Source organism: Myotis yumanensis, unplaced genomic scaffold (genome assembly GCF_028538775.1).
Source record: "Myotis yumanensis isolate MYYU_CA2020_CCGP unplaced genomic scaffold, mMyoYum1.0.hap1 SCAF_2, whole genome shotgun sequence".
NCBI lineage: Eukaryota > Metazoa > Chordata > Mammalia > Chiroptera > Vespertilionidae > Myotis > Myotis yumanensis.
This window is the reverse complement of record NW_027223753.1, coordinates 163,332,589-163,404,677: the sequence shown is the minus strand read 5'-3', so window position 1 is coordinate 163,404,677 and position 72,089 is coordinate 163,332,589. Positions and strand designations below refer to the sequence as shown.

The window sequence follows — 72,089 nt, the reverse complement described above, 5'->3', positions numbered from 1 at the left end:
TGCGGGGTTTTTTTTCTTCAGAATTATACTTTTTAAAAATTATAAAAGTAATACATATTCATGCTAGAAAAATATTGAAAAATAAAATATTAAATATATGTCACCATTTAGAATTAACCTTTATGATCCTGTTTCAAAACCAAGTGTAAAAATATTTTTTGAGTCTACTGGGAAGTGAGAATATGGACTGGTATTAGCTGATAGTAAGAGATTATTGTTAATTTTAGGAGTGTATAATAGCAGGGTAAGTAAGTAATTTTAAAAATAAGCTTAGCAATTAAGACTGATGAGGGAAGGTTTCAGATTTGCTTTAAAAAACCCCGACACAAAAGCAAACAAAAGGTTGGGGGAAATGATGTAAAACCAAATTGGAAAAAAAATGTTACTATCTCTTGAAACAGAGTAATGTATATATGTTATTCACTTTATTATTCTCTCTAACTTTTTGAAATCTGTGATTAAAAGGTTAAAGCATTATCTTTGCAGGAGATCTTCCAGGCTCTCCTACCTAAAATTCCAACACTGCCCTGACCGGTTTGGCTCAGTGGATAGAGCATCGGCCTGAAGATTGAAGGGCCCCAGGTTCGATTCCGGTCAAGGGCATGTACCTTGGTTACGGGCACATCCCCAGTTAGGGGTGTGCAGGAGGCGGCTGATCGATGTTTCTCTCTCATCGATGTTTCTAACTCTCTATCCCTCTCCCTTCTTCTCTGTAAAAAATCAATAAAATATGTTTAAAAATAAAATAAAATAATAAAAAAAAATTCCAACACCGACTCCTTAACTCTCATTTTGTATTTCTCATCCCCAGTTTTTTTGTTGTTGTTTTTCTCCTTAGCACCTAATGGCTATCCGCCATATAAACCATGCGCTTATCTCATCTGGTTAATTTGGCTTATTATCCCCCTCCGGCTGGAACGCAAGTCCATCAGGATTTCTGTCTGTCTGGTTCACTGCTCCTACCATCAGCAGTGCCTGATGAAAAACAGTCATTGTTCACATTTTAAAATTACAGGCGTTTATTTTCATTTTACATTCAACAGAAGAAAAAAAAATACTGTAGTAGAATAAAGAACTGGCTGAACATCAGGTCATGATTCCTAAAAGACCTTTCTAGCATTTAAAACAGGGATATGTGGCCCTGCCTGGCATGGCTCAGTGGTTAGAGCGTCGACCTGTGCACCAGGAGGGTCAAGGGTTCCATTCCTGGTCAAAGGTACTTACCTGGTTGCAGGGCCGATCCCCCAGACCCAGTCAGGGTACCCGTGGGAGGCGATCAATCGCTGTGTCTCTGTAACATATATGTTTCTCTCTCTGTCTCTGTCTCTCTGTCTCCACCCCACTTCCACTCTCTCTAAAATCAATAGAAAATATGTCCTCACTCCTTCAGCGAGGATTTTTTTAAAAAGTATATATATATATATATATATATACACTGAGTGGCCAGATTATTATGACCACCCATCAGTACAATGAAGTGAATTAGTTATGCAAATAATAATAATAATTAAACCTTTAGAGTATTTGCTTAGGAAGTTTTCAATACTCAGTATTTTTGGAAGTGTCAGTGAAGTACTGATGGGGTGGTATAATAATCTGGCTGGTCATAATAATCTGGCCACTCAGTGTATAATGAGAAGATGAGCGCAAAGATGCATACAAGAATGTTCATCATAGCATTGTTAATAATGATAAACAGCTGTAAAAGCCTGATCAACAGTAAGGGAATGATTAAATGATGACTGAGTTGTATCATGGAATAGTATGTAGTACTTCTTTTTTTTTTTTTTTAATATATTTTATTGATTTTTTACAGAGAGGAAGGGAGAGAGATAGATAGTTAGAAACATCGACGGGAGAGAAACATCGATCAGCTGCCTCCTGCACATCTCCCACTGGGGATGTGCCCGCAACCCAGGTACATGCCCTTGACCGGAATCGAACCTGGGACCCCTCAGTCCGCAGGCCGACGCTCTGTCCACTGAGCCAAACCGGTTTTGGCAGTATGTAGTACTTCTTAAAATGCATGTGTAGACCTACACATTTATAGACTTAGAAAGGTACTCAAGGATGGCTGGTGTGGCTCAGTGGTTGAACATCAACCCATGAACCAAAAGGTCTCTGGTTCGATTCTGGTCAGGGCACATGTCTAGGTTTTGGGCTCGATCCCCAGTGGGGGGCATGCAGGAGGCAGCTGGTCTCTCTCTCTCTCTCTCTTTCCCTTCCTCTCTGAAATCAATAAAAACATTTTTTAAAAATATACTTTTATTGATTTCAAAGAGGAAGAGATAGAAACATCAATGATGAGAGGGAATCATTGATTGGCTGCCTCCTGCCTCCTGCATGTCCCCCATTTGGGATCGAGCCCACAACCCAGGCATATGCCCTTGATCAGAATCAAACCTGGGACCCTTCAGTCCACAGGCCGATGCTCTATCCACTGAGCCAAACCAGCTAGGGCTAAAAACATTGTTTTAAATAAAAAAGATACTAAAGATGAAGATTTCATGACAAAATAAAAACAAAACAAAAAAATATGTTCCCAACTAGTACGTTTGATATTATTTCATTTTGACAATTACGTATGTATGAGTCAAAAATATATTGGTCATCTCTGGTTGGTGGGCCTACGGGTGATTTTTGTCCTTTTATATTTTTAATAGATTTTTATTGATTTCAGAGAGGAAGGGAGAGGGAGAGAGAGGTGGAAACATCAATGATGAGAGAGAATCATTGATTGACTGCCTCCTGCATGCCCCCCGCCCCTTCCCCCCTCCCCGCCCTAGGGATTGAGCCCACAACCTGGGCTTGTGCCCTGACCAGGAATCGAACCAGCGACCTCTTAGTTCATAGCTCGACGCTCAAACTCTGAGCCACACCAGCCGGGCAGTTTTTGTCCTTCTTGCCTTCCCACCTCCCCCCACCCATCCCCCCATTAAAATGTCTGCAATAAATATAAATGACTTGGCTGATGGAAAATGAAAAGAAAGTAAGGGTGAGGGTCTCCTCTAGAGGTGGGAGTTAGGCAGTAGGACCCAACAGGTGTGAGCTGAATACAGGGAAGCGTGCCTGCGGTTCCCGGGAGCAGTGTTCCCAGGGAGCAACCTCAGCCGCCTCCATCCTCAGAGGAAACGAAATCCTCCGGAACAAGAAGGTATTGAAACCCAATCAACTAACTCTCATCAGCTTAGTGTTCATTCAATATACTCAAAACTTGGCCTGCCAGGTGCAGGGATAATGGGATTAGAATGCAAAATTGATTTCAGGATCACAGGGTACGTTCTAGGGGTGGCAATATGGGGTGGAGTTCAATCGTCTCACCCCAGGCCTCCAAGCAAGTGCCACCCCTTCTAGGTGCAGGGGTGTCTGACCCTCACAGAGACCGAGGGAGGGCAGAGATTCCTCTTCTGTTACTCCTCTCCTCCATCAGGGAGTCCTTCCTTATACCCAATGACGTTTTCTGCCACCATCATTATAAACATAATGTTTTCATTGTTTTCCTCTGATTATACTTGAAAGATATATATTTAAAAAAAGATGTACTTGGGCCCTAGCCAGCTTGGCTCAGTGGGTGGACCAAAGGGTCCCAGGTTCGATTCAGGTCAATGGCACCGCAGGGACCTTGTCGCAGGCTCCTCCCCAGCCATACAACCTCTTCTCCAGCCTCCCATTTCCCTCTGGTTTTCCATCACAGTATACAGATCTTTACTTTCTAACTGCCTCCCTCATTAGCGTTCCATGGAAATTCTTTTTACAAGTTGCTCCTTTGGTCAAAACCTCACACTGGTTTTCTATTTCACTCAAAATTAAATTCAAATCCTTATAATGGCCATCTCCTCCCACTCCACTGGGCTCCTGGCTACCCCTCCTGTGTGTCAGGCATGCTTCTGCCTCAGGGCCTTTGCATGGCTGTCTCCTCTGCCTGGAATGCTCTCACCTCAGGTATCTATATGGTTACTTCTCTCCCCCATTTCTAACCTCTGTGCAGACCTCACCTTCTCAGAGAGGCCGACTTGTTCCCGTATTTAACACTGCAGTCTCATTCCCACCAACACTCCGGGTCCCCCTCGCTCTGCTCTACGACTCTTTTTCTACTCTTTCTCTTTTTCTATTTTTGCATAATTAACTCAATTAGTATGCCTTTTTTTTTTTTTTTTTACCATCCAATCTCCCCTACCCAGACTGTAGGCTCCATGAGGCGAGGGGTCTCTGTCTCTTGTTCACTAATATACCTCCAGTGTCTGGAATGGTACCCTGCACAAAGCAGATGAGCAATAGTTACTGAATAAATGATGAATGAAAGAAAGGTACTTAGGATCCAATCTGTTAATAGGAGGCGATTCCTGCCGGGGAAGAGTACTAGTAAGTGTACCTTTACGTGGGCCAGAGGCAGAAATAGGGTGGAACATGCTCACCACACCTGAGCTCCCGGTTTGTTTTTGAACAGCGGTTCTCAACCTGTGGGTCGCGACCCCTTTGGGGGTCGAACGACCCTTTCACAGGGGTCGCCTAAGACCATCAGAGAACACATATATAATTACATATTGTTTTTGTGATTAATCACTATGCTTTAATTATGTTCATTTGTAACAATGAAAATACATCCTGCATATCAGATATTTACATTACGATTCATAACAGTAGCAAAATTACAGTTATGAAGTAGCAACAAAAATAATTTTATGGTTGGGGGTCACCACAACATGAGGAACTGTATTAAAGGGTCGCAGCATTAGGAAGGTTGAGAACCACTGAATCTCCAGCTCATGCTCTCTCTGCCCAGTCTGGAAGGAAGGGGAAGCATGCCACACGTGTACACTGTCCATCTACCTGTGGTGTGAGGCCCTTCTGGAGACTTCTAATATAAACAGGCAGAGATACCCTTGGCCAGCCTTAGCCCCATCCTGGAGCCATTAGGTGTGACCTTGGAGAACTTTCCACACAATCCCAGAGGTGAGGAACCAGTCCAAATGACCGAGGGCCTCAGAATCACTCCCTCTAAAGATGCTTTTCTTCCTGGCCCAGGTGGGTGTATTCTTACCAGAAAGAATCGGGATGAATTAAGTGATGCCCCAAAGTTCCTCAAGCAGCTGGGAGGTGGTAGAAAGAGAATGTATTTTGTGGATTCAGTGTCCATCCCTGCCACTTGCTGAGTGACAGGTTTTGAAACCCATGGCAGGCAGAAGAATGGCCCCCAAGGATGCCCATGCCCGAATCCCCAGAACTGTAAATGCGTTTGTTATATCACATGGGGAAGGCAGCTTTGCAGGTGTGATTAAGGTTACAGACCTTGAGATGGAGTGATTGTCCTAGGTGAATTTGATGGGCCCAATCTGGTCACATGGGCCCTCAAAAGCAGAGCGTTTTGCCCTAACTGGTTTGGCTCAGTGGATAGAGCGTCGGCCTGTGGACTGAATGGTCCCGGGTCCCATTCTGGTCAAGGGCATGTACCTTGGTTGCAGGGACATCCCCAGTAGGGGGTGTGCAGGAGGCGACTCATTGATGTTTCTCTCTCATCCATGTTTCTGACTCTCTATGCCTCTTCCTTCCTCTCCGTAAAAAATCAATAAAGTATATTTTTAAAAAAAAGCAGAGCGTTTTCTCTGGCTGAAGGCAGGAGAGAGATGAGGCACTCAGAGAGATTCAAAACATGGGAATAACTTCACCACCGTTGCTGGTTTTGGAGATGGAGGAAGGGAACCGCAAGCCAAGGAATGCAGGTGGCCTGTGGGAGCTGAGAACAAACCTAGTCGACAGCCAGCAGGGAAGCCAGTACCCCGTCCTACATCCAAATGCACGGGACTCTATCAAAACCTACAGAAAGGCATGGCTCCGTATGATTCCCAGTCAGGGCACAGGCCCAGGTTATGGGCTTGATCCCCTGTGTGGGGTGTGCAGGGGGCAGCTGATCAATGATCCTCTCTCATCATTGATATCTCTATCTCTCTCTCCCTTCCTCTCTGAAATAAATAAAAATATACTTTAAAAACACACACACATGTTAAGCCCAGATTTCAGGATCCCCAAAAGACCACCAGAGAGCCAGCCAAGTCTGATGCAAAAGCAAAAGAGTCTTTATTCTAGCTAGCTCGAGCTCCCCGTCCACCACACTCGCTGATGCAGCGGCAGGAGGCAGAGAGAGAGAGCTCTGTGGGGAGAGGGGTTTTATAGGGGGGTTGGAGTAAGGGGAGGAGAGAGGACTGTGGGCCCTGCCGATTGGCCAGGCGCAAGTCGATGTCTTGTTACACAGGATGTGGTTGTGTCTATGGCGCACACTTCCCTTGATTACCATTGGTTAGTTTAAAGAAATCTTAGGTGTGGCTAGCAGAGGCTTGGGCTTCCTGGAAGAAGCTCCTTGCTGAGCACATGGCTAATGGCTGCTGCCCAAAAATGGAGGATCCAGGGCAAGATAGAGGGCATAGCCCTCGCCCTTTCACACACACACACAAAAACCTCCAGAAAGGAACACAGCCCAGCTGCCACCCTAATTTCAATACCGTGAAACTCAAAGCAGAGAACCAGTGGAGCCACGCTGTGCGGCTGTACCAGACTTCCGGCCTACAGCACGCTGAGATACTACATCTGTGTGGTTATAGGCGGCTACATTTGTGTTGATTTGTTCCAGCAATAATAGAAAGTGAATATTTTCTTTGAGTCTTGATTTCCTTGGCTGTATAATGGAGTTAATGATTATGGTATCCGTCTGGCTGACTTGCTGCAGAGACTAAATGAAATAAGCAGGGCGGTGCTGTGCGAACTGGAGAGTTCGCTACAACCTAAGGCTGTGAGTTGTTCTATAATTGAGTCTTCTGCCCATTAGGACTTACAGCTTATCTCTCAGCTTGGAAAGAGAGGAAATTTCAGCCAATTACTTGGTACAAACCAGGAATCCAGGTACATTCGAGAAGAATGGGGAAGGACCCCGATTCCTGGAGGCTAGTTTCAAGTGTGGCCCCTTCCTCCAGACTGTGGCCAAAGCTGCAGGAAAGGGAAGGGCTCCCTCCTGGCTGCCCTTCAATCTCAGTTCTCTCTCTCTCCCTTTCTCTCTCTCTCTCTCTCTCTCTCTCTCTCTAACTCTATCTCTATCTCTATCTCTATCTCTATCTCTATCTCTATCTCTATCTCTATCTCAGTCTTGAAAAGCCACGCTGTAAAGCCACGCTGCTGATAGCCACACCCAAGGTGAATCCAGGTGAGGCAGGTAAGGTGAAGAGACAACACTTTTATGATGAACACGCCTCACACCCTTCCCTTCTCTTCCTGCTTCACTTCAGCTCTGCTGTGTGTGAAGAGGAGGCAAAGACAAGAGACTCCAGAGGAACGAGAGCCCCTCCGTGCCTCCTGGGGGACCATGGTTCTGGCCTCCAGCTGCTGCTGTCTCTGCAGTTAGGAGTCTCCTCGCATGCCCCAGGCACCTGAGAGAACTATCCACCCCCGGGAGTCCTCCCTCCACACCCTCTTTCTCTCTCTCTGCCTGCCCTGTCCTGGTAGAGACTGGGTAGGGAAGGGGTGGCCCTTGAGCTGCTTGAGCCTGGAGGGGACAGTTCCCAAGCTGAGTGCACAGAGCAGGAGTGTCAGAGACTCTGTCATCAAGCTTCCTGTTAAGGAGAGAGCAGCCCCAAGAGTGAGAACCCCGTCCTTCCAAGGAGGCCAGGAGGGCGGGGAGTCCTCCTCCCAGCTGCTGTGGGAGGCCGAGGCCACAGTGACTGAGAGGGAACGTGGTCAGGGACCCCTTGCCTATTCCCACTACCTCTGATGGGTAGTTCCTTCCCTCTGAGAGGCACCTCAAAGGCCCTCCTCCCCAATAAAGAGATCAGCCAAGTTAGAAGGGCCCTTGGAGGACATCTAGCCCAAACCCCTTGTCAGACATTTGGGAAACTGAGGCTGGTGAGAGCGATGCTTCCATCATGCAGGCAGTTGCTGTGATGTCCATGATGAGGCCTCAGGCCTTATCCCTCCTTAAAATCCACACACTATGCCTCCCATAAGCTGAACCAAGAAGTGAGCTCCCTAGCCCTAACCGGTCTGGCTCAGTGGATAGAGCGTCGGCATTCGATTCTGGCCAGGGGCATGTACCTTGGTTTCGGGCACATCCCCAGTAGGGAGTGTGCAGGAGGCAGCTGATAGATGTTTCTCTCTCATGGATGTTTCTAACTCTCTATCCCTCTCCCTTCCTCTCTGTAAAAAATCAATGAAATATATATATATTTTTTTAAAAAGTGAGCTCCCATCCCAAACGCTCCTCTCCCCGACCCCCTGCTGACCCTTGCAGCTTTTAGATTCTAGAGAGGGGCCAGGCCATCCTGTTACTCTCAGCCAGAGGGGCTTATCGCAGAACGCTTAACTGCATTCTCCCGAGATTACATAAAGCCAGCCACACTTCCAGGTATTCATTCACTTATTTATTATTTATACCGCACCCACTTCCAAACCATATTTGAGGTGACTCACAATAAAAGCCACACATACAACAGAACTATTCAAATGTTAATCAATGTCTAGACAGTGGAAGCCTTTCAAGATTTTCAGACTGTGAGGGTAATTTTGGGGTTTTTTTTAGGACAAAAGAGGTCTTTGACTGCGGGTTCTTGAGAGGGTCAAGTCTTGAGTGTGGACATTTATAGGTGCCTGGTCAGGCTGAGTCGTTAAAATTGGAACATCTGATAGGGTGCGGGGACCAGGGGTAGGAAGGGACAGCTACCAGCAGTCCAAGAGCACGTAGATGAGTCAAAGGCCCACTTTCTTCTCCTCCCTTCCTTCCTTCTTGGAGACGGAGGTGTGATGATGTGATGCTTGGAGCTATAGCCCTTACCTTGTAGCCATGAGGCCAGACAGACCCCATGTGCTCAGGATGACAGAAGGGAGGGGGCCTATGTTCTTGGTGACAGAGTTGAGCTGCTGAACCAACCCTGAAGAGTCCACCATCAGTTGTCTGCGAGAACGAAATGTTTCTATTATTGAAGCCACTATAGACAGGTGTTCTGTTACTTGTCGATGAATGCACCCAAACTGTTAAAATGAAAGCTCGTCCTGATCAGCATGGGATTCAGTGGAGCATGAAGGAGGGATGCTTTGTCTTATCCAGGCGGATCTCAAAGGTTTCTCAGAAAACACCCCTGAGGAGGGTCTTGAAGGATGAGTAGGAGTTTGCTAGGCTGTCAGGGGGAGGAAGGGCATGCCAGGCCGTAGGATAGCACATGAAAAGGCATAGAGGCAAGAAGGAGGTGACAGGTTAAAGGGGCTGCTCACAGAGACCTGAGAGGTGGGGAGGTATCTGGAGGAACATACACAGAACACTGGGGGCCTGGAGCAAGGATAAGAAGAGTGGCCTTGGTTGAGGGGGCCACAGGGAGCTGGTGAGGGAATGTAACCCAGGGCTAGAAGTGGGAGTTGGCAGAAGTCAAGCGGGTTACAAAATATCCAGGTGATTGGACTCTGAAGAGGAAGGACGTATGAGTGTTGGGGACAAGTCAAAGGGACCCAGATCCCTGAGAGGGAGCCAGGATCAGTATGAAGATTTTTCACCAAAGAACTTCTCACCCTTGTTTCAGGCCTTCTCTAGGGACCCCTCTCTCCCCAATTTGGGGGGGGGGGAGGGGGTAGAGGGAAGGGGCGGGGAACCCATCACCCTGATGATGAGAACAGTCAATTGTACAGAAAATCAGCAGCTAAAGAGAAAACCCTGACAAAGATCAGGAACCCTCAAAAAGAACAGGCCTCACTGGAGCACTTCAGAGAATCTGGCCAGTCCCTTCGTGGCACAAAGAAACTTAACCCTGAGAATGGATGTGAGCTGACCTGGTCACACAGCTACTTGGGGCAGAGCAGTATGGGACCCAGTTATCTGGTTCCTTGGACTAGCACTCAGCCCCTGCACCCCTCAGCTCCTCTCATAACTGCAAATGGCCATGGATCAGCCCTGGCCCGTGTGCTCAGTGGTTAGAGCGTTGGTTCTCAGATCGAAGGGTTGTGAATCAAGGGCACCACCCTGGTCTGGGCACATGTGGGAGGCAACCAATTGATCTCTCTCTCTCTCTCTCTCTCTCTCTCCATCTTCCTTCCCTCTACTCTCTAAAAAAAAAAAAAAAAAAAAAAAATCAATAGAAAAAATATCCTGCAGTGAAGATAAAAAATTTTTTTTTAAATGGCAATGGATCAAACAGAAAACTAAGGAGAACCCGCCCCCCCAACTCCCCACCCAACAGGATGACACAGCCCTGCCTCCCCCCAAACAAAGAGAAGACAAATCAACAATGTTTGAAGCATAAGCCCTATCCCCCACGGTGAGGAAGTTAAAGATAAAATTCCTTAAGCCCATACTGATTACTTTCAATACCCTTTCAGAATTCCTAAGAAACTAAACTTTTATTTTTAAAAAATACAAACAAACTTTGAAGTTGTTTGAAGATAAAAGATACTACATGAGCCAAGGTTGGCGAGGGGCATACTTACAGGTGTTTTGAAACAAACTTTGGAGAGCTCATCACAATTCGAAAGGATTCTGCTAATACACCACAGACGTATTTGTCATCATTTAGCTGAGACAATACACACCAGCCTCGGCGGCTGTCGAGACCACTCACCTAATGTGCAGAACTCCCCTGGGTTTCCAGCTCAACACTTACCAGCTGTAGGCAAGTCACCTAACCTCTCTGTGCTTCGGTTTCTTCATCTGCAAACAGGCAAAATAATGATAGTCACCAACTCGTAGGGCTATTGTGAAGAGTAAATGAGTTAGTGGAAGGGCTATAGCAGTGGTTACTCGTTGTTGGAGTTAGCTGTCATGATTAGCTCCGTAACTCGCCGTGGGGAGAAATATTCTAGCTGTATCCAGCCTGACTGGGTCTCCTCAGTCACTGGCCACTTACCTTGCTATTAAGTGTGGTCCCTGGACCAGCAGTAACCGTCCCCTGGGGGCTGGTTAGGAAGGCCCCACCCCAAACCTACCGAGAAGAATCTTCATTTCAACAAAATCCCCAGGGGATTCAGGTGAGCATTGAAGTCTGAGGAGCTTTGGGACAGGCCACTGAAACCGGTACTTGAAGGCGTGTCCAAGTGGAGGGGTTTTGGCCCTTTTCCAGCCAGCACCTCACCGGCCCTCCTGGTCCTGAGACCAGGGCATGTGGAGGTGCTGTTTGTCTCCCTTCTGCCTGCTGGAGATGCCTGGCCCTGGGGCCTCTCCACCTGATTCCTGCCTTCTGCACATCCAGATGTCACTTCCATTTCCCTTTCTCTGGTTGGGTCCAACAGATGGGGGCACATAGGAGACCCTGGCTTGTCTGGATTTTACCTGGAACAGAGAGTTGGTGATGCATCTTCTGTGGAGCCCCCGGTTTGCCAGAGTGACCTTCTACAAAGCCCTGTGGCATGCAGAGTTCAAGGCAACGTCCCCCGTCGTCATCCAAGGTCAGCCTGCCCTGCCAATGAGCAGTCATGGGCTGGCTGTGGGGATGACTATTCTGAGAAGTTGGGGTCACCCAAAACCCCCCAGCAGAGCAGAGGAGTAAGTTAGTTCTCCCAGCATCATTTTTTTATAGGTGACTGTACTTCACTTAACTGGCTCAAACAGTTCCACTTGTTCTAGAAGTCAGGAAAGCTTTGGTGTGGCCACTAAATATTTGTGTGACCTCAAGCAGGTCTCTGTGTCTAGGCTCACATGGAGTCAGGTGTAAAATGAGGGAAATTCTCTAAGATCCCTTTTCTGTGTTCACGTAAATATGCCTGTATCAGTGAGTGCAGGTCAAGTTTTGAAGGACCTGGAATGTCAAGCTGTGAAATCAGACTTGGCCCTCTAAGCCTGTGTTGTCTCATATTGTAACGCTGGCCTCAGGTTGCAGGGAACACTTGAGATGTGGCTACTCTGAATGGAGACACACTGCAAGTGTGAAATGCATGCCAGATTTTGAGAGGTCGTATGACAAAAAGAATATAAAATATCTTGTTAATGTTATATTGATTACATATTGAAACTATAATATTTTGGATATGTTGGTGAAATAACATACTTTTAAAAATTAATTTCACCTGTTTCTTCTTGTGTTTTCTTTTCTTTCTTTTTTTGTTTTGTTTTGTTGTTGTTGTTAATTCTCACTCAAGGAGAATTTTTCCCATTGATTTTTTGGGAGCATGGATGAGAGGGAGGGAGAGGAGAGAGAGAGAGAGAGAGAGAGAGAGATGTGAGAGAGGCACACCCCAATTGGTTGCCTTCTGCACATGCCCAACCTGGGGCAGGGATCAAACCTGCAACCCAGGTATGTGCCCTTGACCAGGAATTGAACTGGTGATCCTTTTGTGCATGGGCCGATGCTCTAACCACTGAGAATACTGTCCAGGGCTTGCGTGTGTGTTTTAAATGTGGCTACTAGATATTTTTTAAAATTTTTTTATTGATTTCAGAGAGGAAGGGAGAGGGAGAGAGAGATAGAAACATCAATGATGTGACAGAATCATCGATTGGCTGCCTCCTGCATGCCCCCCACTAGGAATCGAACCCACAACCTGGGCATGTGCCCTTGACTGGAAACTGAGCAAAACTGGCTAGGTCTGTGGCTACTAGATTTAAAATTGCATGTGTGAACTGCATGATACTTTATTGAGCAACGCTGCTCCAGAGCTATTAAACTTCTCAGAAAGAATGGAATGGAGCTAAAGATTAGTTTAATCCTGGGAGAGGGCCTGTGGGAAACACTTGCAAATTTAACCATCAAGGAAAGAATCCATTGGGAAGATATGAGGGATAGTTCTATAGATATTCTAATCAAAGTTCCAGTTTTGTCTATACTTCCCCATGTCAGACTTTGAACCCATTGTTCGGTCTTTGGGGCACTAGTCAGTGTCTGCTTTAAAGGCCAGTTTGAGAACCAGGGACAGGTCTCTGGAGTGTGAGATAAACCTCAGGTCCTTGAATGACCTGGCAGAGAGAGAAATAAAGACCTAAAATAAAGAGATGTGGTAATGCTCGAAGTGGCATTGCAATGAATTTTCCTGATGCAGAGAATTCTTTCCCTGATATAGAGACAATGCTTTGTGGCTTAGATAAAGGCTGGAAGAGTGGCCTTGCTGGTGTAGCTCAGTGACTGAGCGTTGACCTATGAACCAGGAGGTCACGGCTCAATTCCCGGGCAGGCTCAATCCCCAGTGTGGGGTGTGCAGGAGGCAGCTGGTCAATTATTCTCTGACATCATTGATGTTTCTAACTCTCTCTCCCTTCTCTCTGAAATACAAATATATACATTTTTTTTTTAAAGACTGGAAGAGTGGCGAAATGTTAGCAGATGCACAGGAGGAAGTTACCAACCTATCCTCTGCGGATTAACTTCCTCTCATGAAATTTCCGGCAAAAGCCCCACAGGCATGTGCCATGTGGACAGGGCTTGTGTCCACACTGGGGACCACGGGGCCCTAGGACTGGATGGCCTGTGCCCTTGGGGCCAGAACTGCTGGGTCATTTACAATCAGCTCATTTTCCTTTCAGTGTTTTGGAGAGGAACCAAACTTCCTTGACCTAAGCTCTCATTACACAAACAAACGTCTCCTCAAAAAGCCTAGAGTGAAAGGGACATGGTGACGATACTTTTGGACTAAAAAATTTGGACACGGGAGCAGATAAGAACGGGCTTATTTGTGGTGTGAATGGGGCTGTCTCTGCTCATTCCATGGAGGTCATCTGTTCCAGCCTCCACAGGGCACCACTCTCCGCCGCCCCCCCCCCCCCCCCCCCCAGCCACTGAGCACGGAGCTTTTTATAAAGGGCTCCAGAGGGAGGGACTCCCGACTCCATAGTCCCAGCAGGAAGAGGGCGTTTTTGTTTCTGGTTCTTCCCTGGAGAAGTGCCCCCAGAGCCTGGGACTGTCTCAGCTGGCCTGGCCCTGGTTGTCTCCGCCATCAGGAATGAAACCAGCCTCGTGCACGCCACACGCCACTCTTTGTGTGTGTGTTGTTAGCCGCTTGGCATTTATTTATTTATTATTTTTTATTATTATTTAATCCTCACCCGAGGATATGTTTCCATTGATTTCTAGAGATAGTGGAAGGGAGGGGGAGACAGAGCGAGAGAGAGAGACATCCATGTGAAAGAGACATATGAATTGGTTGCCTTCCACACACACCCTGACCCCAGGACTGGGGATCGAGCCAGCAACCAAGGTATGTGCCCTTGACAGGAATCAAACCCAGGACCCTTTAGTCAGAGGGCCAATGCTCAATCTACTGAGCCAAACCGGCTAGGGCTCATTTTTTTTTTTAAATATAATTTTATTCATTTCAGAGAGGAAGGGAGAGGGAGCAAGAGAGAGAGGTGGAAACATCAATCATGAGAGAGAATCTTTGATCGGCTGCCCCCTGCATGCCCCACACTGGGGATCGAGCCTGCAACCCAGGCATGTGCCCTGACCAGGAATTAAACTGTGACCTCCTGGTTCATAGGCTGCCGCTCAACCACTGAGCCATGCCAGACAGGCAAGGATGTTACTATTAAAAAATTACTAACAATATAACAGATTAAATTCCAAGTGACAACAAGGCATGAAGCCCCGGTCTTCTGCTGCAGCCTGGTTCTCTTTCTGATCTTATCCTTCCTTGGGTTGTGTTTGGCAAACTTTGTACCATCCAGTTAAATTCCAAGTCTCGCTGTAACTTTGTAAGATGGTGCTATTATTAAAAAATAATCAGAAGGAAAAAAGTAGACACTGTTAACTTTACAACAAAAATAATATTTCTAGAATTTATATCAGCCACCACCCCTCTCTCTTCAAAGGGACTCTGGACCTGGTTTGTGCATCGGCACATTAAAGGGAGCAATGAGATGGCCGCTAAGGATCTCGCTTCCTGGTTCAGATGCTCAAGGGAACTGAGTAGGCAAGTAAATAGAATTATGGGCATAAAACTATGTTATTATTGATTTCAGAGAGAGGAAGGGAGAGGGAGAGAGAGAGAGAGAGAAACATTGATCAGCTGCCTCCTACACGACCCCCCCCCCCCCCAACCGGGGATTAAGCCCACAACCCGGGCATGTGCCCTGACCAGGAATTGAACCAGAGACCTTTTGGTGAACGGGATGATACTCAATCCACTGAACTATACCAGTTGGCCTAAAAATATTTCTTAAATAACCAACAAAAGGGAACTGAGGTAGAGACACTGCAGACCAATAGATCCTTAAAAAAGAAAAGCCACTTTGTCCCAGACAGATGGCTCAGTTGGTTGGAACATCATCCTGTACACCAAAATGGTGGTGGGTTTGATTCCTGGTCAGGGCACATATCTCAGTTGGGGGCAACAGATTGATGTTTCTCTCTCACATCAATGTTTCCCTCTTGCCAAAACCGGTTTGGCTCAGTGGATAGAGCGTCGGCCTGCGGACTGAGGGGTCCCGGGTTCGATTCCGGTCAAGGGCATGTACCTGGGTTGCGGGCACATCCCCAGTGGGAGATGTGCAGGAGGCAGCTGATCGATGTTTCTAACTCTCTATCTCTCTCCTTTCCTCTCTGTAAAAAATCAATAAAATATATTTTTTAAAAAAATGTTTCCCTCTCTCTCTCCTTCCCTCTCCCTCTCTAAATCAATAAAGAACATCCTTGGGTGATGATTAAAAAAGAAAAAAGAAAAGCTACTTTGATATTTAATAAAGTATATGTATAGAGGAATGGTCATATGATAACCTATTTAAGTCGTAAGCACATTCTAGGTCACATACAAGTAAAGTGAACAAATATGTGATTCTGGTGGGGAGTTGAAAAAAATAATAAAATTATGCTATATCAAATAAAGCCAGTATAATCTTGGTGGCTAGGATAGTTTAATGCGTGAAACTTGGTGTCCACCATGCACGGTGTCAGTTGGAAATCAGAACATTTCTCATCTGACAATAGGTAATCATGATGAACTTGGTCAATAGATCCAACACCAGATTCCTCTAAAACTTCATAAAGCTAAAACTGGCAACATAGATCAGAGGAAAGTGAGCCATTTCCACGGAGAGGATCACTTCTCTCACCTACTCCTCCACTTACTAGCACCTGCCCTGCACCCCCAATAATATTTTGGAAAAATTTTTTCCCAGGTAAATAGCTATTATACTATGCACCCCCCAAAGTGGTAAAATATACATTTGAAGATGCATTCACACTTTATGTGTGCACAATCATAAACTGGGTCAAGGGCCTCTGAAGACCCTCTTTGAAAATCTAGAATAGTTGCCCCTGAGTCCCATAAGATTTATTGTATTAACCAACTCCTCCCGAATGAACCACTATAGATGCATTCTTTTTAAATCCCCTATAACTGGATCAGTGACCTGCATTCTTTTTAATATCTACACCTGAAGAAAACAAGCACGAGTTCATGTGTTTTTAAGGGTTAAGCCCTAGCTTGGCTCCGTGGATAGAGTGTTGGCCTGTGGACCAAAGGGTTCCATGTTCGATTCTGGTCAAGGGCACTTATCTTGGTTGCAGGCTTCTCTCCTCCTGGACCCTGGTTGGGGCAAGTGCAGGAGGCAACCAATCGATGTGTTCTCTCACATCGATATTTCTGTCTTTCCCTCTCTCCTACACTCTCTTTCTCTCAAAAAAAAAAAAAAAAAAAAAAAAAATCCAATGAAAAAAATAGCCTCGGGTGAGGATTTAAAAAAAAGGGAGGGGGAGTTTAAGTTTCATTTCGCAAGCTGGATTTGACACCTCTGTGTGTGTTCCCTCTCTGCTCAAATCCCTGAACTTAGAGCTTCATTATTATTATTATTATTTTTAAATATATTTTATTGATTTTCCACAGAGAGGAAGGGAGAGAGATAGAGAGCTAGAAACATCGATGAGAGAGAAACATTGACCAGCTGCCTCCTGCACATCTCCCACTGGGGATGTGCCCACAACCCAGGCACATGCCCCTGACCGGAATCGAACCCGGGACCCCTCAGTCCGCAGGCCGACGCTCCATCCACTGAGCCAAACCGGTTTTGGCAGAGCTTCATTATTATTAACATTTACAATCTTCATTAGCCTTGAAGATTTTTGAACCTTTTCTTACTTAGAAGAAACAGTGGGTTTTTTCCTTTTTTGCTTAACTTGAGACTTCAGGGGGAAAACAAAAAATCCCACTTTTGACTAAAGAGCTTTTTAGGAGGAAGCAACTTCAATACCAAGTGCTTCTGAGAAGTATGATTTGGGTTGTTCCTCTTAAATGGTTTGTAGGATTTCTTATTTATTTATTTTTTTCATTCTGTCAGTGTTGGAGGAAACATTAGGATTTCTCTGTCCCCCCCCCCCCCCCCGCCCCCCCCCGGTCTCTAACTTCGATGAGCTTCTATAGATGACCAAGTCTCGAGGCATCCCTGAGGAGACAGCGCCCTGCCAGGGCACTAGGAGGGTACATGCCCATTAGTCTGTCAGAAGTGGGGCCACTTAATAATCAAAGCTTACAACTGTTGCAGGTCGGGTGTCTGGGAGACAGACCCAGAGGGAGCTGTGTGCACAGGAGTTGATTAGAAACGCCCTCTGAATTTACCCAGGTCAGGAGGGAGGGCAGCAGGTTGGCCGGGGTGGCAGGTATAACACAGGCCTCAGCTGGTCCTAAAATGACAAGCTCTTGAGCTGGGATAAACTCTTCCATCAGGAGGGCATGCCCTTGGGTAAGGCAGGTCTCTTTAGCCTCGGTGAATCTTCAGAGACTAATTTCTCTTGTCCTAAATCCATCCTAACAGGCACCCTTCTGATGACATTTCCAGTTTCCTCTGTGTTTGTCTAACAGGGACATGGGAAAAGTCTGGAACACCTGAGAGTTTTATCTTCATACTCGTTTTTATCCCTGTATCATTCCAAAGGTGGATTTGAGGTGGCAATGGAGAGCAATACAAGTTTTAAATTCTCATATTAGCTACCATTTATTGAGTAGCATTACAAACTGTATACTGGGCTAATTGTTTCACATAGATTACTTTATTATTCATTGGAACAATCCTGTGAGGTAGGTACTGTTATCTCATAGATAAGAACACAGACGCTTAAATGAGGTTAAGCATCTTGGCTTAGATCACACCGTTGGTTAATGGCAATGCGGAAGGTTGGGCTGGCTCCTCGACAGTTGTTTTAACCATTCGGCCCCATTGAAGATGACAGGAACACAAGATAAAACAAGGCGGGAAGGGCCCCTATCTCGAAAATGCACGCCTCGAAGTTCTGCACAGTTGCTGGAGTTGGGCCCCAGAATTGATTCTGTCTTCCTGGGGCTACAGCAGAGAAAGAAACACCACCAGGAGCCAGAGTGCCAGCAGCGCCTGTGCTTTAAAAGCAAACCTGGGAGGACTGAATTGTGGCGACTCCGGGGAGGAGGGTGTTGACTGAGAGAGGGACGAGGGGGAGGCTCCTGGGCGCTGTGATGTTCTCCGCTGCGAGCCAGGAGGCGTGAGCATGTATGAGCAATTCAAAAGCTGTTCACTTCAGGTTTTGTACTTTAGTGTGTTATACTTCTGTTTAAAAAAAAAGTTATCGAAATTGTGTCAAGAATAAAACAACCCAATTGATCAGGAGGGCAGCCTTTTCTGGTACTGAAACCTTAGGAGAATTCCCAGAGCCTCATAAGCGGGACCCTGTGTGTGATGTGGTCACGGCCCCCTTCCTCGATTGCTCCTTATTGAGTTACATGTGACTTTTCATTATTGTTCCTCAGTGAAGGCAAATGGCATGATGCTAAAGAACATGTTAGCGAAGGCTTGAGATGCCAGCCGTGTGGTTGGCAGAGCTGTTTTCTCTCTCATTATGGTTAAGTTGGCACTCACAGTGCTAGTGTAGGTTCCGGAGTGGGACCGCTCCCCCCACGGTGGCTGTGTGTCTGGGGTTGTCCTGGGTCCCTGGCTTCAACCACAGGGAAGCTGTTGGAGCACACACACTGGGCACAGGGGAGTCAGTGGTTGGGAAACCTGGGTTCACTTGTCCCGCCCAAGCCCAGGTCGCCTGAGACTGCATCCCTTTTACTCCCTCACTTGGGACAGCCCTCCCTTATCTCACAGACTGCCACCAGCCACCAGCCACCAGACCTCTGCATTGCACGGCTCTGGGGAGCACCACTCACAGCTGTGAATGTTATGCAGTGACCCTGTCAGCAATGGCCCCATTTCCCCTCATACACTCCCCTGCTAAGGAGGGAAGGAAAGGCTTCACCCAGCCTCAGAGCTGGACTGGTGGTTGGGCCCAAAGGGGTGTGTGGCCTGTGTGGCTGCCAGGCAGAGACGCTCCGGACCTGATCACCTGCTCTTCTGCCATTACTCTGAACCTTGGCTACTAACCAACACCATCAGCCCTCAGGCTCCGGGTTTCATCATAGCAAAGGTCAACATGGCTTCAGAGTCAACAGGCCTGGATTCAAATTCTGACTCTACCCCTTACCAGTTGGGCAAGTTCCTAATCACTCTCAGTTTTCCCTGCTGTGAAATGGGTGTGACGATTACGTCAGTGCCCACTTCATTGAATTATTATGAAAATTGATTGACACAATATATGCACAATGTGTGACACCTTGTATGTGCTCAGTATGCATTAGCTATCTATTATTTTTTTTTTAAATATATTTTATTGATTTTTTACAGAGAGGAAGGGAGAGGAATAGAGAGCTAGAAACATCAATGAAAGAGGAACATCGATCAGCTGCCTCCTGCACACCCCCCACTGGGGATGTGCCCGCAACCCAGGTACATGCCCTTGACCGGAATCGAACCCGGGACCCTTCAGTCCGCAGGCCGACGCTCTATCCACTGAGCCAAACCGGTTTCGGCAGCTATCTATTATTTATTATTATCTGTATTATGTTCAACATAAGATAAAGCTATATATCCTATTATATAGTAGAAGTAGATATAACAGAAAGGAGAGAGCCAAAGTTAGTTTTTAAACAAATAATCATTTTCTTTTTGTGTTGTTGTTGTTTTGTTTTGTTTTTAATCCTCACCTGAGGATATTTTCCCATTGATTTTTTTAAACATATTTTTATTGATCCCATTGATTTTTTTTAATTTTTGAAAATATATTTATTGATTTTTTTTTGTGTTTTTTTTTTTAATTTTTTTTTAAATTTTTAATATATATTTTATTGATTTTTCACAGAGAGGAAGAGAGAGAGAGATAGAGAGATAGAGAGATAGAGAGCCAGAAACATCGATGAGAGAGAAACATCGACCAGCTGCCTCCTGCACATCCCCCACTGGGGTTGCGCCCGCAACCCAGGCACATGCCCTTGACCGGAATCGAACCCGGGACCCTTCAGTCCGCAGGCCGACGCTCTATCCACTGAGCCAAACCGGTTTCGGCTTTATTGATGTTTTTACAGAGAGAAAAGGAGAGGGATAGAGAGTCAGAAACATCGATGAGAGAGAAACATTGATCAGCTGCCTCCTGCACACCTCCAACTGGGGATGTACCCACAACCAAGGTACATGCCCTTGACTGGAATCGAACCTGGGACCCTTCAGTCTGCAGGCCGACGCTCTATACACTGAGCCAAACCGGTCAGGGCTATCCCATTGATTTTTAAAGAGAGTGGAAGAGAGAGGAAGACAGAGAGAAATATGGATGTGAGAGAAACAAATCGATTGGTTGCCTCCATCACGCGCCCTGACCAGGGCCTGGGCCGGAAAGGAGCCTGCAACCAAGGTACGTGCCCTTGACCGGAATCGAACCTGAAACCCTTCAGTCCACAGGCCGACACTCTATCCACTGAACCAAACCGACTACGGCCATTTTCTTTTTTTAAGTTAAAAAAAAAGTTGAGGGAGAGGGAAATAGGAAGATGTTGGTCAAAGGGTACAACATTGCAGTTATGTAAGATGAATAAGTTCTGAAGATCTAATGTACAACAATATGACTATAGTGTAGTTAATAATACTTACTGTATTGTACACTTAAAGTTTGCTAGGAGGTAGATATTAAGAAAAGAAAATGGTGCCCAGCTAGTGTGGCTCAGTGGTTGAGCGTCGACCTATGAACCAGGAGGTCATGGTTCGATTCCCAGTCAGGGCACATGCCCAGGTTGCGGGCTCTATCCCCAGTGTGGGGTATGCAGGAGGCAGCCGATCAATGATTCTCTCTCATCGCTGATGTTTCTATCTCTCCCTCTCCCTCCCTCTCTGAAATCAATAAAAATATATCTTTAAAAAATGTTATTAAAAAAAAAAAGAAGAAGAAAAGAAAATGGTAACTATGTGAGGTGATAGATAATGTTAAGTAGCTTGATTGTGGTGAATATTTCACAAAGTATATGTATACCAAATTGTATACTTAAATATATATAATTTTTAATTGTCAGCTTTATTTGAATAAGTCTGGAAAAAACAATGACAGCTTTTTAATGTTCAAAGTAATACATATTCATTAAGGAACATTTAATGAAAAAGAAAAAGTTTAAAAATTATCTGCTATTAACTTTTTTACATTTTTCTCCTATTCTTTTTCTACAACTATGTATCCACACACACATATAAGTATGTGTGTATAGTTCTTTAGAAACTTTCAAATATGCAGTACAGTGTTATTAACTATAATCACCACATTACATCTCAGGCTTATTTATTTTATACCTGGAAGTTTCAACCTTTTGGCCCCCCATTACCCATTTCACTCATATATATATATATATATATTTTAAAATAAGTTTTTACTTTAAAATATTTTTTAATTTATAGAAAAATTACAAGGATGATACAGAATTCCCATATACTTTCACACCCTGTTTCTTCTGCTTACATAGAGGCCTGGTGCACAAAATTTGTGCACTGGGGGGAGAAGGGGTTCCTCAACCCAGTCTGCACCCTCTTGTAGTCCAGGACCCCTCGGGGGATGTCCACCTGCCGGCTTAGGCCCGAGAGGGAATCGGGCCTATGCAAGCAGTCAGACATCCCTCTCGCAATCCAGGATCCCTCGCTCCTTACCACCCACCTGCTCACTCTTTACTGCTCGGCTCGCTGCTCCTTATTGATACTGCAGAAGCAGAAAGGCTCCCACCACCACCGTTGCACTCACCAGCCGTGAGCCCAGCTTCTGGGTGAGCGGCGCTACCCCTGTGGGAGGGCACTGACCACCAGGGGGGAGATCCTGCATTGAGTGTCTGTCCCCTGGTGATCAGTGCACATCATAGCGACTGGTCATTCTGGTCGTTCCACCATAACGGTCACTTGGGCTTTTATTATATATACTAGGGGCCCACTGCATGAACTTGTGCACCTTGAAAGGAACTGTGGGCTGCGAGGCTACAGTGGGCAAAGGGGTGGGTCTCGGCCCATCCTCTGCACCACTGCCCAGCCCCTCCTGCTGCGGGCCCCCAACACCTCTCTGCCAGCAGCCCTGCTCCCACTGCCACTGCTCCCATGCACTGACGGTGCCAGCCCTGCTCGCACCCGCTGACAGCATGAAGCTTTTGGGGCCAGTGCCAGCTGCAGTTGCGAGTGGGGCCGGTGCAGTCAGTGGATGCAAGTGGTGGTTGCTGCCCTGATCACCCCTCAGGAGCAGGGGGAGGTGAAGAAGCCCTCAGGGGGAGATTGGGACCAACAGCTGCCTCTCGCACCTACAGACGGTGCTGAGCGATTGGGACCAGTGCTGGGTGCCGGCAGCCAGTGCGAGCAGCGGCTCCAGCACTGGCAGCAGGTGTGAGCATCAGGCGGGACCACTGCATGCAGAAGCAAAGAATTTTCAGTAACCACCAGAGGCTCACCCCGATGACAGCAACCAGTGCCCCACCTTGGTCTGGCACCCCCACTCACCTGCTCCACCATCCCACCACAGCTGACACCCACCATGTTCTGCACATGCCTCCTAGTGGTCAGCACACATCATAGCAACCGGTTGTTCGGTTGTTCCCGTTGTTCTGCCGTTCAGTCTATTTGCATATTAACATTTTATTATGTAGGACTACTACAGTTATTTTATCACACCTAATGAACCAATATTGATATGTTATTCTTAACTAAAGCCCATACTTAATTTGGAGTTTTTGTTCTTGTGTAATGTTTCACTTCTGTCTAGGATTGTACCCAAGACACCACATTGCATGTCATTGTCATATCTCTCAGCCTCCTACAGAATGTAAGATTTTCTCAGACTTCTCTTGTGTTGGTGAACTTGACAGTTTTGAGGAGTGCTGTTCAGGTATTCTGTGGAATGTCCATCAGTTAGGATTTATTGGCTGTTTTCTTCATGAATAGATTGGGGTGACGGGTTTGGGGTGTGGGGGGCAGGATCAAAGAAGTAAAATGTCATTTTCATTACATCATATCAAGGGTACTAGCAACATGACTTATCACTGTTAACGTTGACTTCAATCACCTAGTTGAGGGACTATTTGTAAAGTTTTCTTTCTTTTTAAAGCTCCTTAAAATCATTAAAAGTTTTATTGGTAATTATGCTTCCATTTTTTTATTTTTTTGAGGTGGTTCTCATTGTGGGTTTTTTTCCTCTTTATTTTATTTTATGTTTTTTACAATATACAAAATAAATCTATTATCAGATTGTAGATACAAAATAATTAGCCATTTACATGCAATACACATTAATATTTCAAGAAAAAAAGATTTTAAATATAATAATATTACCAAAACTGTACTATCATAGTATAATATCACAAAAGTTGTAGGAGATATTAAAAATTTGCAAATAATAGGATTACTTCTATTATATTCTAAAATTTTTTTTTCTCTGGCTCTATTTTGGTTCATCAGTTTATGTTGTTCATTATATTACACAAATGAGTGAGTTCATGTGATATTTGTTTTTCTCTGACTGACTTATTTTGCTTAGCATAATGCTCTCCAGTTCCATCCATGCTGTTGCAAATGGTAAGAGTTCCTTCTTTTTTACCGCAGCATAGTATTCCATTGTGTAGATGTACCACAGTTTTTTAATCCACTCATCTGCTGATGGGCACTTAGGCTGTTTCCAAATCTTAGTTATTGTGCTGTTATGAACATAGAGGTACATATATCTTTTCTCACTGGTGTTTCTGTTTTAAATTTATGGCCCTCTGCTAATCTTGCTCTTTAGTTCTCTGATGGACCCAAGGCCATGGGAAACCACAGGAAACTAAAGGTGCGCCTGGGAAGGTGATAAGAACCCATTAATTAATTTTATCAATCTCTCCTTATGAACACCAGATGTCAAGAACATTACAACCTGCTAATAGTAAAGGACTATGTCCCACAGGGGAAGGGTTCTTTTTAGTGAACTGGTAATCTCAAAGCCCTCAAAGAGATTTCCCCCAGGCCTTGTATATTTTGCACCCCTTCCCAAAAATCCAGATGGCACCATTTTATAGGGTACTACAGATATTCTATTTCTCAGAAAATGCTTAGCTATTCCTGTTGATTTTATTGTTTATTGTAGGAAAGCTATACATTTGAGTTGAAGTGTCATAGGATAAGATTATTATTATTATTTTTTATTGTTATCCTTTTTTAAACTATAAGAGAAAGTTTATTTAGGAAGCTACAGAGATAGAAGAAGTAATCCTAGAAGAAATGGGCTTAGGAAACAAGTTACAGAGGCCAAAGAAGGGGCCTTGGAGGTTAGGAGAAAGAGAAGCAAGGAAAACTGTGCCTAAAAAAAACACACATGTGCCTGGGGAAGAGGGTAGGGAAAGGCACGCGCATGCTCCAGAGAGAGAGCCACCAAGGTCCCTTTATTATAAATTTTGAATTCCAATTGGAGATGAATCTTAAGATATAGCTGTGACACAGGCAAATGAAAATGGCATTAGGACTGTTGGTTTTAAGGAGACCTAGAAGGACTGACAGGTATTAGGACAAGTGTGGGAAAGGAGGCTAGGGAAGCCACCATGTTCTTCCATTCAGTGGGTGTCTTTTCATTTTATTGGTGGTTTCCTTTGCTGTGCAAAATCTTTTTAGTTTTCTGTAGTCCCATTTGTTTATTTTTTATTTCCCTTACCCGAGGAGACACATCAGAAAAAATAATTCTAAAAGCAATGTCAGAGATTGTACTGCCTATGTTTTCTTCTAGGATTTTTAGGGTATTGCGTCTTACATTTCAATATTTGGTCCATTTTGAGTTTATTCTTGTATATGGTATAAGAAGATGGTCTAGTTTCAATTTTTTTGCATGAATCTGTCCAATTTTCCCAGTAGCGTTCACTGAATAGCCTGTCTTTACTCCATGGTATCTTCCTGCTTCCTTTGTCAAATATTAATTGACCATATAGGCTTGGGTTTATTCCTGGGCTCTCTATGCTGTTCCATTGGCCTATATGTCTGTTTTTATGCCAGTATCATGCTGTTTTGCCTACATGGCCTAGTAGCAGAGATTGATAACTTTGTTCTTTTTTTTCAGGACTGCTTTGGCTATTCAGGATCTTTTGTGGTTCCATATAAATTTTTGGATTATTTGTTCTAGATCTGTGAGATATATCATTGGTATTTTTAAAGATTTATTTATTGATTTTTAGAGAGAGAAAGGGAGAGATAGAAGGGGGGGAAAACAAACATTGATTTGATGTTCCACTTATTTATGCATTCACTGGTTGCTTCTTGTATGTGCCCTGACTGGGAATCAAACCCGCAACCTTGGTGTATTTTAATGATGCTCTAACCAACTAAGTTACCCTGGCAAGGCATACTATTGTTGTTTTGATAGGAATTGTGTTGAAGCTATAGATTGCTTTGGGTAGTATGTACATTTGTACAATACTAATTCTTCCTATTCATGAGTACAGTATATTCTTCCATTTATTTGTATTTTCTTCAATTTCTTTTTTTTAATTAAAAATATTTTTTTCAATTGCAGTTTACATTCAATATTATTTTGTGTTAGATTCAGGTGTATAGCATTTGGTTGGACAATCATATACTTTACAAAGTGTTCCCCCTGATATTTCCAGTATCCAACTGGCACCATACATAGTTATTACAATATTATTGACTGATTTCCTAAGCTTTACTTTACATCTATTTTGTAACTAACAATCTGTACTTCTCAATCCATTCGCCTTTTTCACCCAGTCCCCTAACCCCCTGCCTTCTTTAATTTCTTTCTTCAGTGTCTTATCATTTTCTGAGTATAGGTCTTTTTTAAAAAATGTTTTTATTGATTTTAGAGAGAGAGGAAGGGAGAGGGATAGAGAGACAGAAACAACAATGACAGAGAAACATCATCAATTGGTTGCCTTCTGTGTGCCCCCTACTAGGGATCGAGAATGCAACCCAGGCATGTGCCCTGACCGGGAATCAAACCAGTGACTTCTTGATTCATTAGTCAATGCTCAATCACTGAGCCACACAGGCTGGGCTGAGTATAAGTGTTTTACCTCCTTGGTTAAACTTATTCCTAGGTTTTTGCTTTTTTTGATGCAATTGTAAAGAGATTGTTTTCTTAATTTCTCTTTCTGATAGTTCATTATTGGTGTATAAAAATGCAGGCGGCTTCTAAATACTTATTTTGTATCCTGATAGTTTGCTGAATTTATTTATCAGTTCCAGTAGTTTTTTGGTAGAATCTTTAGGGTCCTCTGTATACTGTATCATGTCATTTATGAATAATGACAGTTTTACTTCTTCCTTTCCAATTTCAATTCCTTTTATTTCTTCTTCTTGTCTGTTTGCTGTGGCTAGTACTTCAAGCATTATGTTGAATAAGAGTGGTGAAAATGGACAGCTCTGTATAGTTTCTGATCTAAAGGGAAATGCTTTAGTATTTCCCCATTCAGTATGATATTAGATGTGGTTTGCCATATATAGCCTTCAGTATGTTGAGATATGTTACCTCTATTCCCACTTTGCTGAGAGTTTTTATCATAAATGGCTGTCAAAAGTTCTTTCTGCATCTATTGAACTAATTATATAATTTTATTCTTTATTTTGTTTATGTGGTATATCATGTTAATTGATTTTCTAGTACTGTACCAACCTTGCATCCCAGGAGTGAATCCAACTTGATGTTTTTAATTTTTTGCTGAATTTAGTTTGCTAATATTTTGTTGAGGATTTTTACATCATGTTTACCAGGGATATTGGCCTATAATTTTCTTTTTTGTAGTGTCTTTATCTGATTTTGAGGTCAGGATAATGCTGGTTTTGTAAAATGAGCTTGGGAGTCTTCCCTCCTCTTGAACTTTTTGGAATATTTTGAGAAGGATAGGTGTTAGTTCTTCTTTGAATGTTTGATAAAATTCACCTATGAAGCCATCCAGTCCAGGACTTTTGTTTGTTGGCTGTTTTTTTTATTACTGCCTCAATTTTATTAGTTCTAATTGGTCTGTTCAGATTTTCTGTTTCTTCTTGATTCAGTCTTGGAAAATTGTATGTTTCTAGGAATTTATCAATTTTTTTCTAGATGGTCCAATTTGTTGACATATAATATGTATAATATTTTCTTACAATTATTTGTATTTGGATTCTTTTTGCTGCTCTGATTGGGTGTTTTCTGCTACCTTGTCTTCCAAATCACTGATTTGATCCTCTTCTTCATCTAGTCTGCTATTGATTCCTTCTAATTTACTCTTCATTTCAAATATTGTATTTGTCATTTCTGACTGGTTCCCTTTTTTTATGGTTTTTATGTTATTTTTTATGCTTGATATCTCTTTGTAAAAGATGTCACTAAGCTTCTTGAACATCCTATAACGATTGTTTTGAACACTGCATCTGGTAGATTGCTTGCCTCCATTTTATTTTGTTCTTTTTTTCTGGGGATTTCTTATGTCCTTTCATTTGAGGCATCTTTCTTTGTCTCCCCATTTTGGTTGCCTCTATGTATTTGTTTCTGCGTATTAGATCTGTTATGTCTCTCTTGGTAGGGTGGCCTTATGTAATAGGTGTCCTGTGGGGCTGAGTGGTGCAATCTCCCTGGTCACCTGAGCTAGTTGCTCAAGGAATGTTTCTTGTGTGGGTTGAGCCCTCTTGTTGTAGTTTAGTGTTGATTGCTGTTGGCTTGTCTGTGGGTGGGGTTGCCCCTTAGGCTGGCTGACTGTGAGGATTAACCCTGCCCACAGTGTATGAGCTGCAGTGCAGGGACTGAGCTCACAAAGCAGAATTTGCTCCAACAGAGTCTGGTGTCTGCTGAAATCTGCCTTTGGGTATGCTGCTAGTGGAACTAATCCAGTTGTGCTCTGGTATGGTCTGAAACCAGCCACTGGGTGTGTTGGTTCTGAGCCTCTTGGGAGGTACTCCAGTGTAGATCAATGTCAGATGCTCCCTGTGACCAGCCCTGGGCTACCTGTCAGCAGCTACAAGGTGATCGATCCATGGTTGGTACCTTCTTTTGTTGGGCCTGGGTGCCTATGGAATGAACCAAGCTGTATACTGAAACTGGCTTCCAACAGTACCAACCTGGAGCAGGTCAGCAAAAAGGCCCAAGGCATCCCACAATCCTCCACCTCCTGCTGGCTACCTGTTAGGCTCAGCCACTGAAAGAGTCTCTGGCAGTATTCGAGTTCTGTGAAGCAGGCAAGTTCTGAGTCACCAGGTAGGGGCGAGTGGTGTTCACCAAGTTGATACAGATTCAAGCTTAGCACAAGTCCTGGGTCTGAGGCCACTAAACAAAAGTCTCAGGGTACACCAAAGCCAGCAGGCACCGGCCTGGGGCCTGTGGGCCTTTGCAGTGGGGTGGGGATCTCAGGAGTTGTCAGTAGAGTTGTCAAGCTAAAGCTGATTAAGATTTGGCGATGTGAAGAGAGGGCTCTACCCAGGAACAGTGGGACTAATCAAGGCACAGGGGGAGAAATGGCCCTCACTCCAAAGCTACACACTCAGTCTCTCCCTGTACATCTCTTACACCCCTGGATTCTGCCCAGACCTCACTGAGGGCCTTCCAAGAAAGTCTCTACGTGGGCCCAGGCTGACCGCAGCTAGCCGATTCCTTCACAGGGCAGGGGCTTGGCAAAGCAGCGCCACAGGGAGTCAGGAGGCTGGGGTCACTGCATTCCCCCAGTCTGATGCTCTATGGAGAGGAGTGCTCAACCTGGGAAAGAGTGTGACTGTGAGCTGTGTTGGAGAGGGGGCAACTGCTGAACTTTTAACAGTTCACTTTTTATGTCATTTTTTTTCTAACATTTTTTTCTTTTTAAATACCCGTTATTTTTTAGAACAGCATTAGATTTATAGAAACATTTTGGAGATAGTGCAGAGTTCCTGGATATTCCTCACACTCAGTTTTCCTTATTATTTACCTGTTAGTGTTATGTTTCTTCCTTTTGACCATTTTACTTTCTATGCACTTCTATATACATCACATAATTCTGGAAACACATTTTTGTTTGGTATGACTCAGCCTCCTCAGAGCTTCGCTTGGTGCCCTGCAGAGGAACCATCGTTCAACACAGGCCAAGTCACGTGGAGCCAAACCAAGGTGAAGTCCTCTTTCTTCATCCAGAAGGATGTGTTAATATCCCCTTTCCTTCCTTGAGGAAACTTAAAACTCTCCAAGAGTGAGCTCTGATTTTTTTTTATTTTTTTATTTTTTTAAGGAATGCTGGAATCTATTGGCTACTAGTCACCAGCAGCACCCAGCTTTGTGATTCTAGATCAGAGCAGGAGAAGTTATCCAATAAACGGGCTGGTTTCATCTTAGCTCAGGAACAAACTGGTGCCAAAGGAGCCCCATCCAATAAACATTTCTTCAGCACCTACTAGGTGGCCATGGGGAGAGGCCCAGAACTATCAGTACTATCCCCTTAATCTGTAAAGCACAGTGTCATAGAGCAGGGAAGAAAGGAGGCAGGGGCGTCAGCTTTGGGGAGGAGGGTGTTGGGGTCTCTTTGGCACAGGTTGAATTTGAATGGGTCATCCAGGTGGAGGTGTCCCTGAGAATAAAGAGCTGGCAGGGAGAGGGAGGGAGAGGGAACAGAACACAAATTGGTATGCGTACAGTGAGCAGAAGGAATCTCATTGTAGAGGCCCAGATGGATCCTGTGGGGACCTGACCTTTAACTCATTACGTACCTTCTCTCAGAAAATTCATGGCATTTGCATATCTGTTGCCTAGCTGGTTTTTACAGAAATTCTTGGAGCACTTCTATGCACACTTTGTGCTAGCCATTTGTCTGTTGTAAGTGATATCTAAATATGAAACAAGGATGCTTATCTTAATGTTTCAAAGGCTTTTGATGCTGTCGAAGTGGAATGGCTGGCTTCTGGAAGACAGATAAGTCATCAGTAAGAACCCAAGAGAAGTCTTCTAAGGCAGCTCTTTATCCCCAGGGTTCAACGCAGTGCCTGACACAATAGATTCCATGTAAACTTTTGACAAATAACCCCGGGAACAAGGTGAAAAGACCCATAAAGGCTCATTCATTCACAGACTCAGTCTTCTTATTATGTGAACATGTGGGAAATCAGAGGTAGCCCTCAGACAGAGACTTGACACATGGCCCCAAAGCAGGCTCAGGACAGGGTAATGCAGTCTCTCTGGCAGAGGGAGCTGATGCCATGTAGACAAGCACCGAACAGGCGCCCCCTGCTCCTCAGGCAGGATGCTGGGTTAGGGCCATTCATGATCCAGCCCAGTGAGGGTGCTAAGTTAACAAAGAGAAATGGGTCGGAGCAAGGGCTGGCCTTCCAGGAGCTAACCACACAGAGATCCAGACAGGTTGGGGTGGTATCTGTGGGCTCAGAGCAGAGGGCCAGAGCCTTAGGGGAGAAATCGGGGCTGTGTAGCTCAGTGCCATCCTCACCTGGGTCTCATTCTCTAGGGGAGGGACACATCAGGTCAGGGCTACCCTGGGCAGGAAAGAGTCTTGAGAGCCCATTCCAGGGAAAAGGCCAATACCACCTGCACTGAGCCAGCACCGACCCGCAGTTCCAAGTATGACTGTCCTTTCCCGGAAGCCACCTCTCCCAACTCTGAGAGGTGCAGAAGGCACAGGTCAAGGCTGGTGCCCACACAAGCTGACCTTTAGCTAGACTCCAAAATTAGGTTCCCAAATGCACATTCTGTCATGTGTTTGTTTTATATCTTGTGAGTGTAAGTGGGTGTGTGGGGGGGGGGGGGGGGGGAGTAGTGATTTAGCATTTGTTTCTTTTTAGTTCCTCTTATTTGCTTGTGGGGGTTGTTGGTGTCTGATTGTTTTTTCTGAAAACCCTACCCTTGTTCCAGCCCTGTCTGGAGGAGAGGTTTCCAGAGCAGAGTGTGCAGGGACTGGCTGTTCAGCTGGTCTTCCCAGGGACTTGGTGAAGGTCACAAATAGGTCTTAGGCTGTTCCTCTATTTTAGTTTCAGAAACTCAATTTTATCAGTTTATCCTGAGTTATTAGGCAATATGCTACCCAAAGGCATAAAACACTGATTCATAAGGCCTGTTTATTGCTCTCTAGGCCAAGTCTAGTGTCTTCCCAGGAAGCAAAATCTTTTCAAGAATTAGGATGAGCCCTAGCTGGTTCGGCTCAGTGGATAGAGTGTTGGCCCTTGGACTGAAGGGTCTTGGGTTCAATTCTGGTCAAGGTCATGTACCTCAGTTACAGGCTGGATCCCTGGCCCCATCAGGCCGCCTATGGGAGGCAACCAATCAATGTGTCTCTCACCCCTCCCTTCCACCACTCTGTCTAAAATCAATGGAAAATTTTCCTCAGGTGAAGATTAACATGACAAAAATAATTAGAATGAGTGGGTTGTTTGGCAAAGGAGATGGAGCATCTTAAGGGCTGTGTCACTTAAGATGTGATGGCCCCAGGAATTGCCCTTGTCCCCTGAAAAATTTGTAGAATAACAGGCCGTTACAGCTGCATAAAAATAGCTGCCAAGCAGAAACCACCTTCATGCTAGTGTGCCCTCTTTGTGGGGAGAGCTGGAGAAACAGCTGGTAGAGACTTCTCTTCTAAACCTTACTCAAGCGTGCTCTGAAGACCAGCAGCCTAGGCATCACCAGGGACCTTTTTAGAAATGCAGAGTCATGGACCATCTGAGTCAGAATCTGTATTTTAACAGACTCCCCGAAGACTCGGTGCTGTACATTAACGTTTAAGAAGCCTTGGGCTAGTATCTGGACTCCATGTGAATCTCAGAATCCCCTTCAGTCTGATTCATCTCAACACCTGCAGGGAGCCCTGCCTGTCCCTTAATAAAGTCAACACCAGGCTTGGCTCTTCCGTCTGACATGAGCTGGGGGTGCGGGCACGCTGGGCTCAGCAGGACAGCCTCCTGTTTCCCAGTCTTGCTGCCATTGCCGACCCAAAGTTCTGGGTTTGACTTGGCTACAGAAGCCAGTGGGTCTCTTCGAATGCTTCCCTGTTTAAACCCTCTCTCAGAAGCAGTCATCTTATGATGTTTGGAGATGGTTTATCGTGATTGCATTTTAAACTGGCTGCTTTTGAATTCCTGGTTGAGGGGCATAGACCTTCATCTCATCAGTTAAGCAAATTCCAATGTCACTCTAACGTAGGTTACTTCCTGAAAGCATTTCTGGAAGATAGTTATTCCAGGCACATGGCACCTAGTGACTTTGTCTTCATATCTGTGCCTGTGGCATTAGATTCTATTAAAAACTGGACTCAAACCTTCCTAAGTTGGTTCTTTATGGTTATAATATCCAGGATGCATCCTGGCAGCAATCATTCTACTTTGGGCACAGAGCTTCAACCACCTGCCTGTATTTCTTTTTTTTTTTTTTATAAGTTTTTTTTTTATATATTTTATTGATTTTTTACAGAGAGGAAGGGAGAGAGATAGAGAGTTAGAAACATCGATGAGAGAGAAACATCGATCAGCTGCCTCCTGCACATCTCCTACTGGGGATGTGCCTGCAACCCAGGTACATGCCCTTGACCGGAATCGAACCTGGGACCTTTCAGTCCGCAGGCCGACGCTCTATCCACTGAGCCAAGCCGGTTTCGGCATGCCTGTATTTCAATATTTTAATACCTGAGACGTAGTGAAAGGTGGCTTTAAGACAAAAGATTGAATAGATTGATGTTACGCTGTGCCTTTAGAAGCTGTGCCACTTGGAGACAATTATTTTGTATTTTTGCACTTCCATTCATTCATTGGTGTGGTACCTATTTCACAGAATTGTTGGGAGGCGAAATAAGATGACACAGTACAAGCACCGAGTACCTGAGCAGCTCAGGGGCCTGGTGAAAGTTGGTAGACTGACACCTCGGAACCCCAGCTCTGGGATGTGGCTTTCCCTGCCCTTTAGGAACTGAGATGAACCGGGGGAGCCGGGCCAGCCCTCACAGATGTAACCACCAAAAAGTTACCCCCTTGACCACATTTCCATGTAGGAGAAATAAAATTTTTGGCAATATCATTTTCCAAATCAAGAGAAAATTTGTCTTGGGTATATTAAGCTGAAGAAACCAAAAAGTTTCTGTCGACATGGTATTTTTCCTGACCATAGGACCTGCTGACTTGGGATTTAGATTTAATTATCTGTTTGCAAGTTTTTTCTTTATACATTTGTTCATTTTCTCCATGTACGTCAGCAGCCACCCAGCACTTCACAAAGTTCTTTCAAAGTCCTCCTCTTTAGCCTTTTTTAATAAAAAGTCCTCAACGTGGATAGTGTTTGGCCATATGGCACATAGTTTACTAGAAGCTTAAGATGACAAATTTACACCATAGAGGAAGGGAAACTCAGATATAAGCAAAAGAGTTGCCAGCTACAGATGTCAAAAGGAGGAAGGCAAAAATAAGAAAAACCAAACTGGTTCATCGATGTTTTGGAAACAAAGTTAATAGAATTCTTTTAATTCAATAACTCTCCTTATCAAAGATAGGTAGATACAGTCAGAGACTTTAAAAAAAATCAGCTCTCTGGTAGGGACAGTATGAATGCACTGTAATTCTGTCAAATATATATAGCTAGATTTCTGGAGGGCCAGTTATATGACAAAGTCTTATTTTTGTAATTATCTGAGGTTTCTCCCTCAACATGAATATAAATCCAACTACTGAATCTTCTCCAATCCCATTTGGATGGTCCCTGAACCTCTTTAATAAAATTTCTGCCTTGGGGAGAAGTCTGTAGAGCTGTCTATGCAGACAGTCTGTGTCATGGTTAGATTTGTAAAGAGGCAGGATAGCGGCATTGTCTAGGGCCGGGTTCAGAAGCTAGGTTGCCTAGGTTTGAATTGTGGTTGTCACCGCTTATTAGCCACACAACCTGGGGCAATAACTCCTTATAATGCCAGTTTTCACACCTGGAAAATTGGGATAATATTAATTCTTATTTTTAAGAAATGTTGTGAGGATTACATGAGCCAGTACTGTAAAGGGCTACAGCACACAGTAGATGCTCAATAAATTTTAGCTGTTGTCATTCAACTATAATGGCAAGATGTTCCCAGCCAAATAGACTAGGCTCTTTTCCATTATTAGCTGTCTAGATTAGTGATAAATTGGGACAGACAGTCAAGATACTGTATATCAGTTGGATTTATATTCAGACTACAACAATATGTGTACATCACATTATCCACAGAAAGGAGAGAAATATGGAAAATTTGTACAATTAGCAAGTAAATGGTAAAACTAGATTTTGAACCCAGGTCTTTCTGTTCCAAAGGCCACTCTGTTCCCATTGAACCCTGCTGAAAGCTTAACATGAGTTGACAATGTGCAGTAGCTGTTAAGGTGGTGAATGTGGTAGCAAACACATAGGATTCATAAAGGCCGTAGACTTAGAACAGAGGAATTGGTGGCCCTGCTCCAACTGGATTAGTAGAACGATGCTTCCGAAAGTGACCAGTGGGTGGGGAGGTGTGGCATCGTGCCCTGTGGTGGCCCTCCAAAGGATATTTAGGATGTTTAGCCTGAAGAATAGAAAATAGCTGTGGACCTAAAAGCAGTCTTCGAGCAATAACCAATGTATAGAAAGCAGAGGGAGAAATAATTCAGATGAATACAAGTAACACCTTTTTAACAGTTGGAGCTACCCAAGTCTCTCTGCTTTGGGAAGGGGTAGATTTGCCCTCTGGGAAAGGTTAAGGAGAAGCTGGATAATCACTTAATGGGGTAAAGTAGTGGGATTTTGTTCACATATGTTTATTGCACGTTTATTATAGGCCAGAGATAGTATATGAGTTAAAGTTTCTCCCAAATTTGAAGTTCTATTATGAAACTAATTCTATTTTGCCCAGATAGGACTAAATAGAACCTCATATGCTGTTCAAAACTCTAACTAGGCCACTATACTCGTTGGCATATGTATCATCATAATTAATGTAAAAATTAATTATTCTCCTTCCTTGCCCTGAGGAACCTTTGCCACTTGCTATAAAGTAGGGGCAAACTCCTCCATATTAACCTGGATGTTGCTCCTGTTCCATGTTCTCCATGTGAGCTTCCTTTTCACACAGGGGAAACAAAAATTAACTTAGTTCGCAGTATTAGGACAGGAAACTGAAGGTTTCCAAGTACATTTTTAAGGGGAAAAAATGCAAAATAAAATGGAAAATAGTACCAACCTCAAATATATGAGCTGACAGTCCACCTCCATCCTCTGGAGTACATCCTGTTCCAATGTGCAGAGCTCCACATTTTTATTTTATGATTCTAGTCTTAAAGTGATCGCCCGAGGCTTGGGGTTCCAAGGTTAAAAAAATGGGTACAGCTTGTCCATAGGAACTGTAGTCAGAGCTGAATGCAGGTTAGAGTGGTTTCTGCAGTGGTTGCTGTGAGGACCTCCTGTATGGCGGGCAGAGTTCTGCTATGATTGAGCACAGGGCAGGCCAGCATTTGAAAGCATTGGAAAAGGTTTTATCTGTTTTCTAACTCTGCCTCCCAACTCATAAAATCTCAATCAATATTTGCTGAAGGGTAGGGTGGTAAAAAGTTGAAACAGTGGACAAAGTAACAGGGAGAAACCTCAGGAGTTGAAATTTAACTTTGAGCAAGTCATTTGTCCCCTTCGCTAAAACGATTTGTGCTCTGAGAAACATGACCTAGGACTGTGCTTTTCAAATACAGGTCACAACGCAGTGAGAAATCAAGCTTAATATGTTGAAATCAGCATTTTAGAAATTAGAGAATTCCAGACTGCTTTGCACACAGCAAGGATATTGTTTCATGAAACTTTTGTTTCAATATCATGTAAACACACACACACATACACATACACATGCACGTGTATATTGAGTTGTGAAATAAAATGGACATTTTACCATGGAGCGCAGTTAAAAATGTTTGGGAAATGCTGACCTAAGAGACCCCACTTAACATTTAGGCCACAGATAGGACCCCAGAAAGAGCAAATGGTTTCGGATCCTTTATTACTGAGGTGACAGATTAATGTGTGTGTGGTTTTTTTAAAATGTGATGAAATGTACATAACATAAACAGATTAAAGTTTTTAAATGTAAGGGACAAAGTACTAAATTTAATGCCCTTGTCTAAAAACTAAAAACCTCCCACTTCCAACTTGCATCATCTTGTAGGTTTGGGTTTATAATGCCTCCCCCCTGCCCCATTCTCCCTTTTTTTTCCAGCTACGTTCCTGGTCTGTAACTAAGGTAAGAGGTATATGTTTGGCCTTTGACCTAATGGGACGAACAGCAAAAGTTCCTTCTTGTACCTGTGACTGAGTTAGAGAGGAGAATGTGTTTACACTCAATTGTACTTTTACATTAAAAAGTAGATTATATAAAAAACAGGTAAGCATAAAGATGAGCTAGAAGCTAAATGGGCATATAATTTGGAACAAGATTTAGAGAGCTCCGAGTGTGCCTTGGCGAGCATACCAAAGCCGCACCTCTCTTTTCAGATCTGGGCATCTGGCTGTCACAGACCCTGACTTGCTTTTATTTTTGCTTGTATTTAACATTTGCATCCCTGTTATTTGTCCTGTAAATATAAATTATGTTTCCCCAGCGACCTTGTTTGCCTTTTCAGGGGTACAGGTTTGTCTCCTATCTTTTTGCATGTTTTTGCCTGACACACTACTCAATACTAAATGTTAATAATGATGGCAATTAATTATCTTTTCTTCTTGGCTATTATCAATCACTGAGCCTTTTTTTTTTCTTCTGGAATTGGGGCATTCAAAAACCATTAAAGACAACTTTCCTGCTCTTGAGCAATAAGGTTGTTGCTAGTTGCTTAGAACTTCTCAGTTTCCAGGCTTTTCCCCCTCAGAGCTGCATTTACTCACTTGGCTTGGGCTCTGAACTAGCAGCAACGTATACTTGTATTGTTAACGTAAAAAACAAACAAACATTGAAACCTGTAAAGAATTTTTGTGAGTTTATTTGAGCCAAACTGTCAACATATACCGGGAAGCAGAACCTCAAGGAATTGAGATAATGCTCCGGAGAATGGGGGGTTACATTTGTATTTATACATTGCAATCAAAGGAGGGTTACATGAAATTCATTGGCGATAGATTAAAGAGGTGGGATAAGCAAAGCGGAAGAAACCCCTGGGATTGGATAAAAAGTAAAATGATGGTCACATACTTCGGTGGGTGCAGGAGCAAATAACTAGATAATGAAGGAATATGTGGTATCTGTCCTGGCCCCCAGCACACTTGGTTGTGCCTCAAGGGCTCCAGAAAGAGGGAAGTTACAAGTTACCCAGACATTTTAAAGTCATGTTATCATAGATGCAAAAAGACAGATAGGCTCAGTGAAGGTAAAAGTTGACCTTATCAGGGAAGATACCAGCCTGGGAAGTAACTGCCCACCATAACTGCTTTAGTTAGTTTAATTTCAGACCATCCTTTGTGGTTACTTTAGGTCTCTGAGTTTGCAAGACTGCCATGCAGGCCTCCCCTGAGCTTGTCAGGTCAGCATGTGGCCCCTTTCATCCACAGTATAATGCTGTCCTTGAAGAGCTTTCCTATCCCCCCCTTTTTTTTTTTTTTTACAATTCATCATCTGTATATTGTATCATGTGTTTACCACCCCAAGTCAACTCTCCTTCCATCACTATTTAGGCCCCCTTACCTTCTTCAGCCTCCCTCTACCCCTCCCTCCCTCCGGCAATCACCGGTGAAGGAAAAAAAGCGATGTTACCTCCATGTGGCCATGGGGAAACTGAGGCACGGGGCCATGAAGCCCGTGGTTCTGCAGCACAATTGGTGGCAGCACTGGGACCAGTTGCTGACTTCTAGGCTGATTTCACTACATCAGTGGCTTCTCTGGTTTGTTTTTTTTCCTGTGATTCCTCCCAAATAGCAAGACTTGCTTTCATCTCCAGGTGAAGAAAAAAGAGAGGAAGGGAAGATTTTGCAGCTGACTCCCACACACTCTGTTCCACCGGTAATTCCTCCGAAGAGGCTGCCAGGTAGAGGGGGATTTTAAACATTCACCACGGGATCGTTCTCCCTTCAGTCTTCAGGCAAACCTTTCTGCTAGACTGTGAAAGATCAGTCGGAGGCCGAAGACCAGGTGACACAGGCTTTCTTAGGGCAAAGACCTGCTGGGCTGTCTCGCGAAGGGAGAGCAGCAGCCCGTGCAGCGGTTAGAACTCTTTTTAAGGAGAATGAAGAAGGCACAAGGGCTTGGGGTACTTGGCGAGAGCTGGTTGGTTCGTCAATGTATATGTCCATACAGGGTGTTCCTTCTGGGTTGGGGCCATATCACATTTCCAGTAGGTCATCGCCATTCCAGGGACCGGTGGGTTTAGTAATCACATTCCAGGGAAAGGTGAGTTTATCAGACTGAACACCTTGTGTCTTCCTCTTCATTAACCTCAATCCTACACAGGTTCCCCACCCCACCCCCACTGCCGCTATCCAAGAGTAGAGCATTCCTATAAAACCTTTCTCGTAAGCTGAGACCGTGTAAATGAAGACCCAATTACCATGCATTTATATGGAAAAAATTGGGGGCATTTCAGCCTCCCAAAATAACCTACTAAGTCACACCAAATACACTTAATTACGTCCAGATTGATGCTAAGTATAACACCTTTATGAGCTCTCGTAGGCTTTTCCGATACTTTAGAACACATCCTGTTAACGATGCACAAAATAAATCAAGGTAAAGCACAGCTGCTCACAGACACAGTTCAGAGCTATGGTGGTTTGATGCGGGATGTGAGTGTCCTTCCCTGGGAAGGAGCTGGTGGGGGGGGGGGGGCACTCTTGGTGCTGGGGGTGAGCCCTGCCTCCATATTGGCTCAATGCGAAACAAATGCTGATCTTAACTGCCTTCCTCCCCCCACCCCCGCCTCCCCACACACACACAACTCCCTTTTTGCCTTTTTTCTTCAGATTTCCTTTGAAAACAGATGTTCCACAGAAGGAACCTGGCCTTTAGGTGGGTCTGCCTGAAACCAGCTGGTAGTGTATGGGTTCTTGACTTTGTGCAAGACAAATTTCACAACACGAGTCCAGATGAATTTTACTAGTAGAGGACATTTATCAAAGCTGGGGATGGTGAAATAAGGAAGGGCCTAGGACAGGGGTGGGCAACCCCTGGCACGCGTGCCAAACATGGCACGCCAGTAACTTTTGCTGGCACGCGAAACCCTCTCTTACAATCTTCCATTTACAATTTTGTTCTTAATATTGACTTTTTTATTTTTCAGATAAATTCAGTGTGGGTGCATCTTAGCTAAATAAATAATTTTACATAACAAGTTATCTTAAAGACCATAGACATGGATTGACGAGAGAGGGGAAGAGCAATTTCTATGCCTCTGCCTTAACTCTCCCTGCCTTCCTTGATCCGACCAGTGTTTTGGTTTCATCCACATACGCTTGTGAATGTTTGTTCTCAGTGATGAATTTTGTTAAGTCTCGTAATAGGAGTAGCCTGACGGATGAAAGTAGTAGCTCGTGCATATCTCTGAAGGTCAGGAAATATAAACCTGATGTAAAATCTCTGTCATCAGTGATGCAGCAGCAAAAGTCCCACTGATAATATCAAACGGAGTCATAAAGTTTTCTGTCAGACTATCAGTGTACATGTATACATTAAAAAGTAAATGTATTTTTCATCATCATATACTGTGTTTTTGTCGCTCGAATGAATTTTATTATTTCTTCAAGTTTTCTTCACATACGTATGCCTTAAGGGATATCAAGTAGGCGTAACATGTTCTCAAAAAATTAGGGTTGGCACGCAGAAGAATTTTGAGTCAGAGATTTTGCTGGTTTTGGCACGCACTCACAAAAAGGCTGCCCACCCCTGGCCTAGGATGACAGGAGAGGGACCAGGTGGGGAAATGAGCCTAGGCTAGGCTGCTTTGGCTCACTAAGAAGTCAGAAAAAAAGAGAGCTTTGGGGACAGGTTCAGGGGGTTTGCCCAAGATGAACTGTAGATGCCTATTGCTACCCTGGTTGTAAGCCTCTAAGCCTCATGGGGTCCCTTAGAGTTTGGGAAATGCATGCCGTGGCAGGAGTGGAGGAGAGAGGGAAAGGCACAGGCGTGCCCCTGGAAGGGAGAGGGAGCCCTGGGACATGTGTTTTGAGGGGTTTAAAGGCTGGGAGTCCAGGGGAGGTCTTAGGGGAGGATCTCAATCGAATATTCGTCAGTTTTATGTTGATGTGCACAAATGAGACTTATTTCCTTCATCTGTCTTTGGGTGTGGTTGGCAAATGGCCCTAATTGGATTTCTGCTATTTATCTCCCTGAGTAGGGTGATTTAAGCTATTTACCCTCTAGTTGGGGAGAAGTGCAAACCATTCTCTCTCTCCCTCTCTCTCTTTTCTGTGTAATGGAACATTTGTATGGACTGCCAGACAAAGCAAAATTACTTCTCAGTATGTATAGATTCAGCAACAAAGCAAGACAAATTTATTTTCATCTAACTTGAAATTGCAGAGGAGGGGGAAAGGGATAGTAAAGGGAATTTAATTGCTTAGTGTCTATTACTAATAAAGGCATAAAAATAAAAATATAATTGACACACTCTTTAAGGTTCTTCCTCTTTATTGTTTCATTGTAGTAATTTAAAAAATATATATTTTTATTGATTTCAGAGAAGAAGAGAGAGGGAGACAGAGATAGAAACATCAATGATGACAGAGAATCATTGATTGGCTGCTTCCTGCACACCCCCAACTGGGGATCCAGCCCACAACCAGGGAATGCGCCCTGACCAGGAATTGAACCGTGACCTCCAGGTTCTTAGGTCCACGCTCAAACACTGAGCCAGCCGGTGGAGCTCGTTGTAGTAATTTTTAAAATTTGGGTTTTCATAGGTTCTGTCCTGACCTCCATCTCCTAAGCCCTCTTTCCCCCCACGTGGCTGTAAGATTTTCACCAGGATACTAGCATTGTTAGTTTTTGTTTTTTAAGATCCCACCAGTCTAGGAAAGGGAGAGGGGACTGAACAGGCTTATTGTCTGAATTTCAAGGCGGCCCTTCCACAGCTAATTCATATGCATCCTATTCTTCATTTTAACTTTGTCCTGTGTAGATCCACTAAGGTGCAGAGAGAGATACTCCTGCTTACAAGATTTTAAAATAGTTCTTCATTGGGAGAGATTTTAAGGAACTGGGGGTAAAAGGAAAGGTTGTGGGTAGAACCCAGAGTATTTTCTCTATTATAGCGCCGCATAAAGAGAAGAGCGGGAGCAGAAATTAATTTGCATTTTAAAGGATTGATTGTTCTACATTCCTCAGAGCTCTTATCATTCTTTTAATTGAATCTTTATTGTTGAAAGTATTACATATGCCCGCCTTAATCCCCCCTCCCCACATTGATCTCTTCCCACCTCCACCCCTCACCCCAGGCCTCAGACACCCTATTGTCCACGGGTTATGCATATATGACTACAAGTTCTTTGGTTGATCTCTCCCCACTGCCCCTCCCACGCCTTCCGAGATTCTAGTGTGTTTCATGCTTCTATGTCTCTGAATCTATTTTGCTCATCAGTTTATTTTGTTCACTAGATTCCACATATGAGTGAGATCCTGTGATATTTGTCTTTCTCTAACTGACTTATTTCATTAAGCATAATACTCTCCAAGGGCTCTTATCTTGAAAGGGCTTTATCTCGAACCCTTTTATAGCCCCGGTCATTTCTTCCCTTTGTACACTTGTCTAATCTCCCTCACTGGACTGTAGGCTACAAAGAGGCAGGGAGAGGGTGTGAATGTTTGGAAAGTGTTTAATAAAGTGACAAGAATTCAGTTTTATTTATTATGCACTGCAGAATCCTATAGTAACACTGGCAATGAACATGAAAGCTCACCTACAATTCTATCATTCTAATCTCTTTTTCTATTTCCCTTCCATTCCCTCACGCATTAAACATTAGAAGAAGCACGGCCACTCCTGGATCAGGAGTAGCTTTTCCACACCCTGAGTACAAATTTGCATTTTGCTTTTAATTATTTTTCCTCTTTGCTTAGCCTAAGTATCCTGAGACTGCAAAATATATCTGCACGATATGGCTTTAGTGGCCACCTAACTAGTCCGTTAAGGACATATGCTTTAAAGGACTTATTTCGGTGTAAGCAGCCAACATGTAGGAGTGAACGTTCACACCATTTGACCTTGCATTGCAAGGTCTGGTGCTCTGTCAAGGTTAGACTGAAGGATCCGGTTGTAGAGTTGCGGGCGGGCCGATCCCCAGCAGCGCGACTCGCGGCCGCAGGCGGTGTGCCATTCACGCCCTCCCCGCGCCCCGCCCCGCCCGCCCCGCCCGCACCTGGAGAATTGGCGCCTTTTCCCCCACCCTGCCCCGCCCCTCCCTCGCTCCGGGGGCGGGCCCAGGTCCTGTGCGTGCTTTGCCGGGGGCGATCCGTTTGAGGTGTACGTGCTGCAGGAAGTGACGCAAGCCCGCGGGGGGTCGCAGGAGGCGGGGCCAGACTATAAATAGCGGTGGGCCCGCCGCCTGCTCAGAGGGTGTCAGTCAGCTTCTGTTGGTGGAGGTGCGATCAACTGCGGGCGGAGCCGGCTCCGGGGTAAGTGACGCGCCGCTGCTCGGACTCCTACGACCCGGGGCTTCTGCGGGGCCGTTCCGGGCGATCTGCGGAGCGGCCCCGCTCGGCGCTGTCCAATCTCCGCGGGGGACACGGGGAGGCTGCGGCGCCTCCAGGGCGCGGGCGGGCGGGATGGAGCGGGGCCCGCGTGCGAATGGGGAGGAGGCCGCGACGGCGCGAGGAGCGGGCGACAGGTGCGCCCGGGCGGGGCGGCGGGGCGGCGAGGGGCTGCCCTGGCCTTCTCGTCTGCTCCCTGCTCGTCTCAGGCGCCGAGAGCCGCGCGGTTTCCCTGTTCGGGCGCAGAGGGCGAGCTGGAGGGCTCCCAACTGTCACTGTGCGCCCCGCCATTCTGCTTCCGGGCCCTCCGGCCACACGGTCCCCGGTTCTCACTCGCAGGCCCCCCACAGATGCAGGTCTTCGTGGGACAGCCCCGCGCCGCGGGCTCGGAAGCCGGGGGTCCGCCCCGCGCCCGGCGAGCCACGCCGCCGCAGGGTTGGCCCGCTCCGCCGCGAGCACGTGGCCGCTCTCGGAAGTGTCCCCGGGGAATGGCTGTCGGGGTGCGGGGGTGACCTTGAGCCGGCGGCCCTTCGCCGCCGCCTTGGCGCTCGCCCCGGAGCCTGGTCTCCCTGCTGGAAGGAACCCAGCTGCCCCGGATTCGGTTACCGGTTTGTCCCGGGCGTTTAGGTGGATCGGGGTTTCTGGGAGCTGTGCACTTGAGCTCCCGGGCAGAACCCGATCTTTCTTGCCGCTCGCTGCACTTGGGCTTGCGTGTGGGTTCTCAGTTTCTCCCCCGCGGCCCCCCCCCCCCCACCCCCGACTGGCTTGGCTCGCCTCGCTATGAAATGGGAGACCCTGGGAATGAAACGTGTGCCCTGTGAGAGCTGTGGTCTAGAGGAGGCTTAGCAGAAGTTATCTGCATTGGAATCGATTTGCACAGCCAGCGAGGGGGTCCAAGGTCCATTGTGTCGCCGGTTCTGGTCGGCGGCTCTCTAAGGGGGTCGCTGGGAGGACAGTGCTTTGTGACTTGGCTCTTTTCGGTTCGCATTTTACTTCTGCCCACTGCGGTGACCTTGGGTCGCTCAGAGAACTTGGTGGCTATTTTATCCCGTTTTCTTGGCGGGGGGAGGGGTGGGGAGGGAGGGGGTGGACAGGATTGCAGTAGTTGTCCTGTTACCGAGGTTATTTAGATACCTGATATCTCTATTCTGTGCATAATATGAGTTTGGAATACGAGATGCTGATTCAGTTGTTTCTGAGCTGGGGAGTTTGACCTTTGACAGATATTTTAAGTGATTTACGAAAGTTGATTTTTGCTGTGAAAATGTAGGCGCGCTAGTACTTGCTGGCCCTGCTAACCCCCGCCCACCCCCCACCCCCACAGCCACACACACTCCTCAGTTTTGGATTATAATAAACTCAGTATGCTTGACAAGAAAATCCAGAATTAAAACATTTTTGTCATTGATATAAAATTTTCCAAGTCTATTAATAGCAAAGCACCCTTTAATCTGTCTTTGAGCCTGGCCAAGAGTGTCGGCACACACCTGGGATCCAGGGTCCCTGGGCGGGTGCAGGAGGTAACCAATAGATATTTCTCCCTTCCACTCAATGAAAACCAATAGAAAAAATCCTCAGGTGAGGATTAACTACAATAATTTGTCTTTGATGGAATGTTCTTTGTCGGGCAATGGCGTGCTTCTAGTCTGTGCTGAAGATTGTTGGGTAGGGAAGAGTGCCTTGGCTAATTGTGCCCTAAGGGGAGGCATTTATTGCCTCTGATAATGTACATGTACTTATTAAAAATGAAGCAAGGCTCACGGCTGAATTTGAATTAGACAACAATGAAAGCTAGTTAAAAATGATCTTGTCCTGGCTGATGTAGTTGGAGCATCCTGCCATTCACCCAAAGGTGGCGGGTTCAGTTGCCAGTCAGAGCACATACCCAGGTTGCAGGTTTGATCCCGGATTGAGGCTCTGTGGGAGGCAACTAGTCTATGTTTCTCTTCTCTCTCTCAAAAAAAAAAATTTTTTTTAAAGTCCTCTGAGGTCTTTTGGAACTCTTCTTGTGTGTTTGCCTTCTGTATGCTTTCCCTGACCACTACACAGGTAAACCGCAATGACTTCAAGCGGTCGTGACCTTCCATTGGGCAGTCTTTTTTCAGAAAGCTGAATGGTAATAAAGATGCTGCTTGTTTTCTTTGATTTCCTCCACTGCCTTTTCAATTTAGACTCTTAAAGCTAGGAAAGACCTTGACCTTCTCTTTACAAGTCATTCTGTGTATATTCAAGTATGAGGTCCGAGGGCCCAGCAAAAGTTTTGTAAGTTCATGTAGTCTCATTTTCACTGGCAGGATTTTGCAAAATGGGTATCTGTAATCAATTGCTGGAGGTCTTGGAGCCCTACCCATGTAAGCTTTAAAGTTTTCTACTTTTAAAAATCTCCCTACTACCCAAGCTTTGCTCAGTGATTTCAGGATGAAACAGAATAGTGACCGATAGGAAAAGATTCCAGGTATCAGGTTTTCATTGCATTCTTAACATTCCCAAATGATGTGAAAAATGAACTTCATACATTAAGCATGCCCCTCTATTAAGGAATAGAATCTCGTCACCATGTAATTCCATGTCAAGTATTATTCAGGATAGGCACAGCCATCAGAAGAGGCTTCACAGATGGCCCTTGAGTAGGACTTGAAGAACAGGGGGAGAATGTTAGCGGGTAAGGGCAGGACTGGCTTCTGTTTCATTCTGGAGAAAGAGGGCAGTGAAGTATTAGGTAGTGAAGGCCTCTAGAACAGCCTCAAGCAGGCAAAAGGAACTTCGCTTTATCTGAGCTCCGAGGACTTTGGAACTGGCCTCTTTCCTAAACTGAAGGTAGTTTTTCAGTGATAACAAGTGTCTTGTTTTTATTTCAGGTAAAATGGAGTAGCAGCTTTGAGTGTTATAAATAGGTGGAAGTATATTTTAGTTCCTGATCTCCTGCTCTCCTGGTTTTGAGACACCCCAAAGGAGTGTCTCAAAACCTCAAGACAATTACTATATTTAAAAAATTAAATAGAAATTAATGCCACGTTTATAGAAAGTGGGAATAATATTTGAATTTTAAAGAAGTTTGAGATTGTAGTCTACTACCTTTGCCTGTCTCCTGTCTTCCATTTCATGTTCAGAAACACGGCTCTGTTTTGCTTACCTTAATTATCATTATTAATGTGAGCAACTGAGTAGTTTTCCCATTTATTGTTAAGAACACCAAAGATATGCCTGGTGCTCATATGAATAAAAATCAAGGCGATGTTTGGTTTGTTTCTTTTGATTAATCCTTACCCAAGGATATTTTTCCATTGATTTTTAGAGGTACGTGCCCTTGACTGGAATTGAACCCGGAACCCTTCAGTCCTTGGGCCAACTCTCTGTCTACTGAGCCAAACTGTTTAGGGCTGGTTTGTTTCTTGTAATACATTATCAGCATTGGTGGTGATATCTTGAAATAAGCCAAATAAGAGTTGCTGGGTGTGTTTATAGATAGGATAGTGTATATTGCAACTAGTCTGGAAAGTTTCTCTCTCATGCTTTTAGAACATTTAAATTAATGGTTTCAGTTGGAAGAAAATTCATTAAGGGGTTCTTTTAAATAGAAGGCTTTACGGTGTGTGAGGTAGTTTTATTTTATTTTTTGAAACAGATTGGTGTGTGAGGTAATTTTAAAAGAATGACTCAAATTCTCTGTATAAAATTTCAGAATAACTTTTATGGATATCATAGCATTATATTCTTCACAGGTATGTTAAAATAGGAATTGCCTAGGTCAGTTTTTTCCTCTAACTTGATTTCTTTTATGTTATAGTCTTAATTTTATACCTGGGGATTGAAATAGGAATATCTGTTTTCTCAGTAAAAAAAATGTGCTTCGATTTTAATTATACAAAACCATACTTAGATGTTTTATTAATGTAGACTTGCAATCACTCAATCTCATCATTTATTTAAATTCTTTATTTAGATCATTTTTTAAATATGTTGTCACTTTAGTGTTAAAATTAATTTAAAACTGGAAGCCTTGAGGAATGGCTGATTCAGATGAGCACTAAAGTAAGCTGCTTTTTCCTAGAAAAGGATGATTAAAATTGGTTCAGGGTGGGGCCTTCTAGTTCTGGCTCTAGTGATTGGGTTAGGGCAGTTCTGGTGCAACGATAGTGATAAGCATTTTGAACCAGATGGGGCAAGAGTTTGTGCTTCTAAGAATATGATCTATTTATTGGTTATTGGCTCTGGTCTTTAAAGCTACGGAATTAAGTAAAATATGTTAATAGGTTTTGATAGGAGGCTTTTCTAATTCCAGTTTATATAATATCTTGTTAAAATTAGTTTCTTAATATTTTTAGAAATGAGAACACAATTTCTATAACCCAGTAACACATTGAACTTCATTTTTAGATTATAATTTTTCAGCCTTGAACAAGTCACTTAACCTCTCAGGTAACTTGGCTCTTCATCTAGGAAATAGCATACTCTATGCTTTTCCTTTTGTGTATTCTTTTTGCATCAAAGATCTATCATGTCATTTATAGGAACTGTTCTTTTAATCAGAAGGATCAGGTTTTCTCTCTTTTTCTATTGAAGATGCTTTGTTGTATATTTTTTTCAGGTGCCAGTCTATTTCTTTTGTATTTATGCCTTCGACTAAATTCACTTACATAAATCTACATACCATGGATGACAGTCTAACTAGTTTTCCCCACGTTTTTAATTTTGAAAAGATTTACAAGAAAAATTGAAATAACAGTAATATGCATATCCATACACCCTTTACCTAGACTCATCAGTCGTTAACAGTTTCCTCATTTGCTTTATTTCTTATATACTTTTTAAATGAAAGTTACAGATATTACAATACCTCATCCTTAAATTTTTACCCATTAATCTCCTAAGCACAAAGCGTTCTCCAAAAACGCAATACCGTTATCACATTCCCCAAATCTAACTGATGCAATACTGTTCCAGTATATAATTTATACTGAAATTTCTTATTTCTCCCAATAATGTCCTTGAGGCTGTCTACTCGCCACACCTCAATTTGAGATCTAAGCAAAGATTTCAATAAACTTAGTTGTCATATAAACTAAATATCTTGGTGAGAAGCCCTTTCTAGAAAAGTGATAATATTTAAAAGTAAACTTGAGCCTGTTTGGCATGGCTCAGTGATTGAACGTGGATGAACGTCGATTATGAACCCAGGTCATGGTTCGATTCCTGGTCAGGGCACATGCCTGGGTTGTGGGCTCTATCCTTAATAGGTGAGGTGCAGGAGGCAGCCAATCAATGATTCTCATCATTGATGTTTGTCTCGCTCCTCCCTTCCTTTCTGAAATCTACAAATCTATTTTAAAAAATAAAAATTAAGCCCTAGCCAGTTTGCTCAGTGGATAGTGCATTGGCCTGTGGACTGAATGGTGCTGGGTTCTATTCTGGTCAAGGGCATGTTCCTAGGTTGCAGGCTTCTGCCTGGTCGGGCGTGTTCAGGAAGCAACCAATAGATGTGTTTCTCTCATGTTGAGATTTCTGTCTTTCCCTCTCTCCTACCCTCTCTAAAAATCAATGGAAAAATATCCTCGGGTGAGGATTAAATAATAAAATTTAAAAATGAAGAATTAAAATATAAAATAAAAAATGTTTTAAAAGTAACTTTGATACATAATCTAGTGTGGTAATAAAAGCTTTTATTATTTTGATGCAATGCATCTATCTCATTATGATAATTGTTTTATTACTAGGCTCTTCTGTGTGGCAGCTCAGAATGATGGATCAAGCCAGATCAACATTCTCCAACTTGGTAAGATATTTTAAGTTTATATTTCTCTCAACAGTTTGTAAGAATATGAAGTATGCAATAATGACTTTTCTCCAAGTAAGCATGAAATAATATCCAAAGCTATTATCAGGTATTCATTTACATTTGAAATGGTGATCATAACTCACCCCACAAAAGAAGAATATATTTAGTCTTGAATAGAATTAATTATAGAAAATCTTGTCGGGTCTTTCAGGGTATTTGGGGCATTGTGGAGGGGAACTGCCAAGTAGATCAGAAGAACTAAAAGCACAGATCAACATGTATTTGCATAACCAACCCTGAATGAAAAGGCTGAAGGAGATGAAGAAGGCCAGTCAGTATATGTTCTAGCCTTAACCTGCCATTGACAGAACTGGGTACACAGAAGAATATTGGTTTGAAAAGGGAACTGCCTTTGTTGTTGTTAACCCTCACCCCAGGATATTTTTTCCATTGATTTTTAGAGAGCGTGGAAAGGTGGAGAGAGAGAGAGAGAGAGAGAGATCGATGTGAGAGACATACAAATTGGTTGCTTCCTGAACACGATTGGTTGCCTCCCCCACACACCCCGACCAGGGTCAGGATTGAGCCTGCAACCCAGGTACATTGCTTTGGCTGGAATGGGGCCCAGGACCCTTCAGTTCACAGGCCGAGTATCCAATGAGCCAAATCAGCTAGGGCAGGGACTTCTTTTTCCTTAAGAATATATCGCAAGTCATAGTAATGGCCCAATAATAAGCATATTACCCAACCAAACTTTTTTGTTAATGTCCCTCCTCCCTTCTTAATGCTTTCTTTATTTTTTAAAAAATCTCAGTTTGGTGGAGAACCGTTGTCATATAGCCGGTTTAGTCTTACACGGCAAGTAGATGGTGATAACAGTCGTGTGGAAATGAAACTAGCTGCAGAGGAAGAAGATATTGACAATAACGTGAGGGGTAATCGTGCTCACGCAAAACGGAAAAGGCTTAATGGATTAATCTGCTGTGGGACTACTGCTGTGATCATCTTTTTCTTGATCGGTAAGAGTGCCATTTAAACCTTAAATGTTCCTTGTCACCAGTTCTAGGAAGTTGTTAATTCAGTTCAGCAAACATTTATATTGTACCTTCTTATGTGCCGTTGTGCAAGGTAGTAGGAATACACTAATTAAGATTCTAAACCTGTCTTTGAGTTTAGCCTGGTGGGAGAAAGGCACATGAATCATTTCAGTGTAATGTGCAAGTGTTAGACTAGAAATAGGCCCAGGATATTTGTAGCATAGAAGCTTGGCCTAAGGATTCAAGGAAGGCTACTAGGAAGAAAAGCCACCCATGCTTTGAAAAAGTAACTGTTTAAAATAAAGTTATATAATTTATTAGATAAATGGTTTAAAATATATAAAACATACATTGATTCCTTTATAACTGCTTTAAATTTGATTAAAACCAGCATTTTGAAGACTAAGCTGAAAATATTTTAACCCCTATAGGAATAGATTATAAATAAAATCCTGTGAATTCAGCTCTGTACTTTTTCATCCCTAGGATTTTTGATTGGCTATTTGGGCTATTGTAAACGTGTAGAGCCAAAAACTGAGTGTGAGCAAACAGAGTCTGCAGCGGTAGAGACTGAAGAGGAAACTGAAGAGGACTTGCCTGAAGTATCTCCCCACTTATTTTGGTCAGACCTCAAAGCAATGTTGTCAGAGAAACTGAATTCGGCAGACTTCACCAAGACAATCAGGTGAGTTAGAGCGACTTCATAAGTTGGACCTGAATATCTAAACAAAGGTGACCGGTCTGGAGGAAAGGCTTTTTAGAGCAGGGGAGGCTTCCCATGTTTTGTTAGAGGGTAAAGGAGTCAGTAAAGAATTCAAACTATGATAGGGAAAAAAGTAGAACTTTTGTGGGGACTCTCCTTTTTCTTAAAAAGAATTCACAGGTCCTTAATCTTTGTTATCTGCTTTGTTGCTTGCTATCAGACTTTTTTGCTCTGATTTCCCATCCTAACCCATTTTTAAAATTTATTGTTGGTACTAACCCCTTTTTTAGATCATGCTAATCTCTGCTACTCTCGCCAAGTCATCTTTATCCTCTAGATGGAGACTAATTGACATGTCTCTAGTATTCCTTGATTTCTTCTGGTTCTCACTCATTAATCCATGTCTTAAGAAGTGTTGTAAGGTTTCTTTCTGTCCTTAGATTTTTTAAAATTGATTATAGAGAGATTAAAAACATCAATTGGCTGCCTCTTGCACCCCCACTACGGGGGATCTAGCTCACAACCTGGGTAGGTGCCCTGATAGGGAATCAACCGGCAACTTTTGGTGCAGTCCACGCTCCACCAGCTGAGCCACAAAAGGGCAATCCTTAGATTTTTAAGTTCTTCCTTACACACATATCTAACTCTGTAAAGAACAAATTTATATTTTACCTTTTTCTAGCTATACTAGCTTCCTATAGTTTCCAATGGTACAATAGTTCTTTTAGTCTTAAATTAGAAATATTGGTATTTTTATCACATCTGATGAATACTTTTGTGTATACTGTACATCAGGCATTATGGATGAAATGAGGATATTGTCTACTAAAAGAAAAAGATCAAATAATTAATATGCCATGTATATTTACAAATAGCCATTGCAGATCAGAATAATAAGTTTTGCTTTCAGGGGATTCACAATACTTTAAAGTAGGTAAAAATAATGGTCTATACCTGAAACTTATGTAATGTTATTAACCAATGTTCTCTCAGTTAAAAAACAATTTGCTTGATATTTGAGTTTAATATTTATTTTAACAGTGACATTTTTCCTCCAGGCAGCTGAATGAAAATTCTTATGTCCCTCGTGAGGCTGGATCTCAAAAAGATACAAACCTTGCTTTTTATATTGAAGATAGATTCCGTAAACTTCAATTCAGCAAAGCCTGGCATAATGAACATTTTGTTAAGATTCAGGTCAAAAGCAGGTATGTTGAAAGATGGTAAACTTATTTTATAGAAGCAGCTACTTTTAGTTATGATAAATATAGCAAAGACTAAGTGTATTAAAGCCATTTAATTTTTTTCCCAATGGTGGTCTTAGCTTCATTTTAATCTTTTTAACAGTGATCCAAATTCAGTGACCATAATTGCTATGAACAATGGCGGGCCATACCTCTTGGAGAATCCTCAGGGTTACGTGGCATATAGTAAGGCTACGACAGTTACTGTAAGTAAGACAAAATAGTGCATGACTTCTTTTCTCTCTGTTGAATAGCTCACAAGCTCATTGTCTTTACTATTCTTAGGAGTTATAGTATAAATTTACTTGTAAAATGTGACTGGTTAAAATTAAACCCTAAATCTTCATCCTAGTTGGCAAGGCTCTAAGTAGGATTACTGCTCCCTTCTCTTCACTCTGCTCTGACCACTCTTTTTTTTTTTAATATATTTTATTGATTTTTTACAGAGAGGAAGGGAGAGAGATAGAGAGTTAGAAATATTGATGAGAGAGAAACATCGATTAACTGCCACCTGCACATCTACTGGGGATGTGCCCGCAACCCAGGTACATGCCCTTGACCGGAATCAAACCCGGGACCTTTCAGTCCGCAGGCCAACGCTCTATCCACTGAGCCAAACTGGTTTCGGCAGCTCTGACCACTCTTAATCTCCCTGCTGTTCCTCAAACACTCAAATTCAAGCACACTCTCACCTCAAGGCCTTTATAAAACTTGCCTTTTCCTTTGCTAGGACCACTCTTCCCTAAATATTTGCATGGCTTGTTTCCTCACTTTGTGCAAAGTCTCTTATCTAATACTAGAGGCCCAGTGCACAGATTTGTGCACCGATGGGGTCCCTCCGCCTGGCCTGTGCCCTCTCACAGTCCAGGACCCCTCGGGGGATGTCAGACTGCCGGATTCAGCCCGATCCCCGCAGGCCAGGCCAAGGGACCCCACTGGTGCATGAATCTGTGCACCGGGCCTCTAGTATGCATATAAGGTCTTTGGTTAATCTCTTTTCACCTTCCCCTCTTCCCTCTGAGATTCATCAGTCTGTTCCATGCCTGTGTGTTGAGCTGCCCCCTGGTGGCCAGTGCGCATCATAGCTACTGGTCAAACTGTCAGACACTTATCATATTAGCCTTTTATAGATATAGAAGATTACCTCCCTAGGGAAATCTTCCTTGATTACCTTATCTAAAATGTCCTTCCTTTAATCACTTCCTCTTACCTTGCTTTATTTTTCTTCATGGTACTTGTGGCACCTGACATTATTCATTTGATTCTACATTGGAATATAAAGAGCTAGGAGTTGGTTTCATTTATTACTATATCCTAGAGCTTTGGACAGTGCCTGACACATGGTCGTATGTTATTTGCATATATCAGATTCCCCCTTATGTGGGGACAGATCAATACCATCTTGGCTGCAACCAATCTTAGCTTGATTTTTTAATTCTTGATATTATGAAATTTAGGCAAATGTGGCCCAACTATTACAGAAATTTAAAAACCATCTGGATACAATAGCCCTATATAGGTTTTTCAGGTTTAAAAGCCACATATGTATGTCAGGGGCCTTTCTAGTGGATGCCTTTTAAGCCAGATGAAGTTTTATTGTTCTTCTGTCTTCCTGCTTAATCTGTGCTGTGTCCTGTGTTACCTACAAGTTAGGGGTTTGGAGGTGGGTGGAATGTTCTGCTAAAAAACATTGAGGATTTTAGTTCCCCTGCAAGCTTTCTCTATTTAGATATTTGGTTATTAATGTCAGTTTATCTGAACTGGATTAGTAGAGTTTAGGAACATTATGATGACAGCTTATATAAACATCTAAATATTGATCTATGCAAGTCACTTTGTTATAATAGACGATTCTTAGACAAATTTATTATCAGCTTTCAGTTAGGGAATATGTATGTCTTCAGTTGTCTGGGGTTCAAGTATAAGACCATTATGTAATTGGATGTAATTGGTGCTGCCATGGCTAGCCTAAAATATTTACATTGGAATATGTCTCTGTTTAACATATCTTGTTATCCTTTCTCTTCCCCCAAGATGTCTGAAGCAACATAAAATAGATTAAATGTACTTTACTTAATCTAAATATATCAATGTAGATTAAAGACAGTGTGGGATAATGAAAGACATGAATGTAGGAGGCAAGAAATGTGGACTTCATTCCTGATAACCCTGACTACTTTTTTTAAAAAATAGGTTTTTATTGATTTCAAAAGAGGAAGAGAGAGATAGAAACATCATTGATGGCAGAGAATCATCAATCTGGCTGCCTCCTTCTGGGGATCATTCCCCAACCCAGGAATAAATCATGACCTCCTGGTTCATGGGTTGATGCTCAACCAGTGAGCCACAGTGTGGCCAGGCAACCCTGACTACTTTTAACTTTAGAAATCACATGTATCCTTTCTAGGTCCTGGCCCTTTTTTACTCTGTCTTGAGTTTGATCTGTAAAACCATTCTTCCTTAGACTTATGGCTGTTCTAATACCATAACGCTCATTAAATCTAATGTCTTTATTTTAGGGTAAATTGGTCCATGCCAATTTTGGCACTAAACAAGACTTTGAGGCCTTAAGCACTTCTGTGAATGGTTCTTTAGTGCTTGTTAGAGCAGGAAAAATCACAATTGCTGAAAAGGTAAGTATGAGTTACACATTGTTGTCATAACCTTCCTCAGTTAAATGCTATTGTTAATTTTATTATGTTCTGAAAACAAGTGGTCTTAAATGCTCATACCTGAAAATATAAATTTATTAAAGTACTTAATGAATACCAATTATCTAAAGTCAATAGGATACTTCAAAACTGTGGCATATCTGCTTGGATTTTGTAGCCATTGTCTTTTAGTGAAAATGAACTTATCAAAAATGCTTCAGTAAAAGCAGTTTAAATTGTACCTATGTAACAGTTTTGTGTGTGTGTGTGTGTGTGTGTGTGTGTGTGTGTATATATATATATATATAATTCAGTTATAACTAGCTTTTAGAAAAAAAAGTCACATCTATACAAGCAACTAGAATGGAACATATTAAGACAGTAAATATCTTGGATGGGTTTTTATTATTTCTCTAATAAACTCTTAGTGAATATGAAGACATTTTTCCTAAACATAAGCTATTTTGAATATTGGGAGTAGGTGTTATCCTCTGTAACCCTTTGTCAACATAAAGTCTAGTATGTATTTTAAATTTATATGATTAGTTCTTCATATTCTGAGCTTTGTGTTTTGTTTTTTAGGTTGCAAATGCTGAAAGTTTAAATGCAATTGGTGTTTTGATCTACATGGACCATACTAAATTTCCCATTGTTGATGCAGAGCTTCCATTGTTTGGACATGTGAGTTCTTTGAGCAAATGAGTTTTTGGGTTCTCTAAATTATTGCTAGATTTCGCTTACATTAGTAAAAATAAAACTGTGCCTTCCTTAAATACTTTTGTCTGGGAGAGTTTTAGCAGTAAGCAGGAAGATGAATTATATGACATTGAAACCTAGTTGCTACTTATTGCTAAAAGTACTTGATCAGTATAATCTAGTCCCCTAGTATCCATGGTTTTGCTTTCAGTTATCCACTGTCAATTGTGATCTAAGAATATTACATGGAAAGTTCCAGAAATAATTCTTAAGTTTTAAATTGTGTGCTTTCCTGAGTAGCATAATGAAATTTTGAAAAGGAAACATATACTACTATTTGTAATACTTTAAACATAAAATAAAATTAAAATTTTTTTTTAGTTATCCCACTCTGTCCAGCCTGCGATTGGAATCATCCCTTTGTCCAATGTAACAACTTTACACACACTACCTGCCCATTAGTCACTAAGTAGCCATCTCAGTTATCAGATTGACTGGCATGTTATCACAGTGGTTATGTTCAAGAAAGATGTGGAATGCTAGCAGTTTGAATATGCCAAAGAGGAAGCAATAACGTATATGTAGGGTTCAGTACTCATCCACAGTTTCAGGTATCCACTAGGGTCTTGGAATATATTTCCCACTGATATGAGGAGACTATTGTAGTGACTTGAATTGAATTTGGCATATGCCATAAAAAGCAAAAGTCACGTATCATAGCCTCACTCAGACTTACAGACTTTAAGTGCTAAACTAAGCTTGGGCTATAGCTCCATACTCAATCTGAATCTTACAAGGAAATTTCTTGAACAAGTACCTGATAGAAGTGATTGCTCTTTTGTTTTACTAGGCTCATCTGGGAACAGGTGACCCTTATACGCCAGGATTCCCTTCTTTCAATCATACTCAGTTTCCACCGTCTCAGTCATCAGGATTGCCTAATATACCTGTCCAAACCATTTCCAGAGCTGCTGCAGAGAAACTGTTTGAGTAAGTTTTTATTTGAAAACTGCCTTTCGGGGTGAGACTTTATGATTAAGGAGAATAATCTGTTGATTTGATAAAGTCTTAAAACAGTTGGCTATTGTTTTTCACATTTGGAACATTTTGGGGATGGATAGCTATTAATTTGGTATAGATAAAAAATGAAACTTTCCAATATAAAGTGATATTAATTATCGACCTTGGATTTATAAACTCAAGGAGTCCTTGTTCAGTTCACTCAGTGAATTCCTTGTGTAGTATTCCTGGCATAGCTGTGCTTGAATGCTTCCTGTGGTTAAACATTTTGTTGCCTATGGCAACCCATTCAGTTATTGGAGAAGATCTGCTGGAATTGATGTTGAGCTATAATACTCATTAGCTCTGGATTTTCTTTTCTTTCTTTTTTTAAATGTTTTTGTTGGTTTTTAGAGAGAGGAAAAGGATAGGAAGAGAGATAGAAACATTGATTAGAGAAAAACATTGATCAGCTGCTTCCTGCACACCCCCTACTGGGGATCGACCCTGAAACCTGGGCATTTGCCCTGACCAGCAGTCAAACTGGTGAACTCTTGGTGCATGCCCCCGTCCACTACCCAGGCCTTCACCACTATTGTCTGTGTTCTTGGGTTGTGCATATATGCACACAAGTCCATTGGTTAATCTCTTCCCACTCGCCTTCCCTCTGAGGTTTGACAGTTTGTTTGGTGCTTCTGTGTCTTTGGATCTATTTTTATTCTTCAGTGTATGTTGTTCATTAGATTCCACATTAGAGTGAGATCATGTGATATTTATCTTTCTCTGAGAATATTCTTTTTTTTAAAAAATATATTTTTTATTGATTTTTTACAGAGAGGAAGGGAGAGAGATAGAGAGTTAGAAACATCGATGAGAGAGAAACACCGATCAGCTGCCTGCACACCCCCTACTGGGGATATGCCCGCAACCAAGGTACATGCCCTTGACCGGAATCAAACCCGGGACCTTTCAGTCTGCAGGCTGATGTTCTATCCACTGAGCCAAACCGGTTAGGGCATAAGTCATATATATATTATTGATTTCAGAGAGGGAGAGGGAGATAGAAACATCGATGAGAGAGATTCATTGATCAACTGACTCCTGCATGCCCCCTACTGGGGATCAAGCCCACAACCCGAGCATGTGCCCTTGACTGGGAATCGAACCCGGGACCCTTCAGTGCACAAGTCAGTGCTCTGTCCATTGAGCCAGACTGGCTAGGGCAAACATGGAAATATATTAATGGACTTTTATATAAGAGAAAGTCCATCTGAGTCCATCTTGATATCTATTTTAAATGTAAACTATAACTATTCTCTGGCAGAAAGGCACATATCAGAAGAAGAAGGTAAGAACATTGTGCTTAAACAAGAAGTAAACTCATGGTTGTCTACAGATCAGAATAAGAAACAAATAGCCATTAGGGAGTAAATTTTGTATGTTCTCTTATATGACCTCTTAACCTAGAACTCTACTGCATGTAAGAAGGACTGATTTTGTAAACTTGGGGAAAGGAGCAGTAACTCAGAATGCTGATTTCTGTTTTTTAGTTCTAAAAATATGGAAGGAGACTGTCCTTCTTCTTGGAAAACAGATTCTTCATGTAAGCTGGTAACCACACAGAATAGGAATGTGAAACTCACTGTGAACAATGTGCTGAAAGAGATAAGAATTTTTAATGTCTTCGGTGTTATTAAAGGCTTTGAAGAACCAGGTAAAGACCCCTGATTTCTCTGTCTAACTGTGTCTATTGCTCTATTTATGTATTTCTGGTTTTCTCCCTGTTAAGCATGTAGCCAGAGGAGGGAGTGAGAGAAGGCTGGCTTAGCTTTGTGAAAAGCTAAGTCTTATATGTCTTAAAGTGAATCATTTAGGTGTCAGTTTCCTTGGGAGCTAAATAAAGCCCCAGGAAAGTAACTTGTCAAAAATTGACCATTATGACTTAAAAATTGCTTTTAATTATTGAGTAGACCTGCAGTAAGCTAATTTCTACTTACGGGGACAGAAACATTTTGCAGGCCATACAGTCTCTGATGCAACTATTTAACTCTGATATTATATCATGAAAACAGCTATAGACAATGCATAATGAATCAACATGTGGGATATAATTTGCTGATACTGATAATAATAGGTCATCTATCTATTTAAATGCATTCAAATAGTCATATCATTGGGTATTGAAAATCCTTGGATTTCGGTTGCTTATTAAACAACTAGAGGCCCGGTGCATGAAATTTGTCCCTTAGCCTGGCCTGTGCCCTCTTGAAGTCTGGAAGCCCTTGGGGGATGTCCAACTGATGTGGAGGCAGAGAAGCTTCTGCCGCCACCACTGTGCTCGCCAACCATGAGCCCAGCTTCTGACAGAGCGGCACTCCCCCTGTGGGAGCACATTGACCACCAGGGGGCAGCTCCTGCATTGAGCGTCTGAGCCCTGGTGTTCAGTGCGCATCAGCAACCAGTCATTCCCCCGTTTGGTTGATTTGCATATTAGCCTTTGATTAATAGGATAGGTGAGCACAAATACATAGTCGATGAGTAAACTTAATTGGTAAAGTAAAAAAAGAGGACCAATATTAATAAGGAAAAATATTAGTATTGTCATGAATTTTTAATCCCAAAACCCTAAAGCTCTCTTACCCTTAATGCATATACTTCATTTTTACCCTTCTATGAATGTGCTTATTCTAGACTCAGAAAACAATTTAAGAGCTCATTGTATTTTTTTTTTAAGGTCATTATATTGTAGTCGGGGCCCAGAGGGATGCCTGGGGTCCTGGAGCTGCAAAATCCAGTGTGGGAACAGCCCTTCTATTGGAACTTGCCCAGATATTCTCTGATTTGGTCTTTAAAGGTATAGTGCACATTTTGAGAACTTGAATATCTATGTGCTACATATAGTTTTAAATGTTATAGTATGCTTTGCTCACCTTTACCTTTGTCACTCCTTCTAAACCCTGAGTTCTTTAGTATAAAGCAGATTTTCTTTTGTTATATCTTCCTTTGACTTTTGAAAATATAGTTAACATACAAGTTGATTTCAGGTCTTCCACGTAGTGAATTGACATTTTATATGCCTTATGAAATGATTACCATGATAGGTTTAGTAACCATCTGTTACTATACAGTTATTACAATATCCTTGACTATATATATTCTCTATGCTACACATTATATCCCTGCCTTTGACTTTGAAACAGTTGTCCATGCAGTGTCTTCATTATACTGAAAATCATCCATTTTTTTAAAATTTTTATTTATTGATTAATTTTAGAGGAAGGGAGAGAGAAGCATCAATTAGTTGTTCCACTTACGCATTCATTGGTTGATTCTTGTATGTGCCCTGACTGGGGATTGAACCCGAGACCTTGGTTTACTGGAACAACAGCTCTAACCAATTGAACTACCCAGCCAGGGCCCATCCATTTCTTTTGAGATACTGAAAAGTGTTTTATTTGGCCCTAATTCTGAGTTCGACATACCCAGAATGATATGGCAAATCTAACATGGCCCCTAAGGAATCTATTTGAAAGCAAGCAGTGACATACCTGTGTACTAATGTTTTATAGTTTTACTAGAGGCCTGCTGCATGGCATTTGTGCACGGGGGGTGGGGTGGGGAGTGCAGAGGGAGAAGGTCCCTCAGCCTGGCCTGCCTTTCACAGTCCAGGAGCCCTCAGGCGATGTCCAACTGCTGAGGAGGCAGGCCACTGTGTTCGGCATCTGTCAGCCAGGCTTGTGGCACACTGACCACCAAGGGGCAGCTCCTGCATTGAGCATCTGCCCCCTGGTGGTCAGTGCATGTCATAGCAACCGGTCTTTCCACTGTTCAGTCAATTTGCATATTACCCTTTATTATATAGGATTGTAAAATTTTGTATGATTTGATATATTTATGAGTATGAGAAAATATTTGTATATTATAAACATAATATATAAAGGCTCACTTTGAAGCTTTTCTCCCATGGTATTTGCTACTCCTCTATACCTACCCACACACATGCAAACCTTCACCACATTATTGAATCTTTGGATCATGGTAAGTTGCAATGCTTAACATTTCGAAAAATATATACTCAGGGAAAGGGAAGGGATGGAGGGCAGTGGTGCATATAGCCCCCAAAGGAATTGCCACCAATGTCGTTTCTCTGAAAACTCTTCCCTATAACATAAATGTGTGAATTGTTATTTTATTTCATAACAACTGTTTTTTCAAGCAATTTTTAAGTTACATACTTTTAAGCAAATTGTTCTCAAATAAGATACACTGTGATTTCAAATATATCTTGGTCCAGAAGGTAAGGGATCCAAAGAATGGAGCGGAAAAAAAGTGCCTTTCAATAAGCTGGTCCCTGCTGCATACTGGAAATCTTATTTGCAAATGATTACCTACCTTGTTTTTTCTAGATTACTTTGTTTAATTTGTAAAAATTTATTTTTATTGCATATAGTTGACATGCAATGTTACATTAGCTTTAGTGTGCAACATAGTGATTCAACATTTATTATTTCCTTATAATGTGATCGATCATGTAGATCACTTTAAAAATTTGTTTTCACCTGGGGCCTCAAAAGGAAAAGAATTTTTGTTTTTTAATATATTTTATTGATTTTTTACAGAGGGGAAGGGAGAGGGATAGAGAGTTAGAAACATTGACGAGAGAAACGTCGATCAGCTGCCTCCTACACACCCTCTACTGGGGATGTGCCCGGGGTACATGCCCTTGACCGGAATCAAACCTGGGACCCTTCAGTCCGCAAGCCGACGCTCTATCCACTGAGCCAAACCGGTTAGCGCAGGAAAAGAATTTTTTAATCTGCTGTTAGAAGTTTTTGATTTTATCTTTAAATCACTTGTCTACCTATTCTTTTTCCCAAGATGAAGCTAACCTTTTGTTGTCTTTCAGACGGGTTTAAACCCAGAAGAAGCATTGTCTTTGCCAGCTGGAGCGCTGGTGACTACGGAGCTGTGGGTGCCACTGAATGGCTGGAGGTATTAACGACACCCAGAATGGCACCCAAACTTGTGTTGCCTTAACTTGTCTTCCAGAAACCATGCTCTCAATAGAATATTTAGTCCCAATAGAATCCAAATTTAAAAAAGAAATTCCTAATAATGGTTACTTTATGTGATAATTAGATTGATACATGAGTATTTTTCCTTCTCTTCTAGGGATACCTTTCCAGCTTGCATATAAAGGCTTTCACTTACATTAATCTGGATAAAGCTGTTCTTGGTGAGTATCCTTTTCATTAGCTAGTCATGAATTTAGATAAACTAATATAAAACAGCAGAAGAAAGCTTTCTAAACACTACGGTGTCGGGTGAATTTCCCGCCAAAATATAAGATGGCGCGGGCAATTATTTAGGTTTCCCGCGCAAAATCAGGGATTTTTATGATACCTATTACCCCAATGGGTATGAAACGGTTCGCATACGCAGGTAGGTATCTTTGTGAACGGCAAACAAACAAATATTTGGTAATACGCAGTTACAATCGGCCCGAGTTTACACGTTTCCCGCACTCCACCGCAAATCTATATGAACCGAGTTAAGACGGCTCCCGCGGAGTACGCGCAATTCACGCGAGCCGACTTAACTCGTTTCCCGCACTCCAAGTGTAAAGCAGCACTTACTACTTTTTACAATTTACATTGGCCATTTCCAGATCAGAAGATTCACTTGCCTTTCTCTTAATTGTCCATTAAGTTAAAATGGGTGCAGATACCTTGTCCAGAGCAGTGTTTCTCAGTGTGGTCCCCACAGCAGCAGCAGCAGGATAACCTGGGAACTGTTAGAAATAAAGAAATTTCAGGCCCTATCTCAGACTTTTGAGTCAGAAATTGGAGCATAGGTCTAGCAAACTGGTTTAGCAAGCATTCCAAGTGATTCTGATGCACTAAAGCAAGCATGTCAAACTCAAAGGCTAACATGGCCCAAATAAGGTTCAAGTTTATGTGGGCTGCAAAAATATAAACGCTTCAATTTTCATAGAAACGTAGGTTTATTTCAATAGAGATTTGCTGAATACAAAGGGCTGAAATAAATGAGTAATTGTTAACATAAAATAATAGAACATTTTAATATTTTAATAAAATTACTACTTTTTCTTGAACATTAACTTATCAGACACTGAATAACTGCACAAATTAATAAACGTAACACAAATAAACCTATTTTTCTTGTTCTCCGAAAGTGAAATATTTCCTGTTGCGCACACCAAACAAGTCAGTACAAGACTAAAGCTGTGGTAATGGGCTGCTAAAATATTTGCTGCTAGTTTTAGTGGAGAGAAATGGTATGCCTGTGCATAAGACGCATAAGGGAAGTGAATACAACACGATTATAGTAGTCAGTCATTAGTAAACGTTGTAGGTCATTATTAATAATTATGCATAACAGGATATTATAAAAATTCAGTTACAAAATTTTTATTGAAACATTTCTTACAGACCATTGTATTGGCTGGGCCGCGAAAATATTCGTTGTGGGCTGCATGTGGGCTCCTAGTTTGACATGCTTGCACTAACGTTTGAGAACCAATAGTCTGGACAGTGTTTTAGACCACAAGGAACTAAATCATGTCGTGTAGAATGGCACTTCTAGAGACTAGTTCACATATTACCACATTGTGGCATCACAGATGGAGATACCAATTAAAGAGTTTGAATGTTATTAAAAATGCAGGTGTAGCCAGTGGATGAACTGAGAAGAGTAAAATGTGTCTCCATTGGGACAAAAAAGGAGGGAGTTAACGAAATCTTATAGATTTATCATTATTGCCATTTTACCTGCACAGCAGAAGGTTTTGAATATAGCAAGCTTACTTACAATTAGCAGATGAATGCCTTAACATGGATGAACCAAAAAACCAAATCATTAACATTAAAGTAGGCAAACTCAGGCAGTAAGAGATTCGGTTGAGTCAAATTAAGGTTAGTGGTCACTAAAGAACTTTTATCTACTTCATTAAGAGGATAGTTGTATATGCCACTCACCTTGGTTATTATCCTCCTGTCTTCCTATTTGCAAGTACTTTTAGTTGTTGAAGTAGCAGGGTGAAAATTGCTTGACTAGAGAAGGTGCAATGTTAGAATAATCTCTCTGCAGGTACCAGCACCTTCAAGGTTTCTGCCAGCCCATTGTTGTATTCAGTCATTGAGGAAACGATGCAAGACGTAAGTGTATACCTAATTACGAAAATATGTAACTTAATTTTTTGCCTAATTCACATAAGGTGAAAACTATTGATAACTAAAGTAACTTAGAATAAATTTTATAGCAGCGTTATTTCAGTCACGCTCTTGGCTTATTTTTCCCCAGCCTATTGAACCATGGGAGGTGGTATACGAAGGGCTCTGATCACAAACTAATATGTAGTCTGTTTAGGAATATGTAGCAGAGTTCCACGAGGCCTAAGCTGTACTGTAGGTACCCACGGAGGTTGTCTATAGCAGTGATGGCGAACCTTTTGAGCTCGGCATGTCAGCATTTTGAAAAACCCTAACTTAACTCTGGTGCCGTGTCACATAGAGAAATTTTTTTGATATTTGCAACCATAGTAAAACAAAGATTTATATTTTTGATATTTATTTTATATATTTAAATGCAATTTAACAAAGAAAAATCAACCAAAAAATGAGTTCGAGTGTCAGAGGTGACATAGGTTCGCCATCACTGGTTGAGGTCTATAGAGTTAGAATGTTAAGGAAGGTTTTAAATGGACTTAAACTATCCCTAAGACTTAAGTCAGAAGGTCAGATAAAATATTCATTGAATAGAGACAGACATGTGAATGACCATAGTTTTGAATGGGTAAGAAACCAAATTTGCCTAACACCATTAGCGGTTATATATTGGATTGATTAAGGTTGGAAGGGAACCAAGGGTCAGGGAACTTGACCTTGATTCCATGGGAAACGAGGGATTACAATAGGGTCTCTGATAAGGCAGTAATGTGTTTGCAGGTTAGGCTGGCAGTGGTATGAAATGTGCTAGAAGGAAGAAATGAGATAGACATACCATGAAGGCTAGGAGAGGGCTTTTAAAAATTGTGGTTAAACCACCTTTAGAATGTTAAGAAAGCATATATTTTTTTTTCTCACCTTAACTAAAGACACTAGCAGTACAAGCTTAGTAAGAATAACTTCAAAAATTTGAAATTGTTTTGTCCTAAAAACTTTTTCAGGGAGCTATAATAAAAATGTAGTGTCTTTTAATAAATGTTTATAAAAGAGAAATATATTTCAGAGAGGTTCATTTTAATGATAACTTAATTTCTTATTTAACAGGTGAAACATCCAGTTACTGGGTTGTCTCTGTATCGGGATAGCAACTGGATGAACAAAGTGTAAGTTGAGACAAGTGAATAAACAACTGATAGAAAAACAAATCGTGCAGTAGCACTTTCTCTACTGTGTTAGGTAGAGATCTGGGTAACTTTGCACTGAGCTTACCTATACCTAGAGAGATTCCTTTTAAGACTTTTGGGGCAGCTAGGAGTAAGGTTACATGGTAGCATAGTCTGTTATTTGGAAAGCTTTCTAAAAAACACATTCTTTCCTTGCAGGGAGAAATTTTCTCTTGATGACGCTGCTTTCCCTTTCCTTGCGTATTCTGGAATCCCAGCAGTTTCTTTCTGTTTTTGTGGGGTAAGTCTGAAGAACTCCGAAGTGTTATATCTTGGCTCTTCATTCATCAAATTTGAAACCAAGTTTCCTAGAGTGCTTACAATGTTTGAAGAAGTTATACACATGCAGTTATTGTATGCTACCTTATGATCAGTCTTACAATAGAATTGTTCTCAATTAGCCTAATAGCATTTGGTTTTATTTGCTAAAACTTCAATTAAGTAATATCCGTTAATAACAGCCTACTTATTGGACAATGGGGATTTAGAAGATTTCATCTAAGAGTAGTAACACTGGGATTAGGAACATGTTAGAAGCAAAGGAAGAATTATAGTTACTATTACCTTGATGGTGTGACTGGAATGTGGGGCGCCTACTTTTCTAACCTGCCTGAGTACATTAACCTCACTTTGTTTTCCAGGCCTCAGATTATCCTTACTTAGGTACTACCCAGGATACCTATGAGGTACTGAATCAGGAAGTCCCCGAGTTGAACAAAATGGCACGTGCAGCAGCAGAAGTTGCTGGTCAGCTCATGATTAAACTTACCCATAATGCTGAATTGAACCTGAACTATGACATGTATAATGAGAAAATGCTTTCATTTGTGAGGGAGATGAACCAGTTCAAAACAGACGTAAAGGTGAGCACTAATTAAAATCTGGTTCTTAATGCTGCAGTATTAAGCAGTTTGAAGAATGATGTTTAACTGTTCCTGGGGAGAGACTTAGTTGGTAACCAAAATACATTTTAAAGTGAACTGAGGTGTAATTTTGCTTAGAATCCATAAATCATTTGGGAGGTTATAGATCTAGAATAGACCATGGCAGGTATTTCAGAATCTAGAACTGTTTTCTATTGTTCATGTCTTCCAAACAATCCATAAAGAGCTAGGACCCAGACTATAGGTGTCAACCTATGACTTTGAACCTGTGAGTTTAGATATATGCCTTTTGGAGATGACATGATGGAGAGAGAACATAGCCAGTAGTTAGTTACAGTCTTATTTAGTGTTCATCCTGCGTAGTATTCAAACTTGATAAAATCAAAAGTGGTTTCCAACTGATAACCAAATCTTATGGCTTTCCTTTTAATTTTTAAAAATTGATTGAGAAAGGAACATCAATTTTTGTTCCACTTCTTTATTTATTCATTGGTTGACTCTTGTATGTGCCCTGATCAGGGATTGACCAGCAACCTTGGCATATTGGGACAACACTCTAACCAACTGAGATACATGGCAAGGACTTACTATGGCTTTCTTGAAACAAGTTGTAGCTGATCAGAAAATGAGACTTAACCAGATGGGAATAACTAGATTCTAAAGTTTGTTGAACCAAAATGCTTCATGTATTCTCCCTTGAACTGGGAACAATATACTACACAGTTATATACTTGGACTAAGTAGATTATGTTAAATTTTTTTTAGTATGGTTTTCTTTTGAGACCAAGAGTGATACTTCTACTATATGCTGGGCTTAAATATGAGTGTACTGTTATAGTTTACAGAGCTTGGAACCTCCTGTATAAGTGCTTTAATCTAGCTTTCTCTGGATCTTGCATTTGTCTGTGAATTCACCCCCTTTTATCAGCATCTCAGTTGCTACACCTAAATTAGAAAGGCATAGAATAACATCCTTAGGAATATAATATCGAATAGTGAATGGAATGTCTTTTGCTACAGGAGATGGGTCTGAGTCTACAGTGGTTATATTCTGCTCGTGGAGACTTTTATCGTGCTACTTCCAAACTAACAACAGATTATAAGAATTCAGATACAGCAGACAGACTTGTCATGAGGGAAATCAATGACCGCATCATGAGAGTAAGTAACCTCTTAGAAAAGGAAGAACTAAAATATGTTAAATTTAGTTGGTAAACCTTGCATTTCTAAAAAGTATAACTTCAGAAGCTTAGAATCCTTTGCTGCTTTAGAATTCCACAGATTTTAACTCTTACAAGGTCTAAATCAACATACCAAACTTGGAAATACAAGAAACATTTAACCTAGTGTTGACTTTTTTAGGCTTTAAAAACATTTTTATTGTCTAATATATTTTACTGATTTCAGAAAGGAAGGGATAGGGGGAAGGAGGGAGAGAGAGAGAGAGAGAGGGAGGGAGGGAAGGGGAAGAGAAAACCATTGCCTCCTGCATACCCCTCACCAGGGATCGAACCAGGGATCGATCGAGCTTGCAACCCAGGCATGTGCCCTGACTGGGAATCTAACCATGACTGCCTGGTTCATAGGTCGATGCCCACCACTGAACCCCACTGGCCGGGCTAAACACATGTTTAAAGAAGGGGTCATTAGTGATTTAGCTGTCATTTCTCTACATTTCTGTTGTCTAATCCAGCCTTCAGACTGCTGGGAAGAAGCAGAAGATCCTTTCACAGCAGAAACTTAAAAATCTTCCAGATGTTGTGCTCCAACAACAACAAAGAAAAACAATTAGAGTTCGCTTTTACAAAGGAGCTGACATTTAGTTTTACAATTTTAACAGATTAATAGCCTGGTTCTCAGCATTCTTAAATTAAAGGAAATCGAACATTTGGAAGTGGGATAGTGGCTGTGGTTTTACTGTATCAGATTCTTTCTTCACAACCAAAGTCAATACTGTCAGCGCTCTTGTATGTTTTGTTTTTTAGGTGGAATATCACCTCCTCTCACCCTATGTATCTCCAAGAGATGCTCCTTTCCGACACATCTTCTGGGGCTCTGGCGCTCACACTCTCCAAGCTTTACTGGAGCACATAAAACTGCGTCGGAAAGATCGCAGTGCTTTTAATGAAACACTGTTCAGAAACCAGCTGGCTTTAGCGACTTGGACTATTCAGGAAGCTGCCAATGCCATCTCTGGTGACATTTGGGACATTGACAATGAGTTTTAAATGTGATACCCTTAACTTAGGGTACCTGTGACTTGTGCTGGTTGTGCTAAATTTTCAGTAGGGCTACAAAACCTATTGTTAAAGTTCTACCCATTCATCTCGGTACTACTAGATGTCTTTAGGCAGCAGCTTTTAATACAGGGTAGGTACCTGTTAAAGTGAATAACCACTTAAAAGTGTTCATGAAAGAATGTTTTTCTCTAGAATTTTAAGTGCTTTGTAATGGTAACTGCCTCTTTTCTGTTACAGTTATTAAAAAAGTCAGAACCAGTTACATGAACTATTGCTCTAAATCCTAAGGACATGGACACTGATGTCTCCTGAGTGGGAGGAGGAAGGTGGTGTCTGCTGAAGGCCAAACATGGTATTTTGTTTGATGCCAAATAGCAGATACCAGGTTGTAAGACCTTAGCCTCCAAGTGAGATCTATGCCTTTAAGGATTTAGCTGGTTTCCTCATCCCTGGATGAGACAGTTAACTTTCAAAAGAGATGGGACTTGTTTTCTTGCTAATGAGGTCCTTTAGCTGGATAAAATAAGGTTCAACTGTTGGCCTTAAAGTGTTAACCTCAAGATAATTTACAAAGAGAGGAGACCAGAAGCCAAAGACCTAGTATATTTTCTTCCCTCTGTCCCTTCCCGCATAAGCCTTGTTTAGTTTTTTTGTTTGTTTGTTTGTTTTCCAAGATATTTTGAAAGAGAACCAGTTTTAGGTGTTTAATTTCAAGCTCAGTGTCAGACTTTAAAGAACACACTGCCAAATTTTGGTCAAAGTGTTAATTTTTTGGAAAGCTTCCTATCATTTTGGCTCAAGATATTTATTGTTTATTTATCAGTGACAGAGTTCACTATAAATGGTGGTTTTTTTTATAGAAGATAATTATCGGAAGCAGTGCCTTCCATAATTATGACAGTTATACTGTCGTTTTTGTTTTGTTTTTTTAAATAAAAGCAGCATCTGCTAATAAAACCCAACAGATACTGGAAGTTTTGCATTTATAATGGTCAATACTTGTTTTAGAAAACAGGGTTTTAGAAAACAGCCTCAAATAAAAATTTAAAGCTAAATATCAGAGACTTAGATTTAATTAGGGATTGCTAATCAAGTTAGACTTCTGTTTAGCCAAGTAGATAAAAACGGTAGTTTCCCTAAAGTACCGAGTTGTGACCAAGTTATAAATTAACTGCACTTAAAGGCTGTGGTGGTACTCATAAGAAAATTTTACAGCTCAGTTTATCCAAGTTGTAACTTTAATTCAAAATTTGCAAAATTTCCAGTACCTTTGTCACAAACCTAACTCACATTATCGGGAGCAGTGTCTTCCATAATGCGTAAAGAACAAGGTAGTTTTTGCCTACCACAGTGTCTATCGGAGACAGTGATCTCCATATGTTACACGAAGGGTGTACGTAATTATCGGGAACAGTGTTTCCCATAATTTTCTTCATGCAATGACATCTCAAAAGCTTGAAGATCGTTAGTATCTAACATATATTTCTAGCTCCCTATAATTCTCTATCTTTTAGTTTTAGTTGCAGAACATTTTGTGGTCATCAAACATTTGGTGGGTAAATTCAACCATGGTAAAATAAAACTACTTCCTTCGAGATTCTTTTTGTTGATTCAAAGGTTGTTTTTAAACCTGATGTGGTGTTACGTTACATTTGTGGTTTCTCTGGGTCTTCTGTTTAGCGGAATAGTAGCACACATTTATAATGTTTGCTATTGACAAATGAATTTAACTTTATCCCGTATATGCATGTTATTTCCTATAACCTTAGTTCATTCAAGCTTGAATCCTGAACTGACCTTTTAGCTTAAAGCAGGGGAAATTCGCATAGGAGGTCTGGGGGGGAGGGGGGAGAGAAGGGTGTAGGGAGCCAGCTTGCAAAAGGATCTTTGATCATGCCTACCCACCTACCTATTAGTACATGGTGGTCATATGTTAAATGTAGATGTGAACAAATGAGTTTGAGGCTACATGAGTGAAGACTTTGTTTTCTACTCAAACATGTAATCAGCTGTTTGTTATCTGGGCAGTTCAATATTGTTACCTAAGAAAAAATCCATAGCGTCTCTTAAGGTTCTTTAAACTTGGTGTCACTTACCCAAGTTAATAATAGATCTAGATTATTACAGCCTCACTGAATTATTTCACTACTGAGTCTGTTTAGTCTTTACAGTGTTTTATCTGGAATAATATTTAGTGGAGCGAAGTAAAAAGGTCATTGCTGGGATTCCTGGTTTGAGTATCATGCTTTATCATACTTTAATAAAAGCTCAGTGACTTCAAGGAATAATATGAATAATGGGCATACATTTTACAGCAGTAAATTGCTTTTAAAAACTCTATGGTTAAGGTTGAGTTATTACCAATCAAAGAGGTAGTAAAAGGCTTACTATTCCTGAATGAAATGTATATTTGACTAGTGACACCTGCAGGTCTTCATATTTTTTTCTGGTTATAGATATGTACATTTCGAGGCTAAAGGATAAAAGGAGTGAACTGTGTGATGATTCACTATTCTAGAACTTGCATAACCTTTACTGTGTTTCCTCTTTGAATGTTCTTGAAATTTTACTTGGTTAAAGATGGCTTAATTAAACTTCTCAACCTACTGCTCAGCTGTATCTTTGTGAACAAGTGATATGCCATTATAATTGGATACGAGCTGATATGTGCAACGATGTGGATATTCCTTATCTTGTTTAATAAAATGCTTGAACACTGAGTTGTCTTTTCTTTTTTAAGAAGTGGGGTTTATTGACATTCCAAACAAGGAGCAGATTTGGAGGGGGTGGGGCGCGGGGAGAGACACAGACGGACAATGGTCAGGCAGCTTGAGCTCACTGGGAAGTCAGAGGAACGGGGGCCATGGAGACAGGTTCGGGGGGGGTTAGCCCAGGACGAGCTGCAGCTGCCCATTTCTCCACTGGTTGCAAGTCTCATGGGGTTCCTTAGGGGTTGGGATATACGTGCCTGTGGGGGAAGGAGAAAGGCAATGCCATGGGTGTGCTCCTTGGAGGCAGGGTGCACGGGAGAGAGCTGAGTTGTCATTTTTTTAAATAGATTTTTTAAAAGCAGTTTTAGGTTTACAGCAAAATAGTACAGAAAGAATTCCCTTCCTGCACCCCACCCCTTAGCTTCCCCCACTGTCAACTTCTTCCACCAGAGTAGTACATTTGTTACAGTGAACCTACAATGACACACACCCTCATTGCCGAAAGACCATAGATTACATTAAGATTCACTTTGGTATACATTGTGTGAGTTTAGACAAATGTATAATGACATGTATTCACCATTACAGTTCATTGCACAATAGTTTTACTGTCCTGAAAGTTCTCCGTGCCTTGCCTCTTCGTCCTCCCTCTTAACTCCTAGTTCAGCGGTTCTCAACTTGTGGGTCACGACCCCTTTGGGGGTTGAATGACCCTTTCACAGGGGTCGCCTAAGACCATTGGAAAATATATATCATTACATATTGTTTTTGTGATTAATCACTATGCTTTAATTATGTTCAATTTGTAACAATGATATTGGGGGTCACCACAACATGAGGAACTGAAAGGGTCGCGGCATTAGGAAGGTTGAGAGCCACTGCCCTAGTTAGACACTGATCTTTTGACTGTCTTACCTTTCCCATAATGTAGTTGGATTCATATAGTATGTAGCCTTTTCAGATGGGCTTTCATAGTAATATATATTTAAGGTTCCTCAGGTTTTCATAGACAGCTTGATATTTCTTTTTATTTTTAAACTTTCCCCCCTCAAATACATTTTTATTGATTTCAGAGAGAGAGAGAAACATCAATGATGAGAGAATCATTGATCAGCTGCCTCCTGCACACCCCACACTGGGGATCAAGCCCACAACCCGAGCATGTGCCCTGACTGGGAATCAAACCATGACCTCCTGGTTCATAGGTTGTTGCTCAAGTACTGAGCTATGCCAGCTGAGCGATAGCTCTTCTTTTTAGTGCTGACTAAGTATTGTCTTGTAACATAGTTTATCCATTTACCTATTGAAGGACATCTTTGCTTCCAAATTTTTGGCAACTATGAATAAAGCTACTATAAACATATGCAGGTTTTTATGTAGGCATAAATTTTTAGTTCATTTGGGTAAATACCAAGGAATGCAGTGGCTAGATCATATGCTTAAGAGTATGTTTAGTTTTATGAGAAACTGCCAAACACTCCCTAAGTGGCTGTGGCATTTTGCAACCCTACTAGCAATGAATGGGAGTTCCTTACCTGCCTGGCTGGTGTGGCTCAGTGGTTGAGTGTCGATCTATGAAACAAGAGGTCATGGTTCAATCCACAGTGGGAGTGGTTCTCTTTCATTGATATTTCTATCTCCCTCTCCCTTTCTCTCTGAAATCAATATATATAGATATAGATATAGATAGATAGATATAGATATATAGATATATATGTCTATATATATATACATGTTTTGTTTTGTTTTAAAGTTCCTTGCCAGCATTTGGTGGTGTCACCTTTGGATTTTGGCCATTGTAATAGCTTCATAGTATCTCATTTTAATTTACATTTCCCTGATAATATAATGTTGATCATATTTTCATGTACTTATATGCAAGTATCTTTGCTGAGGTA

The 72,089-nt window shown here is 42.2% G+C and overlaps 1 protein-coding gene across 1 annotated transcript; it reads left to right on the top strand.

The window, feature by feature from the left end:
- Positions 1-42,692: 42,692 nt before the first annotated feature.
- Positions 42,693-70,200, top strand: TFRC (transferrin receptor). The gene is made up of 19 exons (XM_070406465.1): positions 42,693-42,765; positions 48,555-48,613; positions 49,431-49,635; positions 50,140-50,338; positions 51,415-51,564; positions 51,704-51,806; positions 54,120-54,233; positions 54,834-54,932; positions 55,798-55,937; positions 57,497-57,660; positions 58,681-58,800; positions 60,853-60,938; positions 61,119-61,182; positions 63,057-63,124; positions 64,238-64,296; positions 64,516-64,597; positions 64,998-65,219; positions 66,261-66,401; positions 67,226-70,200. The coding sequence occupies exons 2-19, from the start codon at positions 48,578-48,580 to the stop codon at positions 67,466-67,468; spliced, it is 2,295 nt and encodes a 764-aa protein (XP_070262566.1). The 5' UTR covers positions 42,693-42,765; positions 48,555-48,577; the 3' UTR covers positions 67,469-70,200.
- Positions 70,201-72,089: the final 1,889 nt, after the last annotated feature.

Coding starts and splice junctions, on each gene's coding strand:
- TFRC (XM_070406465.1), top strand. CDS start 48,578: ATGATGGATCAAGCCAGATCAACATTCTCCAACTTG. Junction 51,565..51,703: donor AAGATTCAGGTCAAAAGCAG/GTATGTTGAAAG, acceptor TCTTTTTAACAG/TGATCCAAATTCAGTGACCA. Junction 54,234..54,833: donor AAATCACAATTGCTGAAAAG/GTAAGTATGAGT, acceptor TTTGTTTTTTAG/GTTGCAAATGCTGAAAGTTT.